Source organism: Enoplosus armatus, chromosome 13, assembly GCF_043641665.1.
Source record: "Enoplosus armatus isolate fEnoArm2 chromosome 13, fEnoArm2.hap1, whole genome shotgun sequence".
Classification (NCBI taxonomy): Eukaryota; Metazoa; Chordata; class Actinopteri; order Centrarchiformes; family Enoplosidae; genus Enoplosus; species Enoplosus armatus.
In genome coordinates, this window is record NC_092192.1 from 1,112,911 (window position 1) to 1,183,527 (window position 70,617).

The 70,617-nt window shown below is 41.7% G+C and overlaps 5 protein-coding genes across 8 annotated transcripts; 3 read left to right on the forward strand and 2 right to left on the reverse strand.

The window, feature by feature from the left end:
• Positions 1–1,021: 1,021 nt before the first annotated feature.
• On the reverse strand, positions 1,022–4,377 carry rbmx2 (RNA binding motif protein X-linked 2). The gene is made up of 6 exons (XM_070917529.1): positions 4,315–4,377; positions 3,429–3,544; positions 3,270–3,321; positions 3,016–3,145; positions 2,095–2,278; positions 1,022–2,015 (listed from the first exon to the last, which is right to left on the reverse strand). Exons 1-6 carry the CDS (start codon positions 4,317–4,319, stop codon positions 1,372–1,374), a joined length of 1,131 nt encoding a protein of 376 aa, XP_070773630.1. The 5' UTR covers positions 4,320–4,377; the 3' UTR covers positions 1,022–1,371.
• Positions 4,378–4,765: 388 nt separating this feature from the next.
• ap4m1 (adaptor related protein complex 4 subunit mu 1) lies at positions 4,766–17,526 on the forward strand. Its single transcript, XM_070917720.1, has 17 exons — positions 4,766–4,855; positions 5,307–5,360; positions 5,469–5,530; positions 6,066–6,151; positions 6,446–6,552; positions 6,924–7,020; positions 7,288–7,398; positions 7,693–7,770; positions 8,604–8,666; positions 8,881–8,947; positions 9,447–9,500; positions 10,205–10,311; positions 11,375–11,466; positions 12,791–12,835; positions 14,647–14,697; positions 16,362–16,479; positions 17,168–17,526. The coding sequence occupies exons 3-17, from the start codon at positions 5,473–5,475 to the stop codon at positions 17,357–17,359; spliced, it is 1,326 nt and encodes a 441-aa protein (XP_070773821.1). The 5' UTR covers positions 4,766–4,855; positions 5,307–5,360; positions 5,469–5,472; the 3' UTR covers positions 17,360–17,526.
• A 2,325-nt stretch (positions 17,527–19,851) lies between these two features.
• arrb2a (arrestin, beta 2a) lies at positions 19,852–40,994 on the forward strand. Of its 4 annotated transcripts, XM_070918081.1 has the most exons (17): positions 19,852–20,031; positions 28,088–28,118; positions 28,607–28,667; positions 28,805–28,849; positions 29,111–29,208; positions 29,663–29,761; positions 31,731–31,790; positions 32,557–32,624; positions 33,515–33,650; positions 33,862–33,946; positions 34,155–34,227; positions 34,607–34,744; positions 34,840–34,923; positions 36,395–36,418; positions 36,805–36,881; positions 37,399–37,453; positions 37,963–40,994. In XM_070918081.1, exons 1-17 carry the CDS (start codon positions 20,009–20,011, stop codon positions 38,051–38,053), a joined length of 1,248 nt encoding a protein of 415 aa, XP_070774182.1. In that variant the 5' UTR covers positions 19,852–20,008; the 3' UTR covers positions 38,054–40,994. The 4 variants fall into 4 exon arrangements, with proteins under 4 accessions (XP_070774182.1, XP_070774180.1, XP_070774181.1 ...); XM_070918079.1 differs by lacking the exon at positions 36,395–36,418; XM_070918080.1 differs by lacking the exon at positions 36,395–36,418 and having other exon boundaries at positions 37,966–40,994.
• A 2,089-nt stretch (positions 40,995–43,083) lies between these two features.
• Positions 43,084–47,671, reverse strand: taf9 (TAF9 RNA polymerase II, TATA box binding protein (TBP)-associated factor). The gene is made up of 7 exons (XM_070918083.1): positions 47,620–47,671; positions 46,345–46,426; positions 45,788–45,924; positions 44,970–45,104; positions 44,784–44,865; positions 43,800–43,913; positions 43,084–43,491 (listed from the first exon to the last, which is right to left on the reverse strand). Exons 1-7 carry the CDS (start codon positions 47,653–47,655, stop codon positions 43,334–43,336), a joined length of 744 nt encoding a protein of 247 aa, XP_070774184.1. The 5' UTR covers positions 47,656–47,671; the 3' UTR covers positions 43,084–43,333.
• Positions 47,672–52,824: 5,153 nt separating this feature from the next.
• On the forward strand, positions 52,825–59,055 carry cdx1b (caudal type homeobox 1 b). The gene is made up of 3 exons (XM_070918036.1): positions 52,825–53,326; positions 58,130–58,278; positions 58,816–59,055. Exons 1-3 carry the CDS (start codon positions 52,825–52,827, stop codon positions 59,053–59,055), a joined length of 891 nt encoding a protein of 296 aa, XP_070774137.1.
• The last annotated feature ends 11,562 nt before the right edge of the window (positions 59,056–70,617 follow it).

Here is a 70,617-nt window from a genome sequence, read left to right on the forward strand (position 1 = left end):
TGTGTCTCAAAGCGTTGAGTTGTCTTTAAGGAGATTCATGTGTTCCTCAGAATACGTGACGATCATCACTTTCTATTTTGGCAGCAGGACAATAAAAAGCTGAAATCCGTTGAAGAGCGACCGGTGTCGTCAGCTTACATCATGGACTTTTCTTTGTTCAGTGTTCTGCTCACCTCTGTGACCTCTCTATAATAAATGGGTGCAGTTTGTTTCTCTGTGATTCTGATCTTTACTTCCTGTCGTCACATCACAAAACATTTTAGTTTCAGAGTTCACATGAACTACAAAGAGGGGACACTGATGGACAACGCTGACTGTCATTGAGATGATTCTTCCTTCAAGACAACAAGTCCAGTTGTCTTAAAAGAGTTTGGCCGTCTGTACGTTAAATATAAAGCTACAGGCTGCAGTTGGTTAGCTTAGCTTAGCATAAAGACTGGACACTGGGGAACTAGCTAGCCTGGCTCTATCCAAAGGTGACAAAATCCTCCTCCCAGCAGCTCTACATAACCTGTCTCTCTTCTTTACTACAAACCATGAATCCTTCACATGCAGGAGAAACTCAGATAGCTGAACTGATTCCTGTGCAGTTTAATTATCAACAGACAGACTGAACTGTAGTAACTCTGGTGATCCTCTGACTCATCAGCGCCACCATCAGGTCAACATGTTCATGTGTCCAACACTTTGGTTTATGACCAAATACCTGCAGAACTGATGACGTTCATCAGCCTCAGCTGTACTGTTTACTGCTAACTAGCACATGTTAGCACTTAGCTCAGCCTCATAGAGCTGCTAGCATGACTAGACTAAATATTCAAGACCCTCAGGCAAGTTTCTAATAGATTTTTACAGCATTTGTCAATGAATTGTAATCAAAATGCTGCCTGAAAAGTAAGAGGAAAAAAACAACCACATTCTACAGCTTACGTTTGGAAAAGTAAAATATAAAAATAATAAAAAATATTTCTCTATCAGCATGTTAATCTCTAATCGAACACAAAATCCACTTCATAAAAAGCACATTTCTTTGTTTTATTACAAAACTCAATGAAACAACACAAACGATGGGACGATGTCACCGTCGGCTTTAACACATTTCACTCTGGCGGCCATCTTGAACTGGGGGAGGAAGACGACGTCCAGAAACATTTTACACAGAACTTAACGAAGAAGAAGCACTCCTGTCATGTGTGAATGAAGCCGTGAGGAACATTAAAGTCTCCTCAGTCTGATTCTCTTCAACAGAGGACGTGAGAACTGGACCCTCACTGATTCATCTCTATCTGGACAATGATGTCATGATACCAGTTACATCACAGACATACCACAGTAACACGTTTTTACATCATCAGTTCACTGCAGGTGGTCTCAGTGTTTACGGGGACGGTCTCTGTCTCTGTCCGTCTCTCTTCTTCTATCGCTGTCTCTGTCTGTCTCTCTTCTTCTGTCATTATCTCTGTCTCTGTCCATCTCTCTTCTTCTATCACTGTCTCTGTCCGTCTCTCTTCTTCTGTCGCTGTCTCTGTCCGTCTCTCTTCTTCTATCATTATCTCTGTCTGTCTCTCTTCTTCTATCATTATCTCTGTCTCTGTCCATCTCTCTTCTTCTATCACTGTCTCTGTCCCGGTCAGACTCTCTTTTTCTTTCATAGTCTCTGTCCGTCTCTCTTCTTCTATCATAGTCTCTGTCTGTCTCTCTCCTCCTGTCGCCCTCTCTGTCTCTGTCTCTGTCGCTCTCCCTCTCACGACTCCTCCTCCTCTCCTCCTCCCCCCGGAGTCTCTCGTTCTCCCTCACTCTCTGTCCGTTCTGTTGTCCTCCTGGTGGCGTCCCCCTCTGGTTGTACTTGTCATAGGCGGCATCCTCCTTCTCCTCTTTGACTCTGACAGCAGGAGGAGGAGGAGGGGGAGGTGAGGAAGAGGAGGAGTGCAGCGCCCGGCCCGCCCTCTCTTTCTCCTTCTCGGCCTTCTTCTTCTCCTTCTTCTCTTTCTTCTTTTTCTTCTTCTCTTTCTTGTCTGAGACGGAGAGCAGCGAGAGGAGACATAAAAAACGATTCTTGTATCTGGGACAGAGACAAGCAGGAAGTGACCTCACCTTTTTTGGGCTTCTTCACAGGGATGGCGTACTGCTCCTCTTCCTCTGAGGAGGAAGAGGACTCGTGGGATCTGGGAGCACAGCCCTCCTCCCTCAGTAGTTTGGTCACATCATCAATGTCCTCTGAGTCTTTGGGAGGACGGTAGTCTTTAACGTGATCCACGCGAATGGTCCGACCTTTAATCTGACAATGAATCAGTGAAACGTCAGAGAGTCACAGACAGACGAATCTCTTTATCTCGTCATTTCATTAACAAAAAGTGGCCGTTTTATAGGTGATTATGTGCCAGATTATTTCTTAGTTCAGCATTTTCTGAAGTGATTGTTAATCGGGGAGCTTTAGAGGTGCCGCTAGGTGGATTTTGTTACCTTTGGACAGAACGGGGCTAGCTGTTTCCCCCTGTTTCTAGTCTTTATGCTAAGCTAAGATAACCAGCTGCAGCTTCATATTGAGCGTACAGACATGAGAGTGGCATTATTCTTCTCAACTGACTCTCAGCAAGAAAGTGGATAAGAGCATTTCCCAAAATGTCAAACCTTTCCGTTTTATGAATTTAAAAGAAAAGTTCAACATTTGGAGAAATAAACACGTTTTCTTTCTTTCTGAGAGTTCGATGAGAAGCAGGACACCACTCCTGTGTCTGTGTGTCAGTACGGATCATTGAGCCTAGCTGCTCCAAAGTACAGAGTTGGAGTCAGGGCTTGGTTAGCTTAGCTTAGCATGAAGACTGTCCAGGTTAAAAGATGCACCTGTCAGCACTACTGCCCACAGATTAACATGTTGTACCTGGTTGGTTTAAACCGCACTCAGAGCCGTTGAGTCAAGTGTCAAACTGTGCTCAGAGTGCACCCACTTTGCACAGAAGGTCCGGGCAGGTAGATTCTTTTTAACAAAGCGTGTTTAAGTATCAGCTGCGTCACCTTGATGCCGTTGAAGTTGTCCACAGCCAGGATGGTGCTCCTCTGGTCCTCGTAGCAGATGAAGCAGAAACCTTTGGATTTCCCCGTCTTCTTGTCACGCACCAGGTTGATGTTGACGATCTCTCCGTACCTGAAAGGAAGGTGAGTTCTCATGTTCTCTGACTGGATGTTTTAGTGAGGGGGGATATGTTAGCAGCAACATCACAGCTGTGTGTTAGTGCACTGAAATAAAGAGAAAGGATGCAGGTACGTACTGAGAGAAGACGCAGATGATGTCACCTTCAGTCAGCTCGTATGGAAATCCTCCTGCAGGAAACAAAACACCAACTGATCTGAGAGGGACGACAGCTGAAGCTCCAAACAAGACAATGTGCAGCATTTGCCTCTGATCCAGACAGGAAGGCCTCTCTTACCAACAAATATCCAGGCGCTGTCTTTGTACTCAGTGTGCCAGGAAACAGACTCATTGACCCCGAGGTCGGCCTCTCGCTCATTCAGTTCGTTAATCAACTTCACCTTCGTTAACGGACTGAAAACAGGACAGAGAAAAGGTTTAACTTGTAAATACAACAGTTGTGTTTCAGAACTGAACACATCAGTTCTTATCTCTGTACGGTTAGGTTTTCATTAAGGGAGGCAGATCAGGCTCATCCCGGCCTTTAGGACTTAAGTCTAAACCTTCAAGAGATGAGTCACAACACATTTGCATAATTGTGAGTTCATGTGTAATGCGTGAGGGCAATGTGCTCACTTTTAGACCCCCAAATGCACTCTTACATTTACAGTCTTACATGCACACATTACAAGTTGTGGGAAGCTTCTAACGATCCTCTTTATGGAGAAACCTTCACGCCAGACTCCATTCAAACTACGTCCAATTTTATGTTTCCCACTTAACAGGAAATGAACACACGGGCGAGATAAGTGAAGATCGAAGACATTTCGTGCAAGGTTAGTTTTCATCTTAATCTCGGCGGTAAATCAACCTTGCATACTTTGGTTTTTGCCGAATTCAAATACTGCGTCTAAATGTTTATTATAACGTTAGTCGTTATGTTTGCCGAATTATGTTTACCGATTAAAGGAGAATCGTTAAATTGTAAGGTTTTTAGCATGGTTCGGTGAATGTATGGGGAGAGCTGGCTAAATTTAGTTACCAACAATGTTAGTTAGCTGTTAGCACTGGCTAGCGGGTTAGCGTAGGCTACAAATGAGGATAGAAGCAACAACAGTATGAAGTAAAGCCGAACAGTAGATAGAAACCCAAATAATCATTTCAATGTGAAATTGTTTACTTACTTCATGGTGAACTACACAGGACATAAACCGATGCTATGGTGGAAATCATCTACCTTGCTGAACAACTTCCGTATGGATTCTCGCCTCTGCTGCCGCCTGCTGTTTGGATGACTTGACTACAAGCTACGTTAAAAACATGTCACTTATCCGCCCGCTCAGCAGGTGTCGCTGTGAGGCTATTCGCCATCTGCTGACCCGGTTTGTAAACACTAGTCTGTCGGGTGACAGCAAGGCAGCTAATAACATACATTTAAGTTGTATTTCAGTGGAGTTTTTAATGCTTCACTTATCTATGTTATCTGTAGAAATCAGTCAACGTTGACCAGCGTATCATAGACTCCTCTCTTGTGAATTGTTAGAGGTTTAAATATGCTGCTATAGCTAACTTTAACGTCCGCTCCCCGGTTAGCCAGGATACCTTTATCACTAGCTAACTAGTAAGTTACTATTGCTTTCATTCATAACTTAGTATCAAGTAGTTAAAGTAATTTATAATTCTAACTGCTTTACGTTTAACTAGTTCACTGCAAGTCTACTGCGGGTAAGTAAGTTTAAGCAGTTACTGAAGTTACAGCTACTCAAAAGAGTGTCAATAGCTAATTTTCACAAGCTCATACTCCGTTACGATTTCAGCTAATTTAACTTAATTTGTTTCAATTAAATTTCATTTAATGTTACACTCTGTCCTCATCTTGGTGGAACATTTGAGTGTGAACTGGAGTGTGAATAACCGGAAAACTGCGTAGTGGATTACGAATGTCGAAAAAGAAATCATTACAGCAAGGAGTTGTTTACAGGTGCACTTAAAATTGTTAAAATATTGCGTGGAGTTTGGTGAGAGCTTTCCCCCAAAACGAATAATACAGGGTGTCAGTGTTGGCTGGTTTTAGTTACCTCCTTAGAAAGCAACCATCCACATTGAAGCCGCGTGTTATATGTATTTAAAATAATATAAGAAAAGGAGCATGAATAATATTTTGTCGACTTGGCAGGAACCAGACTGACTCTAACAAATAACACCGACAGGGGGAGCGACTGTATTACAGGTACTTGACAGCCCTCTGGAGCCTAAAACCTTTTATTGGAGAAAAAAAATCACCATCTTGATGAATTTGAGCTATACTTGACTGATTTACTGTCTGTCTGTCTCTTAGCAGGATGATCTCTCAGGTCTTCATATTGTCCTCAAAGGGGGACCACCTCATCTACAAAGACTGTATCCTCACCTTCTTGTCCTCAACTAAAAATAACTTAAAAAAACTGAGGCCAAATACAAAAATGTGTATTAGTGTTTGTCCCCTGATTGATACGTTCTTAACGCACCTTCCTTGCACACCAAATACATATATATATACATAATAAATATTTATCATATTTTATTATATTTTATACTATATTCTCACTCAGGCATGATAGCTTAGCCATCATCCGTCTTTCTCCCACCACCTCCACTGAGTTCGGGGGGCATCCCAGAACAGAGCTGGCCTTCTTAATCAGTCTGTCCAGTTTCTTCCTGTCGGCAGCTGAGATGCTGCTGCTCCAGCAGACCTCTCCATAAAAGATGGCTGATGCCACCACTGAGTCAAAGAAGGTCTTCCGGAGTGCCCCCCTGCAGAGTCTCTTATTATATCTTATATTCAATGTTATATTGCTGTACTATACTATATATTATACTATAATATATGTTAATATGTTATACTTTTTTATTACATAATGTACTGCATCATGAAAGTTCTTAACCTCACTATCAGTCCGTGGAGAAGCAGGAAGTGATGTCGTCAGTATTTTCTACGAGAAGGTCACAGCGCTGACTGGAGACCAGCCTCCGGTTGTCATGGTAACAACTGTGTGTGTGTGTGTGCTTGCGTGTGTGTGTTAGATCCTCCTACACCTTCACAAACATGTTCCATATTAGTATCATGTGTTAATCTTTGTCTCGAAAAAGGCAGTAATTTCTTTTCCTCCAAATCTGGATGGACTTGAAGACAGACTGTCCAAGCAGAGAACTGAATTAAGTCTGCTCATTAATAATAATAATAACAGCTGCAAAACATTTTTCAAAAACAGTATCAGTTGATATTTTCCATCGTGGACCTTAAACGCAACAACAGTCCTGTGTTTTGTTCTGCAGAGTCACAAAGGTCTTCACTTCGTCCACATCAGGCAGGGAGGACTGTACTGGGTCGCCACGACTACAGCTGACTCCTCCCCCTTCACCATCATCGAGTTCCTCAACAGGTGTGTTGTTTTTACAGTCTGGATTAAAACAGCAATGACTCATTGAAAGAGGTGAAAAAGGTAGAATACAAACACTGAGATCATTTCAAATATTAAACAACTATTTGAATTAAAGAAAAAGACAAAACAAGTTTACAGACACTTTTATTGTTGATCTTTTTATGTTCACATGCAGTTTTTTGTTTGGTGTCAGAAATATGACGAGAGACCCAACAAGAGATTCAAAAGGATTTGGATTGAATAAATGAATTCGATAATCTCTAATCTCTAATCTGCCTGCAGATTAATGAACAGTGCAGTTGGTGAACAATGAGGAGGCACCCGTTCAAATGTCTCTGTCTGTCTGCCTGTCTGTCTGTCTGTGCTCTCAGGTTAACAGCTCTGATTAAAGATTACTGTGGCAGTCTGTCAGAGAAGTCGGTGCAGATGAACTTTGCCCTCATCTATGAGCTGCTGGATGAGGTCGTGGTGAGTCTCTTCACAAGATAGACGTTGGGTGGTGCTGAATGTGCTGCCCTGAAGCAACATCTGGGCTTGTGTTTATCAAGAGAGAAATACTCTGACTTTATAACTTTATAGACTTTATTCTGTAAAGACAGAATCATCTAAATGAGCTTCAACAGCTGCAGTGTCGCCAGGAGTCCATGTTTTAATAGCCATGAAAGTTGAGAGGAAATAACAATAATAAATAATAATAAATCTGTGTGTCTGCCTGTCTGCCTGTCTGTCTATCAGGACTATGGTTACATTCAGTCGACGTCCTCTGACGTCCTGAAGAACTTCATCCAGACTGAAGCTGTCTCCTCCAGACCATTCAGCCTGTTTGACCTCAGTAACGTCGGCTTGGTATGTTGACAGAGTGTTAGACCAGAGGTCAGAGGTCGTTGAGGTTTGATTGGCCAGACGGGGAAAAGTGCAACAGCTTACCACTACGTTGTGTTATAAACATTTATTAAATGCTTATATAGTGCTTATAAATGCTAAACAGGGGAGTTGAAATAAGGTGTTGCCAAATATTGTCTAAATGTGGAAGATGATGATGCATGTTTCATGTTTGAATGTATTTTATTTAATGTGTGTCTGTACATTTTAAGCAGCTCTGTTGTTGTTGTTGTTGTTGTTGTTATTGTTTTGCTGCAGTTTGGAGCGGAAACACAGCAGAGTAAAGTGGCTCCCAGCTCTGCAGCCACCAGACCCATCCAGTCCAGCAGAGAGCAGGTACCCAGCATCACATCTGCAGTCCTGAAGAAGCTGAACGTAATAACACTGTGACACAGACACGACACGGCGCTGACATGCCCTTACATCTCTTTATTTTAAAGTATCCAGTTCCCGCCTGGAACATGTCGGCATGTTTTTGAACAGGGAAGTCTGTCGAGTCTGTGGGGAAGTCTTTTCTTTTCTGGGACTTTTAGCAGTGAGTCATTTTCCAGCAGTATAATTTTGTCCTTTAGAAACGCACATTTGAACATGAACAAGCCAGAGACGGGAGCAGTTTAAGGTCCTGGAACGACCTGGAATTAAGTGCAGAAAATGAAGAACTTTAAATTCAAGCATGGCGTGAAGCTTGTTAAAGTATGTAATCATTACGGCATTTTCAACATTATTCTATACATTTTTAGAAGAGAAAGAAGAGCAAACAGGATACGATGATCCAATTCATTTAAACCAAAGAAAAGACAAGAAATCACTCGTACGTCTGCACAAAGAACATGTTTTCAGCTTCAATCTGAATCCATCTCTGTATTAAACCAGTTTCAAGTGAATGTGGACTTTTAAATGTTTTGTTATATATTGATGAATAATGTGAATAAGGATTTTCCAGGATTGATCAGAGTTGTTAGAAGCATGTGCCATCTAAATTAGGTAGCAGTTGCACAGTTTAGAATTATGGCTATAAGTTGTTGATGAGGAGTTTGTTGTTTTTTACAGGCCTGGGTGTTTTGAAAATAACTGACATGCTCCAGTAACTAGTCAGGTCCCAGCTCGACTGAACACTTCCTGAAACAAACTGAACAGACCTCACAGTTTCCGTACATGTGTCTTTCCAGGGAGGGAAGAGCGAGATATTTGTGGACGTGATTGAGAGGATGTCTGTCGTCATCGGCTCCAACGTGAGTAACACCCACGTGATACCAGCAGCAATCACTGTCTGAAACACTCAAATCACTGACGTCTACACACAAGTATCTTCAATGTGCTTATTGGAGCCGTCATTTATTGTGTTGGTAAATGCAGCACTCTGGAGCCTTGCCTTGCTGTACACGGTGAAACCAGTCTAAACTCTAAACCTGGTTTCTCTCTGCTGGATGATGGTTTGTGCTGCAGGGACTTCTGATGAAGGCAGACGTCGAGGGAGAGATCAGAGTCAAGTGCTACATGCCGAGCTGCTCAGGTGAGTTTGAACATTTAAAGGGGTCAACGCTGTACGACCCCCCCCCCCATTAAATATCATGCCATTAAAACCAAACAAGTGGTGTGTTAGTTTTCTTCACAGGTTGTCAGTCGCATTTAGTTAGTTATTAGTCGCTATCAGTCAGTGTTGGTAACGGCGCCGCGCTGATGTTCTGACGGTGAAGACAAATAAACCCAACGTGAACATCAGGCTGCTGCTGTCAGCTGACTGTCAGCTGACTGTCAGCTGATCATTTCAACACTGTGATGAACAAGAAACACACAAGCATGAGACACTGAGCTGCAAGACGCAACAACACTGTGTCCATGAGAAGAAGGAAGAAACAGCCAATCAGAGAGTCTGAAATCACTCGCTATTTACTGCAAAGTGCGCAACATTTAGTGTCCGCCATTTATTTAAGTGTGAAATGATTCTCTGTGTCACAGTTTATAGATATGAAAAAGAGTCTGAAATCTAACGTGCTGTCCTCCATTAACAGAAATGCGAATCGGTCTGAATGAGGAATTCAGCATCGGCAAGTCACAGCTCAGAGGTAAAACACACACACACACACACACACACACACACGCACACACACACACACACGCACACACACACACACACACAAACTTTATTTATACTTAACTAAGTTATGAACTGCATTTGAACCAGGATTCAAGCCTGTCAGGAGGTAAGGAGAGTCGGTGTTAAACTGACATGTGGTTTAGCTTGTTTCTGTGTGTTTTGTCTGTACTGGTGAGGCAGACCTCCTGGGTCATGATGTGTAGGTCTGTCATGCTGCTGTCAGATGCTGGTGGGTTTATTTATCAGTTCACAGACAGAACATGTTTATTAAAAATAGGTGCGCTTCATTTCCTCCCACATTTCATTTCCTGCTGTTGTTTGACAGCGATGTCACTTTTCATAGAATAAATGTGTCTTTATTTTGGTGTTAATTCATTATTATTACCTTATTTCAAGGTGAATTTAAAAGTCTTTTCACTTTCTGAAACCTGCACGTACTAACTCACCAACATGATGATGGATGCTGGTTTCATTTCCTGTACAGAACAGATTCATTTGTTCTGGAGTCTGTTTTTATTGACAGGAGTATTCTGTGACAGGGTTTCCTTTTGAAGATTTGTCTTGAACTGGTTTGAAATGTGTCTCGTGGGTCACTGCAGGACGAGGTGTCCTGTTGTTTCAGGTGAATCAGTCTGTGAGTTTCTCACCTGCAGTGTTTGTTTTCATCTTCAGGTTACGGAGCTGCTGTTCGAGTTGATGAGTGCAGCTTCCACCAGGCGGTCCGACTGGACGAGTTCGACAGCCACCGGATCCTCCGGCTGTGTCCGAGTCAGGGAGAGGTGCTTCTCTTTATGTTTATTGGTTTGGACTGCGGTTCTTAACTTGTTGACAACACAGCTGTTTCCCGCCGACACCAAGCGGTCGGCTTCCTTCCCTGCAGGTTCAGGCTTCAGATAGGTGCTTTATTTAACACCAACGAACCAAACGTCAAACACAGGTAGGTTAAAAGTTATGTGTAGATGTATTGCACTGTGCCAGAAGTTAAGGATAAAATAATATAGTCCAGTTAGAGTCCAGTAAGTCCAGTAAGACCTCAGCAGCCTCCCAGTCCGCTGATGTCAACACAGCGGGGGTGAGTTAAACATCTGTATTTAATCTGCAGAACTTTTTGTCCAGAATCAAAATGCTGATACACCTTTTAGGATCATTTGTAGCTTCATTTATATCAATGAGGTGGACAAAATATTAGAAACACCTCTCAGTAAAACACAATACAGTTCAGCAACACCTCAAGCTGCAGCCTCCACCGTGAGCTTGGACTAATACCTCCACCTTCTCTGCGTGGTCAAGAACAACTTTTTATATATATTCTATATGCAGTTAATATTTTCCTAAAAAGACGCTAGAATCAAAGATAAGGCAGTAAAGGAAAGTGAGGAAGATGGTCAGACAAGGTGGTGGAGAAAGCTCCAGATCTGCTCCTGAACCTGGACCTCGTGGTCAGATTGTTTTCTTAATGATCGTACCGTTGAATCAACAAGTCTCTAAAACCGTTTCAACACAGACTGAACATTAAAACCTTCACGCAGGAGGATTTACCGCTCGGCAGAATCCAGCTCTCATGTAACTAAACACTTTGTTTTCTTGCTGCAGAGCTCCAGTGTGGTCTCACAAAGCCTCTTTCACAGATCCGAGCCTTAAAGGAGCTAACACAGGTTTTAAAGGTTTCAGCACAATAATCACAAATCACTTCCACAAATTAACATAATCCCATCAGGTTCAGACGGACCCCTTTCCTGCTGATTAATGTGTGTGTTCGTGGGTTTTGTTTTTTTGTTCTTTATCTGTGTGCTCTTACGCCTCCTCTTCCTCTTCATCATCTCTCTCTTCCTCCTGTTGCAGCAAACAGTGATGCAGTACCAGCTGAGTGATGATCTGCCTTCAGCTCCCCCTTTCCGTCTCTTCCCAACCATCGAGAGGGACAGCGGAGGAAGGTTAGACTCCCACAGTCCAGTCCCACAGTCTAGACCTACAGTCCAGTCCCAGAGTCCAGTTCCACAGTCTAGACCTACAGTCCAGTCCCACAGTCTAGACCCATAGTCTAGTCCCACAGTCTAGTCCCACAGTCCAGTTCCACAGTCTAGTCCCACAGTCCAGTCCCACAGTCTAGACCCACAGTCCAGTCCCACAGTCTAGACCTACAGTCCAGTCCCAGAGTCCAGTTCCACAGTCTAGACCTACAGTCCAGTCCCACAGTCTAGACCCATAGTCCAGTTCCACAGTCTAGTCCCACAGTCCAGTTCCACAGTCTAGACCTACAGTCCAGTCCCACAGTCTAGACCTACAGTCCAGTCCCACAACATGTCGCTTTATATAAATAATATCATAGCGTAGTTTATTGCAACTTGGGTCTTTTGTAGTTTTGGCCATCGGTTCTATTAATAGCTTGCAGAGTTATATGTGAAGATTGACGCCACTCTCATATCTGCCTGTGAAATATAAAGCTACAGCTAGCAGCCAGTTAGCTTAGCTTAGCATAAAGACTAGAAACAGCTAGCCTGGCTCTGTCCAAACATAACAAAATCCACCGACCAGCACCACTAAAGCTCCCTGATTAACACGTTATATCTGGTTTGTTTGATTTATTAAGTGTAAAAACTTTTTCATGTGCCGGACTATTTCTTAGCAGATCCAGTTGCCAGGCAACCAACAGAGACTCCAGGAAGTTACTGAAATAGTCCAAAAAAGAACCCCTCGTAAGGTGGTGAATTGTTATTTTTACCCTTTGGTTTCTGTACAGATTAAACTGACGAGGTATAACGTGTTAATGAATGAGCTTCTATTTAGTTGTCAAGTACAAGTACCTCAAGTTTACTGTAAACTAAATAGTTTTGAAACCTGTAGTTTCTATATGAGGCGTCCACATGAATGCATCAGTAACAATAATCCAATAATATAATTTAACAACATAACAATCACTGCAATAACAAACTTTTCATACTTTAAGTACATTTTGCTGACAATACTTCTGTACTTTTTACTTAAGTAAGATTTTGAATGCAGGACATTTACTTATGGTGGAGTATTTTTACCCTTTTGTATTACTACTTTTACTGAAGTAAAGGATCTGAATACTGTCTGCATATCTCCTCACTCTGATGGTGGCTTGTAGGCATAAATGTGAATTAACACATAAATTAGAGGTGTAAAAGTACGTTTTATGAAATATTGGAAAACATTAGAATCTTAAAACGTGTTCAGAAAAGCTTAAAAACTCAAATGTAACGTGAGCTCACAGTTGACGTTTTTCCTCTGCAGGCTGCTGATGTACCTGAAGCTTCGCTGTGATCTGCCCCCCAAGAGGTCAGTTTTTATTTCTTCTTTGGTGGAACTGCTAAAGACTTGAAGACATCTGAAACATGACAAGGAGACACAACTACACACTGGTTTTATCTAAGAGACAACTACACACTGGTTTTATCTAAGAGACAACTGCACACTGGTTTTATCTAAGAGACAACTACACACTGGTTTTATATAAGAGACAACTACACACTGGTTTTATCTAAGAGACAACTGCACACTGGTTTTATATAAGAGACAACTACACACTGGTTTTATATAAGACACAACTACACACTGGTTTTATCTAAGAGACACAACTACACACTGGTTTTATATAAGAGACAACTACACACTGGTTTTATATAAGAGACAACTACACACTGGTTTTATATAAGAGACACAACTGCACACTGGTTTTATCTAAGAGACAACTACACACTGGTTTTATATAAGAGACACAACTACACGCTGGTTTTATATAAGAGACAACTACACGCTGGTTTTATATAAGACACAACTACACACAGGTTTTATCTAAGAGACAACTGCACACTGGTTTTATATAAGAGACAACTGCACACTGGTTTTATATAAGAGACACAGCTACACACTGGTTTTATATAAGAGACAACTACACACTGGTTTTATATAAGAGACAACTACACACTGGTTTTATATAAGAGACAACTGCACACTGGTTTTATATAAGAGACACCTACACACTGGTTTTATATAAGAGACACAACTACACGCTGGTTTTATATAAGAGACAACTACACACTGGTTTTATATAAGAGACAACTACACACTGGTTTTATATAAGAGACACAACTACACACTGGTTTTATATAAGACACAACTACACACTGGTTTTATATAAGAGACACAACTGCACACTGGTTTTATATAAGAGACACAACTACACACTGGTTTTATATAAGACACAACTACACACTGGTTTTATATAAGACACAACTGCACACTGGTTTTATATAAGAGACACAACTACACACTGGTTTTATATAAGAGACACAACTACACACTGGTTTTATATAAGACACAACTACACACTGGTTTTATATAAGACACAACTGCACACTGGTTTTATATAAGAGACACAACTACACACTGGTTTTATATAAGAGACACAACTACACACTGGTTTTATATAAGAGACACCTACACACTGGTTTTATATAAGAGACAACTACATACTGGTTTTATATAAGACACAACTGCACACTGGTTTTATATAAGACACAACTACACACTGGTTTTATATAAGAGACACGACTACACACTGGTTTTATATAAGAGACACAACTACACACTGGTTTTATATAAGACACAACTACACACTGGTTTTATATAAGAGACACGACTACACACTGGTTTTATATAAGACACAACTACACACTGGTTTTCTGTAAGAGACACGACTACACACTGGTTTTATATAAGAGACAACCACATACTGGTTTTATATAAGAGACAACTACACACTGGTTTTATATAAGAGACACAACTGCACACTGGTTTTATATAAGAGACACGACTACACACTGGTTTTATATAAGAGACACGACTACACACTGGTTTTATATAAGACACAACTACACACTGGTTTTCTGTAAGAGACACGACTACACACTGGTTTTATATAAGAGACAACCACATACTGGTTTTATATAAGAGACACAACTACACACTGGTTTTATATAAGAGACACAACTGCACACTGGTTTTATATAAGAGACACGACTGCACACTGGTTTTATATAAGAGACACGACTGCACACTGGTTTTAAGTCATTGTTTTGTGTTTGCAGCGCTGCCATCAACGTCTGTGCCACCATCCCAGTTCCCAAAGGCTCTGTGAGGTGAGACGCTCCCATTCAAATGTAGCTGCTCTCCTAAAACCTAATGTTTGTTATGGAAATCAGTCAGGATGCAAAGAAGCTCGACCAAATTCAGAGCTGACCACGCGTCACTCTGAATTTGAATATGAGTCTTGTTGTTTTTTGTGTTTCTCTCGTGTCTGTGATGAAGAGGACTCTGTGAAGAGGAAGTCACCAGAGTTCCTCAACTCTGTGAGGAAATCACACTCTCTTGTTGGGCGCTCAGCTCGGTTTTTAAATAGGAAACAACATTAACAAAGTAGGAAGCATCACAGATGAGCAGAAGGAAGCACTTCTAATTTGTTATTTAAAGTCATGGAAATTTCGATGAACGATGGGTGGAAGGCCAGGTGCTGTAGATATTATACTGAAGCAGAAGCTTTGGACTTGTTAGAGGTGTTCATTCAGAGTGCGTCCACGCTGAGCCGACTAGATTTAAATACATCTATTTCTCTCTGTTTTAACCCTCCAAACACACTAAAACATCTCCAGAGTGTGTAAATCTTAAAACAGCAGAGGCCAGATGTATAAACGATGCCACTTCCCTCATAAACTGAACGCAAAACTGCTGAATCTCTTCTTCTTCTTCGCCCTCAAAACTGCATCACAGCCAACATCTGGTGGAGAGGCGACATGGTGTTTAACCAAGCGGCGGTTTCTTCAGCCAACATAGTTTAAAGGTTGTGGTGGAAACGGAGGCCTGTATGACGTCAGTATGTTGTTTGTTTATTTAATTTATTTGAGAATAAAACTGACTTATAACACAGTTTCAGGGTTGTAAATGACGGCAGAACAATGAGTCATAAAGCTTCGTGTATATTCTGAGTTTCTCCACGACACGAGAGATGTCATTGATAAACAGCCGCTGCTTCATTTCTGGGGGAATAATGTTTTTTTATGGTCAAAAAGGCCAAATGATATTATTAATATGTGTATTTCAAGTTTGTTAGACTTTATTAGTCCATTAAAAATCAGTATTAGATGTCACAGAATCATTTTACTGGAATTTACCAACGTTCTATTAACTTTGTAGATTTATGATTCGTGTAGACATTTGGATGTAAACTGAAAGCTTTCATCAGGGGCTGAATATTTTTGTTGGAAGGCCAGATTTAGCCCCCGGGCCGCTGTTGAACAACATCAAGGGCTGCGTCGGTGGGGGGGGTGTTGTTGCTTCATGTGAGACAATGAAATCCAATCCAGGAAGTCCAGTTTGAGTAACGCCGAGCGTGATGTAAACAGCAGAAATACAGCGTTCACGTTCACAAATCATCTACCAGGAACATGTGTGATTTAAAGGAAGACCCTGACCCCTGCTGCAACAGCCCGCAGGACTTTAACAACACGTATCCAGCCGTGATGCACATAAACGCACCGTCCAGTCTGGACTGAAAATCCCTCTGTGGCTCTTTGTGGAAAATGACAGTTACATCATGTGAAAGCCTTCAGCAGGATTATCTCTCAAATCACCTTCCGGGTGCTCACCTCTGGAAGCCTTTCTGCCTCACTGCTTCATCTCTGGAACAGGATGACCTCTGACCTCCTCGGGGGTCACCTGTACTTTCTAAAGTTGTGATGTTTCATCTCTTGAGTGGAGGAGCGTGAATGAGTCCGTTGAGTTGACCTGGTGTGTGTTGTGGGTTCAGTTTGTCGCAGGAGCTCAGCAGTCCGGATCAGAGCGCCGAGCTGAAGCTGCAGAGCCGAGCCTTGGACTGGCAGATCCCTCGCTTCCCTGGAGGAACACAACTCTCTGCTCTGTTCAAGGTGACCACACACACGCAAACACACACAAACAAGTAGTGCCCCTTTAGCCATGCTAGCAGCGTGCCTCGAGGGATGCTAATGTCAGTCAGTCCTCCACTCTGGTCCAGACTGAAACACCTCAACAGCTGTTGGATGGATTGTGATGAAATGTGCTTCACAGAGCTGCTAACATGGCTGCAGACTCCATATTCAAATATTCATATATAAAAATATAAATGTTGTAGAGCTGCACGTAGTAGTCAATAAATTGACAAGTCGATCAACAGAAAATTAATCAGCAACTATTTTGATAATTTATTAATCATCTTTCAAAATGTGATTTCAGGTTGTTAAATGTGAGAACTTGCTGCGTTTATTTGTCTCGTTACAGCAAGTTAAACCTCTTTGAGTTTTGGACAAAAAAAGACATTTGACGTCGATGCCTTTGTGCCCTAGGAGGCATTTTACACAGTTCTCTGGTAGACAGGCAAAACTGACCCCCCCATATCCATATCATCAGCACTAAACTACGTTCTTCTTTCAAGGACATTTAGTCGGAAATCACAGAAGCTGTAAAATAAAGTGTTTCTTACACTCGGCGTAGCAGGTGGAGCTGTGGAGCAGACGCTGCTCGCTGTAGAAGTTACTTCACAAAGTAAATGTATGATGATGTGACCCCCGGCCTCCTCCTGTGTGCGCCTGTTTTCAGCTGGAGGTCCCCGGCCTCAGCTCGGCCTCCATGTTGGAGGTCGGTCCGGTCGGTCTGAGCTTCGAACTGCCCAAGCTCACCGCCACGGGGCTGCAGATCCGCTTCCTCCGCCTGTCTCCGGTCCAGCCCGGCCCGTCGCAGCGCTGGGTCCGATACGTCACCCACTCTGACTCCTACACCATCCGGGTTTAACTTCTGTGTCTCTGCTTACCGCCTCATCAGTTTCATGATGAAGCAGCAAGAACATGATGTTTTATTGACTGAAGACTGAACCAAGGAAATAAAACAAATAATGTGAATGTTCTTTCAAAATAAGATATATATGTGAGTATCTCTATTGTATTTTTATTCAGTTACATGCTGACTGTATTTATTTCTGTTTTAAAAAAACTGGACTTGCATTAAAATCCATGTAGAGTGAAAAAGTATTAAAAAGTTTGTTGTACATTTGTTGGACTGCAACCTGCAGAGGCTCTTTATTCTGACAAATACATTCGCCAGGATACAACCAGTGTACTGCGTAACATGTTTATTTTTAATGAAATGATCAGTCTGGTATGATTTATATTTCTCTTCATGTCAACAAACCTCATGTTGAGACTCAAAACATTAACCTGTCAGTCCGTCCTGTCTCACTTCCTGTCTGTGGCTCTCAGCTCTCAGCCCATTGGTTCCTGCTGAAGACGTCAATCTTTAAAAACTCCTCACAAATATATAGTTTCATGTCTGAAAAGGCTCAGTCATTCCCTCAAACAGCTGCTGGCTGTAGTTTTGATCAAACTAACGGGAGGAAATAGTGCGTCCGTTGGGGACTATTTTCAGCAGCGGATGAATCTGCGTGGTGCTGTAGTGAGTATTTGGGGCAGCAGGACGGTGTGTGTGGGACTGAGTCCAGATAAACTACAGTGTCCTGAAACTTTAGTTGTTGGAGATACATTGTGTATCCAACTCATCGGCCTTCTCAGGACAGTGTCTGTAAGTAAAGGTCAAGTCATTTCATCTTCATATGACTGAATGTATTTGGTGTTTCTGTGTTTGTACTCTGAGTTATTCTATTTCTATTGTTTATTGTTCTGTTTTAAAACGCTGAGCTTGAATGTTTATTGGCACAAACTCAGCGTCTTACCAGCAGCTTCAGTGGAGAAATATCAAATATCACTCGAGTTGACCGGAAGCTTTAAAAGCAGAAATTGCCTTTAAAAGCTGGTGTGAAGATTCTCATTTGTGCTGATTGAATACAACATTTTGCCCAGTGACCTGTTTCACTTCTCTTTTAGGACTTCTCTCTGGTAATAATACACCCTTTGTGGTTTATTGTCGGTTTCAACCTTTGTGAATGACCTTTAAACATTTTAAACATGATGTAAGTATAGTTAAACTGTCTGAAAAACATGTAGTAAAAGGATTTTGGAAACTTCTTATCCTCTGAGCAGCTTCACAGGAGGAGGAGGATGGTGATGGTGAAGATGGAGGGAGTGAAGGTGAACCTTTTCCCGGTCCCTGTGAGGAAGTTGAGGCTGGTCTGCAGCAGCTTGCAGTGATGGGATACAGCAAAAGGAAAATATCCAGGAAGTGAATCATGAGCAAGAGGTTGTCGAAACACACAGCTCTGACAGGAGTCTGCTCAGCCCTGAACACCCTGTCCCAAAAACTCAATCCATTCAGTTCTGTGGCTCACAGCTCACTGGTTCCTACTGAAGACTCTTAAAAACACCTCACAAATATATAGTTTCATGTTTCAAAAGGCTCAGTCATTTCCTCAAACAGCTGCTCGCTGTAGTTTTTATCAAACTAACTGGAGGAAACAGTGCATTTGTTGGGGACTATTTTCAGCGGCAGATGAATCCACATGTGGTGTGTGGATTGGTACTTTATAAGGTGGCAGTGGTGGGACATAACTAAGTACATTTACTCATGTACTGCGCTCCAGTTACTCACTGACATGTCTTTGTGTTTGGTCACCAAACACGCTGATGTTTTACAGCTTATTGTCTTTGAGGTTAAGTGGCGAACACATTAGTCTCCTGGAGTCCGGCACAAAGACCCTGTTACAGCCAGGTGTCATTTTATACATCAGTTTCTGTACAGATTAAACAAACGAGATATAACGTGTTTATTTGTGAATTGTCGAGGTGCTTCCAGGTGGATTTGTTAGCTTTGGACAGAGCCAGGCTAGCTGTTTCCCCCTGTTTTCAGTCTTTATGCTAAGCTAATCAGCTGCTGAGTGTAGCTTCATATTTACCTACAGACATGAGAGAAGCATCAATCTGAACATCCGACTCACAAGAAAATAATCTCAAACTTTTGCTTTTTAAAAAAAGTGTGTCAGTTAATTTGGAAGTTAATCTGAGCTGTAGATGTTTGTTGTTGTTGTTGTTGAGGACAGACAGGTGTACAGCCGTGTGTGTGTGTGTGTGTGTGTGTAGTCTGAAGTGGGCAGGTGAGTCAGCTGCTGAAACCAGGATCTGGTCTGAATGAACCCTCCACATGCCAGATCCACTCTGACTTAACGATGAATCATCTTTTGTCTTTTTAACATTTAATGCTTTTTGTTGTCATTTTTCTGGAGACTCTGCGTTGCGCAATGTGATCTGCAGCCCCTGCACACACACACACACACACACACACACGCACACACACACGCGAATCCTGCCTTTGCGGAAGCCAGAGGAGCCGAGGCGGCGCTAAATTAAATTAGCATACTAACTAGTTAGCCGTGCGCCGATGTGGATGGACGGGTGAACGGAGCTTCCTGAAGAAATACTCATCTTCTAAAGTCAAGACACCTCCGATTCCGGGCTCATTTTGTTGGGATCTTGTTGCCGTCCGCCTGCCGAGGAGATGGGGGACAAGGCGGGCACCAGGTAGGACGGCTAGGCTACAGCGGCTAACAGCTAGTTAGCATCCGTTCTCACGCACTTTGCTAACGTTAGCTTGCTGCTGCTGGCCCGGGCGGGGGAGTTTTTCTCAGCCTGTGCAGCAGAGGTTTAACTGCTTTATGAGAAAACCCCGACACAAAGATCACTGAGCGCGACCACGGTTCGCGTTTGAACCTCAAATGCGATGACCTCGTTTGCAGGAGGCGAAGTTAGCACAGCAGGGTGGGGTTAGCTAACCGCGATACGTCTCCAGTGGACAGGACGGTGTACCAGCCTCCGATCAGAAATCTGTCAGATCTCGATATCTGGCTAATGCACCTATTCAATAAAAAATCTAAATAACTGACAAATCATCAACACCGACTATTTAATCCAGTACACACGCGGTGCATGCAACTGCACTTGTTTTGATATAAACTACGTTTTAGTGTCGTAGACAGGAATTCCCACGGTGCTTTTCCAACAAAATACGGCCGTGGTGGGCGGCATCGACCAATGGGCATCTGTAGTTAAACGCGAGAGTTTATTGAATTAAAGAGCTGTTTGGTGGATAGTGCCTATGCCGAGTTTAAAGGAAGACTAAACTGATTCAGAAATCATGAAGAGTTTGCTTTCATCCTGTTGAATTATCAAGGAACATTTAAAAATAAAATATTTTCAAATGGAGTTTGGTGCATACTGAGGGGCTATCTGGGTTAGCCTGCTACTAATAGAGGCTAATTTCGGGTATGAGGGTACCGCAGGCTCATGCTAGTTAGCTGTAAATGTGTTTTGACGAGTTTGAAGGCTTCTCTTTGGAATATAGATAACGTGACACCGTTAGAAAGAACGAGGTTTGCCTTAGATCATGTTGAATAGTCAAAGTGAGCAGGTAAACAGTGGAAACGCCTCTTGCTCGTTTGTCTTTGACAGATGAAGATGCCATGTTGACACACTTGAATATATCACGTCCCGACAGCTGATATTCTGGTTTCTTGAAGCCTCAGGATGATTTCTTCACACTCCTTATTAATTGGGTTAACACTGCCGTGTATCCGCTGTGTTTTTGTCTTTATTCTTAATCCAGAGTGTTTTGCAGATGCTGATCAGTATTAAAGATCCTGTTTCCAGACCTCAGACCTCTGAGCTCAACACCTCAAAGTGCTGAAATCAGTTTTCGAGGTTTGAAATCTTTCTTTAAGCTCATGTTCCTGCTCGTTTCACAGTCTGACAGGTGGACACTGCTGCACAGTGTTTAGTTTGTACTCTGCACATTGGATTATTAATAAACGGATGGCTGTGAGGTCAAAGTGCTGACTCTCAGCTTTAATCTCAGGGTGTTTACATGCTGCATGTTTGTTGCAGAGACAAAGGGTTGGTCCTTTTACAGCTTTTGGACGCACAAATGCCTCTTTGTTTACTAGTTTTGCGCACGTGCTGCTTCTTTAGCTGCTCTTTCTGAAATACTTTCCTCTTCTTTAATGTCTTCGTGATCGGGCCTCTTCATGTGTAACGGACGCTGACGTTTACTGTGATTTTAGCAAACATTAGTTCCAGCTCGGCCCACTTCTCTCTTAACTTTCCTGCCTCCCTCTCCACTGAACTCAGTCGCTTCCTGTTAGGAAACAGGTGGGAAACAGGGAGGAGAGGAAGCGGCAGGAGGAAAGACAAACATTATGCAAACAGTGACGGCTTCACTCTCAGCTCCTGGTCTACCTGTCCTGGTTCTCTCTCAGCTCCTGGTCTACCTGTCCTGGTTCTCTCTCAGCTCCTGGTTTATCTGTCCTGGTTCTCTCTCAGCTCCTGGTCTACCTGTCCTGGTTCTCTCTCAGCTCCTGGTCTACCTGTCCTGGTTCTCTCTCAGCTCCTGGTCTACCTGTCCTGGTTCTCTCTCAGCTCCTGGTTTATCTGTCCTGGTTCTCTCTCAGCTCCTGGTCTACCTGTCCTGGTTCTCTCTCAGCTCCTGGTTTATCTGTCCTGGTTCTCTCTCAGCTCCTGGTCTACCTGTCCTGGTTCTCTCTCAGCTCCTGGTTTATCTGTCCTGGTTCTCTCTCAGCTGTAAGAAGCCACTGAACACGAGCTGCTCAGCAGCAGACGGACTCAGTTAGAGACGAGCTGCTGAACCAGGAAAGTGAAAAGTGCCCATCACAGTTTCCTTTAACTTTATTACAATTTAAGACCATGAAAAGCTTCGTCCATCGATGCAGCAGTAAAAGTGTATATATGTGAGTGTATTTATATAAAAGTATATACAGCTAGGTGGAAACAAACAGAGTGAATATTGGACATGGATCCATCAAGTGGTCAAAATGAAAATGAAATCTATTAATTAATAGGCAACCATGTTGATAACTGATTATTCATGGAAGTTATTTTTCTTTCCCAAGTTCCAGCTTCTACATCGTGGGGATCTGCTGCTTTTATTTGTCTAAACTGAATATCTTTGTTTTTTATCGGCTGTATCTGTTGGTTGACCAGAACGAGCAATCTGTTGACGTCAACCTAGAAAAGAAGAGAGAACAAAGGGAACAGTGCCGCGAAAATATCCCAACGATGGTAGAAAGATAAACGATACTGCAGTGTGTGGAACAAACTGTTTATTGTGAACAAACCTGACTCGTGTTGAAGTGTGTTTCCTCTTCAGATTGTGTTTTTTGTGTTAACGTTAGGATTATCACACTGTTATTATTAGAAAGGGAATAATATCAAATCTCAATTGCAGCTTATTAAAACTGTATGATGTCAGCTTTGAATGGCAGCATATCGAGTGGTCTGCCTTTAAAGAGGATAAAGGCAGGAGCCATAAACCGTGTGTGCAAGATATTAAATGTCCTCTGAAGTGTTTTATTATTATTATTATTATTATTATTACTCAGCGTTGTTCTCTGTGGTGAAGGTTTAGGGTTCAGGTTAATGTCACACCTGCTCCAGATGTGTACTGGGTTCTTCCTATCTTCTGATAACATGAATGTAAAAATAAAAACAGTATCAGCCGTTGTCCCTCCCACTGCTGCAGACCGTAACACTGTCATCTTCCTAACAGAAGACGTTCTGTATATCTGAAACGTCTCGGTTTGTAAGTTCAGCGAGGTTACGCAAAGAACGAGGTTCCGGACTGTCAAGTGGAAACGAGCGATGTACGTGTTAAACACAGACGAGCTTGTTGCTGAATCATCCAACCGTACACAAAACAGTTAAACTCAACTTCACCCCTGGCAGTGAATGCATCACTATTTACTCTCCAATAACAACTTGTTTAAAGTTGATGCCTGAAGTATTTTGTCAAGAATACTTGTGTACTTTAAATAAAGATTTGGAGCAGAGGACTTTTACTTTGTATTTATTGTTATATTGTAGAATTGAGGACAGAAGTTACGTGTTCTTGTTTCTGCTGCAGAGAATTGTGACACTCGATAATTTATTTTCTCCGTTTTGTTTGAGCGGCTGCGTTTCGTCCCAGCTGTCGGTGTCAGAGTTTATTCTTTGGGCTTTAACCGTGAATGCAGCGACTTGCATCAGTGAAATGTGACAAAATAAAAGCATGTTTGGCCTTCATGAAATCAGCACAGAGCAGCTGGAGGAGGCATGGCTGAACTTTGCTGTGGAAGAAACCGTCCTCAGCTTCTCCTGGTCGACGGCTTTAGAGTCGATCAAATCGCAGCGGATGGCCTCCTGTTGCATCTCCACAGTTTGACTCTGTGTGTGATCAGGAAGTCATTGTTGCAACACCACGAGACACCGTTTAATAGCACAGAGCTGAAACCAAGAGACGATGATCATTTACTGAAGCTGAAGCGGCGACACAACTGTTAACCGTCAGCATCAAGCGGTCAAACACGGAGCTGTTGGCACTCAGATGTCATGTCCGAAACACACTCATGTCACCGAGACAACCTGTTCGTGAAAAACAAGAAAAACTTATGATGTTGAGTTTTTTTAAATCATTTATTATTTCCTCTATTAATCGTTTTGTCTATAAAGTATCAGAAAAGGGCCTGTTTATAATTTCCTACAGCCCAAGTAGATAATTTGCTTGTTTTATTCCATCAACAGTCCAATCTCTTTGCATTTTGTTTGAAAAAGGACAGTTAATTCTGAAAATAGTTGCAGATGACTTTTCTGTCGAACGATTAATCAGTTAATGATCTAACCGTTGAATATCCAGTACAAACATATCTAGTCTAAAACACACATACAGGCCTCTTGGTTAGTTGAGAGATTTATTTAGAATCGCAAAGTGCAATAATGGTCCAAATAATCAAAGTTACCTGCAGGTTAATAATGTAATATAACATGTTTACAGAGTTACCTGCAGGTTAATAATATAACATGTTTACAGAGTTACCTGCAGGTTAATAATATAACATGTGTACAGAGTTACCTGCAGGTTAATGATATAACATGTGTACAGAGTTACCTGCAGGTTAATGATATAACATGTTTACAGATTTACCTGCAGGTTAATAATATAACATGTTTACAGAGTTACCTGCAGGTTAATAATATAACATGTTTACAGAGTTACCTGCAGGTTAATAATGTAATATAACATGTTTACAGAGTTACCTGCAGGTTAATAATATAACATGTGTACAGAGTTACCTGCAGATTAATAATATAACATGTTTACAGAGTTACCTGCAGGTTAATAATATAACATGTTTACAGAGTTACCTGCAGGTTAATAATGTAATATAACATGTTTACAGAGTTACCTGCAGGTTAATAATATAACATGTTTACAGAGTTACCTGCAGGTTAATAATGTAATATAACATGTGTACAGAGTTACCTGCAGGTTAATAATATAACATGTTTACAGAGTTACCTGCAGGTTAATAATGCACTGATGATTGTAATATAATGTTTCTCCTCCACATGACTGGTTTACTCCGTGCTGTTCAGACCTGTCTGATGGCTGCGGTTAGTTCACTGTCTGTAATGACAGTGGGACAGTCGAGTGTCTGCGGTTAGTTCACTGTCTGTAATAACAACGGGACAGTCAACTGTGTGCGGTTAGTTCGATTCTGTAATAACAGCGGGACAGTCGAGCGTTTGTGGTTAGTTCACTGTCTGTAATAACAGCGGGACAGTCGAGTGTCTGCGGTTAGTTCACTGTCTGTAATAACAGCGGGACAGTCGACTGTATGCGGTTAGTTCACTGTCTGTAATAACAGCGGGACAGTCGAGTGTCTGCGGTTAGTTCACTGTCTGTAATAACAGCGGGACAGTCGACTGTGTGCGGTTAGTTCACTGTCTGTAATGACAGGGGGACAGTCGAGCGTTTGTGGTTAGTTCACTGTCTGTAATAACAGCGGGACAGTCGAGTGTCTGCGGTTAGTTCACTGTCTGTAGTTACAGCGGGACAGTCGAGCGTTTGTGGTTAGTTCACTGTCTGTAATAACAGCGGGACAGTCGACTGTGTGCGGTTAGTTCACTGTCTGTAATAACAACGGGACAGTCGAGTGTCTGTGGTTAGTTCACTGTCTGTAATAACAGCGGGACAGTCGACTGTGTGCGGTTAGTTCACTGTCTGTAGTAACAGCGGGACAGTCGAGTGTCTGTGGTTAGTTCACTGTCTGTAATAACAGCGGGACAGTCGACTGTGTGCGGTTAGTTCACTGTCTGTAGTAACAGCGGGACAGTCGAGTGTCTGCGGTTAGTTCACTGTCTGTAATAACAGCGGGACATCGACTGTATGCGGTTAGTTCACTGTCTGTAGTAACAGTGGGACAGTCGAGCGTTTGTGGTTAGTTCACTGTCTGTAATAACAACGGGACAGTCGAGTGTCTGCGGTTAGTTCACTGTCTGTAATAACAGCGGGACAGTCGAGCGTTTGTGGTTAGTTCATAGTCTGTAATAACAACGGGACAGTCGAGCGTTTGTGGTTAGTTCACTGTCTGTAATAACAGCGGGACAGTCGAGCGTTTGTGGTTAGTTCACTGTCTGTAATAACAGCGGGACAGTCGAGCGTTTGTGGTTAGTTCACTGTCTGTAATAACAACGGGACAGTCGAGTGTCTGCGGTTAGTTCACAGTCTGTAATAACAGCGGGACAGTCGAGCGTTTGTGGTTAGTTCACTGTCTGTAGTGACAGCGGGACAGTCAAGCGTTTGTGGTTAGTTCACTGTCTGTAATAACAACGGGACAGTCGAGTGTCTGCGGTTAGTTCACAGTCTGTAATAACAACGGGACAGTCGAGCGTTTGTGGTTAGTTCACTGTCTGTAATAACAGAAGGACAGTCAAGCGTCTGCAGTTAGTTCACAGACAATGGAGAATCTATACATTGAAATAATCGATGGATTCATTTTGTGCTGCAATGAACTCCTTATCGATTAATCTGCGCATGATTTTCTGGTTTAATCAATAATCATTTAGTCTTTAAAAGGTCAGAAAATTGTGTGAAATGTCCAACAGTTTCTCAGAGACGTCTTCAAATATCTTGTTTTGTCCAACCAACAGTCCAAAACCCAGACATTCAGTCACTAATGGCATTATGAACACATCGGGGACTTCTTTAATCTAGAGCTGAAAGGATTAGTCGATTAACAGAAATGAAATCCACTTTGATATTTGATTAATTGTTGAAGTCAGTTTTTAACCTCATGTTCTGGCTCCACATGTGAATATCTGTCTTCTGAGTCCTCAGCTGGATGTAAACAGCTCAGTTCTTGTCCAGGCATGAAGTCCCTTCACGTTCAGGTGAAGCAGCCTGCTGTCTCAGGAGGACGGGAGTCTCCTCAGTCCGTCTGTTTGTCTGAGCTGCCGTCCCTGCAGACCGTCCTGCTGCAGGTGGATCAGTTGCCGCTCGCTGCCGCGCCACCTTTAGTCGAGCGTTAAAGTGTGTTTACGTGCAGCCGGCTGTTTTCTGGCAGAGCTTATTCCCACGGCAGCCGGTTCAACCTCACATCACCGTCACAGGGGGGAAGTGGATCCGAAGGAGGCGGTCGGGCTCTGCTGCTGTTTGTGCAGAGATAAACATGCGATGCTCCGCCAGAGATTAAAAACAGAGCGTCCACTTTAATGTAAATATCAGGAGGGAGAAATTATTATTATTTTGCAACAGTTATTAAGCAAAAACATAGAGACGTCTCTCTGGGACACTGATGGACCTCTCTTACTGTGTTTTACAGACTAAACAATCATCGGTAATGAAAATGATGACGATGAATTTGAATTACATGTAGTTTAACTCTGAGTCCTGCAGCTCATTACAGTGTTTTTGTATTTCTGGAGCTGCAGCTGAAAACACCACAGTGATAAACAAGCCTTTAGTGCCCAAACTGGAGCCACCAAAACCTGTAAATCAGTTTTAATTTGTTCTTTGAAGTGATCTAAATATAACGCGGTGCGGAGGGGATCTCTGACAGGAAGCAGCCATCAGCTGGAGCCGCTGCTCTGCTGTAAACACTTTACTGGCTGCAGCAGCTCAGGCCAATGTTTCCAGCGGAGCTCAGATGTTTGAGTTTCTCCTGAATGCCTCGGCTGGTTTTTAACTGCTTCGGCTTCAAACCGGAGATGTGAGGAGGAGAAACCGCTGTATTTGTTACTTCCTGTTTATGTGTTGTGGCGGTTGTTGAAGGAAGTGACCATTTCACACACACACTGTGAACCTCGACGTCCTGTTTGCTCTTTAATACTCTGATGAAGCTGTTCAGGGTTGTCGGGGGGTTTTGAACCCTCCACCTGCCCCCATTAAAGCTGTTCAGGGTTGTTGGGGGGTTCTGAACCCTCCACCTGCCCCCATTAAAGCTCTGTGGTGACATCCCACAATAACCCAGTTTTCTCTCGAGCCACTCCCCCCCCCCCGTCTCCTGCTGTGTTGAAATAAACAGTGGCCTTGTTTGAAACTGAGACGTTTCCTCTGATTATTTTGACTAAATGTTCGGAGAGTCACACGTTCTGATGTTTTCACTGTTCAGATTAAATCAGCACTTTGAAACATCGTCACTGTGTTTTCCTCCTCATTTATTTGTTGATGGGGACAAATGACACAAACCACTAACATGAGTGTCTTTTGTCTGTCTTCCCTCACTCTTCTTCCTGTTTCCAAACCTCTCAGAGTTTTCAAGAAGTCGAGTCCCAACTGTAAGGTGAGTCTGCAGCGACCCACGTGTGATGAAATATAAAGCAAAGTATTCACATCCTTTACTTAAATAAAAGTAATAAAACCCTGATGAAGTACAGAAGTATTATTAGAAACGTGCCCTTACGGTGTCAAAGGTAAAAGTACTCATTATGCAGGAATACAGGTGGTACCATCTGAAGTATTCACTGGTGGAAGAAGTACTCAGATCTTTTAGGTAAAAGTAGAAATACCGCTCTGTAAAAATCATTGGACAAGTTGTTGCTGTATTGTTATTACTGATGCATTCAGTGTCATCAGCATTTTAATGATGCAGATGGAACTAATTCGACTATTAAGTTTAGTTTATATTCCTTTTATCGAATATTGTCAGTTATGATGTGTCGCTCTGATCGGTCATGTCTGAAGTTTCAGTCACTGTTCACATGAAATAGATGATGAATTAAAAACGAAATGAAATAAGTCTAACAGTTGACGCTGTGTCGGGCCGTGCAGGTGACAGTTTACCTGGGAAAGAGAGACTTTGTGGATCACCTGGACCACGTGGACCCAGTAGGTGAGTCAGCAGTTTGTATATTCATATTTTATCAAAGGGCTTTTTTTTTTTATGACAAGGATCTCAAAGTTATGGAAGTACAATGTTAGCTTTCCAAAAAGTGCCAAATGTCAATGTGTTTGTCTTCCTGCTGACAGATGGAGTGATCCTCGTCGACCCCGAGTACCTGAAGGACAGGAAAGGTAGGACAGCTTCCTCCTGAACTCACTGCATCAAAGTCCAGTCGTTGTGAGGTCTGGGGATGGGGGGTCGATAGCCGGTTCCATTTAGGATCCGGGTCCAAGTTGTCAATGAACCTGTTAAACTCTGCGGCCAACAAATCCCTCATTGATTGGTCTCTTCGGCCTCTTTCTGACTCTGCACACAAAAACACACAGTTTATTATCTATAGATAACAGGGACAGGTATCATTGCTGAACCCCTCCTCTTCCTCCTCCCTGTAGTCTTCGTCACGCTGACCTGTGCGTTTCGATATGGCCGCGAGGACCTGGACGTTCTGGGTCTGTCTTTCAGGAAGGACCTGTACATCTCCACCTTCCAGGTTAGAGCTCCAAACCTCCAGCTGTTAGTACATTTACTCAAGTACTGTACTGAAGTACACATTTGAGGTACTTTACTTAAATATCATTATTTGAATTATTGGATTTGTGTATTTATTTTTTAGCATTGTGAAGGTGTCACTTTGGGCTCTGGGTCACTGTGACGGCAGAATGTTTCCAAACCAAACAATCGATCCATTAATGGAGAAAATAATCCGCTGATTCATCCACATTGAACTAATAATCATTAGCTGAGCTCCAACAGTAACATCCTGCTTCACATTAATGATGAGGAATAATCATCATGATCAGTTATAGTAACACTGCAAATACATTTACTGATAGATACTTAATGAAGTAACATTTTGCAGGACTTTTGTGGTAGTATTTATACAGTGTGGTGGTAGTAGTACTTTCAGTTGATATTTGAATGTCCTTTTCACCCCCCGCCCCCAGGCCTTCCCTCCGGTGCCTGAGGAGCGGAAACCCAACAGCCGGCTGCAGGAGAGGCTGCTGAAGAAGCTCGGCCAGCATGCACACCCCTTCTACTTCACTGTGAGTCACTGCTGCTTTTCAACGTGTTTCAGGAACACCACAGGGACCAGGGTCTACAGTTGGCTCCTGGCCCCTAAAGAGTCCTAATCCTGGGGGTGGAACATCCTGATGGTCCAGCAGCTGTGGACAGACGTTGTGATTGACAGTAGTCTGCTCCCAGTCTCTAAAGAGAGCCGAGATGTGTGAAACAAGCCTTTATTTCCTGTTTGATTTGATGTGGTTACACACTGAAGCCGACATACGGGCCGATTTCACCACAGGACATTTCCCAGGAGACCAAGAACCTTTTGAGGAACTCTGAAACTGAACATGCGTTTTGATCCGAGGAAACAGGAACTACATATTAGTTCCTGCACAATAGTTCAGGGTGTGGTCCTTTCTACTGGTTCAGGAACTTTAAGGGCGGAGTTTGTACGGCTGAATGTCGCTGATTGGTCAAACACAGACGCATCTACAACTTGTGTGTCACTTCATTCACCAAACAAGGAAGCAGCGAGTGTCACTGGTTTATAAGGAGGAGGCCGAGAGCTCTTCTTCTCATTCATTAGATACAAATCAAACATCAGTCGGCTCAGTGTTGTTCATTACACCAATGAACCTTTTGGTGGAAGACGTTCCTAAATAACCGTCACACACTCAGCAGATTGTCTCCTTTGGATTCATTCAAACCACACACTTGTTTCTTCATCACAAAGGGACTTTTATTTATTTAGTTGAGTTCCTGGAACTATTTGACTGTAAACTGGTGTGTGTATATATATATGATGGGCTGTATATGGACGCTTCCCCGTCGGTCTGAGAGTTGTTTTTCCGACTAAATCCTCAAATATTTTTTTCCTTTAAAATTAGATGAAATCCCTGAAAGCTGTTCACAAAGCTCCGACTGATGCTAAGCTAAAAGAAGTGTCCAGAGGACAGAGGAGCACAGAGGAGGACCTTCAGAGCGCTTCACTGGTCTGCTCGCTGCTTTCTGGTGAAGCTGCTGCAGATCAGAGCGGGTTGATGTTTGTGGTTCATCTCATTAGAGTCGTGATCGCACGTCTCACTGAATGAATTAGCACCTCGAGTCGCCGCTGCAGGCTTCGGTCCCTCTGGAGGAGCAGCAGCTAATGGATGAAGAGCATTGGAGGACCTCCTGGGTGTCTCCGAGTCACTGATGAATCTGCGTCATCGTGACTTAGTCTCCGTAATGGGAGGCAGTTGCTCTCTATTTGTGTCAGCTTAAAGGGTCAGGGGAGAAACCAGATGAATCACTGCTCCACCTCTGTGACTTCCTTTAAATGTTATCCACTCAAACAAGTCTACACCAGTTTCAGGAAGCCTGTGGGTCAGGATTAGGGCTGCCCCCCTAAATGTTGACGAGTTGAGAAGAAGGGTCTCACTTGGTCAGTCCAGTCTTTTTAGCTGTGTCATCGTACACGCAGGGTAACCTTTACAGACTGACTGATGAAGCCGACCGCAGGGCGACTCCTGAATACTGGACTTCATCCATCAGGTGACAAACACGACTCCACATGAAGGACCATGTTGGAGGCGGGAATAATATGTCAGATGTTGTACTTCAGTTACTGACTCTGTTTTTAATTGTCGTTAGTTGTTCTGTGTGGTGGACTGTAGCTGATCAGCGGTAGCATCACTGTCTTCTCTCTAACGTGACCTTGTGGGTCACACGACACACTCGATGCTCCGTCGTCTTTATTAGAGTTTGAGAACGCAGGTTCCAGCTTTCAGCTTTAATATTTGTCATTTTGGAGTGTGGTTGCATCAAACGACTGGAGGCTGCTGGGAGTTTTAACGTGAAGGTTGGAGCTCTGTGAGAAGCTTTGTGAATGTGGCCCCCGGTGTTCAGTGTGTGTGGCATGTAACATGAATTAAGAGGAAAGTTCAGCCTGATGAATGGACATTAACAAGCTGTGGTTTGTAATTCAGATGTGGAACCGCTGACTGTATTTCTTCTCTGCTGATTCAGATTCCTCAGAACCTCCCTTGTTCAGTCACTTTACAGCCCGGCCCAGAGGACACTGGGAAGGTAACACACACACACACACACACACACACACACACACACACACACACACACACACACAATGTAATCACTTCACAAGTATTTAACAGTATTTTCCTGTATTCAAAATACTGTGAACTTGTGATTTGTTTTGGGGTTTATTGCTGGTTCCATCCTGTCACTTTCTGTTTCTTCCTGTTCAACATCCAGAAAATCTGAACTTCAAACACATGAAATCAGTAAACAGTCGAGTTGATCAGCTTCAAGTATGGATCTGACATGAAAGTTGAACTGAAACTGACGTGAGATCAGTTAGAGAGAAGAGGTCTCACTCAGCTACAGTGGTGTTACAGATGGTCTTTGTTTGACGTGTTCAGACACACAAACTGACAACAGACAAGTTTACTTCTGTTCTTCCAGTTTCTCACTGAATGAACATGAATGACAGCTGATGTGAACATGAGCAGCTCTTCCTTCCGTTTTTTTATTTTATTTTAAAATGCAGATTGTGCCCAAAATAAAATATTTATTATAGATCACGTGGATATCAATGAATCTAACATCATTCAAGAAGTGGACGATGTTCCAGACTCGATTCTGATAGTTTGGGTCAAACATTTAGAGAAGTCAATGAACAGAGCTGCTCCGGCTGAGACAGAAGAAATGAACTCAACACAGATTTATAAAGTGTGGAATATATATTTAAATATATTTAAGTATGAGAATGAAGTCTCGGCTGCTTTAGTGGTCTGTGTGAATGGAGGTTGAACCGGTCTCTCTCTCTCTGCAGGCCTGCGGTGTGGACTTTGAGATCAGAGCTTTCTGTGCCAAGTCAATAGAAGAGAAGATTCACAAGAGGTGAGTCCAGACCAGCAGGGAGCAGGTTTACAAGGGCTCTCTGAGGGGGGATCTTACAGAGGGTTCCCCATGAACAGTTTAAATCCACAATGTCACAAGGGTTTGTTCCATTTCCTGAACCTTTAATCAATTATCAAATTATTTGTAATTCATTTGTTGCTTCAGTCATTTTCGTTAAACAAATATACCCAAATTTCTCTGATTCCGGCTTCTTAGGTTGTTCGAGGTTGTCCTTCGTCATATATGACAATAACATCTTATGGTTTTTAATATTTCATAGACTGAACTATGAATTGGCAGATGAGTATAAATAACGATGAGTTGCAGCACTAGTTCTGATGACATCTTTCAGCAGAGCTACAGTCACACACTAACCACAGCAACATTTAACTGTAGAAGTCTGAAATGTAAAAACACTGTCTCCAGTGTGGCTTTAGCAGCACTCAGCGCTGAACTCTTAGTGGGGTTGTTGGCTTGAACTCCGAACTGAACCAGCTGACTGCAGGATGGACTGCTGACTAGCTTAAGGGTTAAAAAGGTAACAGTAAGCTGAAGAGATGGCAGTTAGCCGGCCGGCAACATGACATCAGTGTGACGTCCTGATGTTTCCAGAAAGAACAGTGACACAGAGCTCTTGTGTCTACAGCCACCAATTTACATTCATGTTCAACAATCACACACAACGCTGTGATGTGAGGCAGCAGCAAGGCATGATGGGTGTTAGAGTTCTGCTCATAAATGGGAGGAGTTTAGATGGATCGTGTGTGTGTGTGTGTGTGTGTGTGTGTGTGTGTGTGTGTGTGTGTGTGTGTGTGTGTGTGTGTGTGTGTGTGTGTGTGTGTGTGTGTGTGTGTGTGTGCAGATTGAAATAAAGTATTTCATGTTTGCAGGAACTCGGTGCGTCTGGTGATCAGGAAGGTTCAGTACGCTCCAGAGAAGCCTGGTCCTCAGCCGATGGTGGAGACGACCCGCAACTTCCTAATGTCTGACAGATCCCTACACCTGGAGGCCTCTCTGGACAAGGAGGTGCACACACACACACACACACACACTCAGATTTCTCTGGTGACCCTTTGGAGGGGCCTGACCCCTAGGTTGGGAACCACTGGACTAAACTAGCTAACTGTATAAAGTAGTTTTTACTTTTACTTACTTTTGGTTCTTTATGACTTCCTCCTCATGAGAAGCTTCAATAACACTAATAAATGTCTTTTTTCCCATGGTGCATTGTGTGTAGCTGTATTACCACGGAGAGCCCATCAGCGTCAACGTTCACGTCACCAACAACTCCACCAAGACGGTCAAGAGAGTCAAGATCTCCGGTACGTCCGTCCGTCTCTTTGTTTCTGTGATGTTGATGTTGGATGGAAACAAGCATTCGTTCACATTTTCTTTAGTGATTTTCTGGAAATTCTGTTAATATTTGAGCTGAATTTGGATGAAAACATGATGCTTTCAGTCAGATATGAAGTTCGGATTGTACACTAACTCTGTCTGTCTCTCTGTGTCTCTCTGTCTGTCTCTCTGCAGTGCGTCAGTATGCAGACATCTGCCTGTTCAGTACTGCCCAGTATAAATGTCCAGTGGCCCAGCAGGAGGCAGAGTAAGTCCCAGTTGGCAGATTATCGGAGGGTTACTGAGGTCAATCAGTATTGATTCATTTTGAAGCCACATTTACTGGCCAGTTTATATTAAACTGGTTCTGTTTGGTTTGATACTAGTTTAAAGAAGAGATAAACTGGTTTAAACTGGGTATAAGCAGTTAAAGCCAGTATAAAATGATGTATACCAGTTTAAACCAGTGATGAACACCATGATGATGTTATACATCATGATTCTACACCTGATAAACTTTTGATTATATTAAGTTATCACCCGCACTATAATTGGAAGTAAGTGATCTGAAGTCAGTCTGTGGCGTGCTGCTGGGTGGGCGGGGTTTACTGAACAGTTTGATTGACAGCAGCGTGTGGTCTCCTCAGTGACCAGGTGTCGTCCAGCTCCACCTTCTGTAAGGTGTACACTCTGACCCCGACGCTCGACAAGAACCGAGAGAAGAGGGGACTCGCTCTGGACGGCAAGCTCAAACATGAAGACACCAACCTGGCCTCGTCCACCATGTAACACGCACGCACACACACACACAGTGTACAGGTGTGTCGTACAGGTGTGTTGGTGCAGTCACATGACCACGGCGCTCTGTTGTGTGTTTCAGTGTGAAGGACGTCACCAACAAGGAGGTTCTGGGGATCCTGGTGTCCTACAGGGTCAAAGTCAAGCTGGTGGTCTCACGTGGAGGGTACGACACACACACACACACACACACACACACTCTCTGCTGACATCACTTCCTGTCCTCTCAGCCCCACTGTGTCCTGTAGACGTTATCAGTCGAGTTTTGAGCTCCTTTTTCTTCCAGACTCCAGTCGATTTAAACATTTGTGGCTGAGCTGCGCCCACACGAACTGATCCTGCGTCCCTTAATGTTCATATGTCCCAAATATACGTCAAACAAATATCAAAATCCCTGACTGTTAGCTCGTAGCAACTAGCATTTCTCCCTCCTGATCCAGCAATGCAGGAGAGGAAGGTGGAAGTCCATGTCTGACTTTACTCTGTCCTACACATCACTGGAGACAAAGACGGTTCACTGACTTTGAACCTGGACTAAATCCTGATTTAACTTTTGGTTCTGTCGCAACAAAACTTTAAACCCAGGCTTAATTTAAACAGGATTCATTTAGATCTTAAACGTTGTGACCCCACAAATAAACAGCAGCTCAAATACACTGAACAGTCTCACCATAAGGACCCCTTATTAGCTGCTTTGGAGCTTTTGATAATGTCACACAGTCTTTGTCCGCTGATGTTGAAGTTTGTCCAGTTGTCGTGGAACTGTAAATGTTCATATTTCCATTGTTTCGGAGCACTTTATGGACCTCTTGTCCTGCTGAGAAATTCGGAAGTATGAGCGTCTTCAACAATGTTTTTATTCTGTTTGACTAAGTTAAGTTACTAATTTACACTCAAACTTAGGATCAAGCTGAAGTTCAGAGTTCAGAGAGTTTTACTTTAAACTAGGCTTCAGACCAGATGTGATCCATTTAATTAGATATAGAGAAAGGTAGATATAGCTACATACAGATGTATAGAAATATCTGGAATGAGACCTCGCTTCAGTCATAAGGAGGTGAATAAGAAGCAGGGCTGAGAAGATAATGCCTCTCAGTTAGAGCAGCCGATCAATTAAAGAATTAATCAGCAGCTATTTCGATATTGACGAAACATTTAAGACATTAAGGAAAACTGCCGAAACACCAGCTGGTTCAGCCTCTCAAATGTGAAGATTTTATGCTTTTCTTCTTCTCTCATTTTATCAAACAAATGTCAGATTCATCAGTAGTGAAAATTATTGTTGGTTGCAGAAGAAAAAGAAAAAAAACATTTAGTTAGTTTGAACCTGACTTTAAACTCAGTTTAACTAAATCCTGATCCTGACCGTCAGTGAGTCCATGTTGGTGCAGCTCAGCCTCAACTTCCTGCTTCGTCCTCTAACTTCCTGTTGTCGGTGTCAGTTACCGTGGAAACCGTCTGCTTGTTGCTGTAGTTGCTCCTCACTGTGCTTGCTCCCTCTGTAGGTTGTGAACGTGTTGTGAACATGTTGCCTCCTGCTTTTCATTTCATCTCCCCTCTGTGTTTTTGGCTTTTTGTGTGGCTCCCCCTCCTCCCCTCCTCCGCCCCCCCCCTCCACTGTGTGTCTCCCCCTGCAGGCTGCTGCGAGGCATGTTGGAGAGGTAAATGTGTCTGAAGCCGACAGCACACTCGAAACATAAAAACACAGCCTGCTTTAATGAAAACATTATCTGATCTGTTTCAACAACCGATACAGTGGGTTTAAACCAGCTTAACCTGTTTTTAAACAGATTGTAACCAGAGAGGAACCAGTTTAACCTTTAAATAATAAACTGGATTAAAGTCTTGATTTAGTTTTTTATGTATATTTGATCATGTTTTAGTTTTCTGATCAGCTCTCGTTTTAATTTGCTGTTGATAGAAACTCAACACTTCCTCCATGTTCACCTGTAGCTTCATGTTGATTTCACAGCATGACTTCCATCAGTTCCCCAGCAGCACTGTCTGTGGACTGACGGCTCATTTCCTGCGTGTTGTTGTGTTTCAGAGACGTGTCGGTGGAGCTGCCCTTCATCTTGATGCATCCTAAACCTGTGGAGCCGCCACTGTCCCGCCCACAGTCAGGTGCGTTCACGCGACACAACTGCATGTAATAACATCCGTCCATTATAACAACAAAAAGAAATCATCTGAGACGGAACTGATGTCGTGTATTTCCTTCGTTAATCGATTGATGGTTTTGTAATTAAAATGTCAGGAAATAGTGAAAGTTCTTCCGAACCTCAACATTATTAAAAGCATTCAAAGGAAAAGCACTAAATGTTACATCAACTCGTGTGTAATCTGTAAAGCTGCCAGATAAATGTAGTGCAGTAAAAGTTCAGTATTTCCCTCTGAGATGTGAAGTAGAAGTAGAAAGAGGTATTTGTACTTTACTTAAATCCAGTACTTGAGTAAATGTACTTGGTTCTACTGCAGACGTCTCATCTGAGAACACACCGACTCTGTCAGCCTTTATGTAACTCTGTGGCCTTTTCCATCCCGTCTTTATCATGCACTGAATTTCCATGGAGACAAGAAGCAGTTTCCATGGAAACAACGATGTGACATGCTAATGTGTGTGTGTGGTTGTGTGTTACAGCTGTGCCAGAGATGGACCCCCCCATCGACACCAATTTGATAGAATTCGACACAAAGTGAGTTTCAGGTCTCCTGTCGAGTTTGTTCAGGCAGAAGAAGAAAAATGCAAAGTGTTGGTGAATGTTTGTGTAATATCTCAAAAAACAAAGGCAGCTCTCGTCTTGTCCCACTTACTGTCTTCACATATAAAACCTTTGGATCTGTTGGAGCAGATGTGAAACCAGTTACTTCTGTCAGCCCACCACTTTGTTCCAGCAACTGTTCACACATTCATGTAATAACTTCAGTGATCCCGTAACGTCATCAGGTCAAAGTTTTAATGTGTCCAATTCTTTGGTTTATGACCGAACACCTGCAGAACTGATGACGTTCATCAGCCGCAGCTGGACTCTGTGTTTACTGCCAACTAGCACATGTTAGCATGCTAACACGCTAAGCTAAAACATCGCGTTCTGCGTTTTTACAATATTTAAATGAGGTTCTCTTACTTCTGGACCAGAACTGCATCTTTTTTGTGGTTGAAGTTCTCGATGATCTAATAAACGGTCTCTGTTGGTCCTCACAGCAGCATCTCCCAGGACGATGACTTCGTCTTCGAGGACTTCGCCCGCCTGCGGCTCAAAGGCGTCGTGGACGACAAGGACGAGGACTGCTAGGAGCTCGCCAACCTTCATACGCTCGCTTCAACACCACCTCACACGTACACACACACACACACACACACACACTCCTACTCTTCACGTTACATTCCCCGGTGGAGGGGATGGATGAGGGCATGTTTGGACGGAGGCCTCACAGGGGCTCGGTGGTGTTCTTCCTCTCTTGCTTCAGCCATTCGTCATGCCGCCGCCATTTTCGCCGCCGTCTTCTCCATCTGTCTCCTCTGTTTCTCTTTTTGCTGAAGGTTGAAAAACTAAATGTTAACCAGCTGCAGGACAGATGTTGGCGGCGTGGATCGAATCTCTGCTGTTTCTTTCTGTGTAGTCGGGACGTTCGGGTGTGGGCGGAGCTCGTGAAATACTGAGGAGGTTTAACATGTGAAGGAACGACTGATCTGAAGTCAGCTGAAGTAGAAAAAAAAGAAGCTGAAGAGTCGCAGCAGCAGCGCTCATCCTCTTTTACTTTGAAATCTTTTTGAATGTCGACGGTTTCCGCGGCGACGATCACCATCTTGTACAAACAGAATATATATTTGAAACAGAAAAAGAAGTGTTCTACGAGCAGTTGAGGTCTGTGTTCAGTGGTGATCGCCGTGTCTCCTCCAGTAAATACTGAAGATGCTTTTTACATCGTGGCTGCAAAGGGAGGAAACACACACACACACACACACAGCGACTGAAGTTCGATTTCACCAGCATCCACTCTCCCGCTCTCGTCTCGCTCTGAACTTGAACCCTGTCGTCCATTTTGTGAACTGTTGTCATGGCGTCACGTTGGGTCAGCCGCACGTTTCTGTAGTTTGTTAAGAATCATTCCAGCGCCGACGGAGTTGTTTCCTTTTTATTTAAAACTCTTCTGAAGCTAAAGAATAAGTTGGGTTGTGTTCATTCAACATGTTGGTCCGTCTCTCAGTCCTGTCTGACTTCCTGTCTGACTTCCTGTCTGGCTCTCAGCTCCGAGCCCATTGGTTCCTACTGTAAATCTTTAAAAACACAGATATGTAGCTTCATCTTAGAAACTAGACCTGCAAGCAGGTACACACCAGGGTCCAACAGAAGCTCGGGGTCTTTGTCTTTGTGGGACAAGACTTCATATAAATGACCTCCTCATCATCATCATCATCATCATCATTATTATTATTATTATTATTCCTGTACATAAAGTGAGGTGGACTAATAACTATTACTGCTATTATTCTGTAAGTTTGTAATTGTTGACAGATCCAATGAAAAGACCAAAGCCAACAACCAACAGCTCGGCACTGTAATCTTTAACAAACGTTACTCGGAGCAGGACATGCAGCGTATGTGGAGTATTAGGGCCAGATTACCAATCGTAATATTCTGAAAATAAAGAAAAACGTGACCTGTTTCTAGAATGAAGTCAGATTTTGTGGTTCCTGCTGAAGTGTCACATCGTTCCATCTCAGACGTGTTGGCAGGTGTGTTGGGGTCTGATGGTCTGAAGCCAAGTAATCTTTTAAAAAGGGAAGTAGTTTGTTAGTATAAACGTTGTCGCGTGCGGCGCAGAGGAATAAGCTACATCAGACTTCGGACACCGACAGTACTTGTTAGAAACACCAGCTTCAGAGTCTGGATCAGCTGGTTTGAGTTGTTGACAGTAAGAAACAGAATATCAGCAGGATGCCGGCTGTGAGGCCTCTCGGGCTCGTCCGGTTGGACCTGAACTTCAGGGAAGTGAACCGATCACTGATGACGAGGCGCTCCAGTGTTTCAGTCTTTGTTCATTGACTTCATGTTTCCTTCTTTTCTGTGACGGAGCTGAAGGGAAGTTGTGGAGCAGCTACAGTCTGTAACATGTCACCTTCCTCCTCTTCTTCACTCGGTGTGAACGTGTTAACATGGAAAACGTTAAAAACACCAAACCGTCTTAAAGATGAGCACAAACTCCGATCACGCTGGAATCGTTTCTTAAACTGGGATCAAACTTTAGACCCGAGTTGGACCTTGAGTCACTCGACTCGACCTTTGACCTTCTGGTTTCTGTTCCTTTTCTGAAACGCAGAGCAGCTCTTCATCACTTCTTTAGTGATGAAGAGCTTTAAAACTGAGCTGTGAAGTTTCTCCTGTGACTCGATCCCACCGGGTTTAAACTGTCATCTTCGGCTTGTTAAAGGGAAACACTGGTGTTTAAAATGATCCTCCCACCGACTGAAAGGCACTTTCAGCAAATACGAACGAATACTTTTAGTGTTTTCCTCTGAGGCATCGAGCTGCGTCTTGTAATTCAGTAACTTCTGTAAGCTGCATCGTGCCTTCTGCATCTCGCTGGTGCCAACATGAAGAGATCTTTTAACTGCCAGTCCCTCCTTCTGTGTGAGTTTTTGTGGCTAAAAACAGAGTTTGCAGCATTTTCAATGAAAAACAAGTAAAAACTTCTGTAAGAGAAGAAATGCCAATTTATAACAACATGAGGGTGATGATTCAGTGTTTCCATACATCATACCTCTTATATTAGAGGAGAGTCACAGTCTTTATGTCGAAATGGCTTCAATTTCAAATGCAGGAGAATAGAAAAATAAGTTTCTCGTCAACCATCTGATTTTAAATGCTAAATATTAAATGACAAATAAGCAACAACCCTGAGTTCTGTCTGTCAGGCAGAGGAGGCGTTATCATGTGACCTAAATATGTGATAACAACTAAACCATCTCCATGACAACTGAGCAACTCAATCCAGCGAAGAAGGCCATGAGATGTTTGAAAGCTGCGGAAACAACAAACAAGTCGTCGGATCTCATGTTGAGATTTTCGGAGAAAAAGTAATTGTTGTAATATCACTTGTGAAGTTGTGACTTTTTGAAAAACGTACTTGTGTAACATTCTGACTTTTGTCTCATAAGATTTGGACATTATTCTTGTAACGTCTTTAATCATCAATGATGTCTTTTTTTCTGCAACATTAAGACTTTTTTCATAAAATTATGACTTTATTCTCAAACTACAATTTATGTTCTCGTGTATTTGTCACTTTATTCTTAAAAAACAAATGTAACGTTTCTTGAAATTACTGACTTAAAAGTAAAACCACATTTATTTCCATAATATCACAACTTCATTACTAAAATATTACATACATTATACATCTTCTTTTCTCGTAAAGACACACAACAACAACAACAACAGCGGCTATAATTCTGCCAACATCCTCCTTTTAATATCAAATATCGTACAAAATAGCACAAATGACCAAAGTTATTCAATATTTGACCTAAAATATTGCAACTTTTTTTCTTAAATTGACTAAATTAAATTCTTCTTCTTAAATTAAATTTTATTCTCAGTGTTTGGCCTTTTTCTCGTGAAATGACGAGAATGTAATTTTTAACCTTTTTCCTCAAACCTCCAGATGTAATAATAGTCTGAAAGTATCTCCCTCCTTTTCCTGTGAGGTCAATGTCATGTGACAAAGTACAGTAAAGCAGTACCAGTAACCTGATTAAAATAAATGGGACGGCACCAGTGTTTCCCTTCAAACCACCACATGAACCTCCTGCCTGCTCTCCTCCCGACCTTCATCCATGTTTAAATGTTATTTTTATTTTCATGATTCAAACTCAGACGTGATGTGAAGGACTTCAGCAGCTCCAGGTCTCAGAGGAGTTCAGCTTCCCGACATTCGTTATATCGCCGTTGAATATCTCAACTTTATTTTCTGCACAGATCAACATTTCACACGACACAAGAGCACTGCACTTTCATTGGACAAACAAACCCACAGACCTGCAGACGTTGTTGTTATTTTTTGCTTATTTCAGGAGACAAAGAAGAAGAATGTTGATCTTTTTTTGACGCTCGGGCCATTTTTAGAAATTGTTTTTTTTGTGTTTTCGACAAGTTTCCAGCTTCACGCAAACCAACAAACTCATTTTTATTTAATTTTTTTTAATCTTAAAACTGCCAAATTTCCCTCCCTTCCTCCTTCGCTCAGTCAGTCATTGAAGCTGCGACCCAGAAGGGAAGAAGAAGAAGAAGAAACAGACACGGAGCATGTTTTTAATTTTCTGATTTGATTTGTTTCCAAGCAGTGCTGTGAATCGTACGAGCTGTGATTCTGTCCTTATTTTGTCGTGCATATGTGGGGTAACTTTGCTAAGTGTGAAAATATTTTGACAAGTGCCACGCCCCGGCCTGTGCGATGCTTACCATAATGTCTATAAAACAGGAAGTGATTTCTGCTGGTGGGACGAACACCAGAAAAGATAGAATTATGATTATTATGCTTCTGATTATTATTATGGTGACTATTATTATTACTTCTACTGTATCATCATTGCGACCATGATTATTCTCATAATCATTTAAGAGTCTATTGTTTTGCCATGTATTTTTTATTTTGAGATTTTTATTTTAGTTTTCTTTTTATTATTAAAGGCAAAATGAACTAACAGATACTGTGGCTGTGTGGTGCTTCTGCTCTCATTCACTGAATGTTTCTGTTTCCGTCACATGAAGTCTGGTGGTTTGCAGGTAAAAAGCCATCCAAGTTAAAACTGGACCACATTCTGATGGTTGGAGATCAGGTTTTATGTGACCTGAACATCTAAAAACACAGCTAGTAAATGATTGTCATGATGTTGAAATAGTCCTTTAAATGTCACCCAGACAGCTGAAAGGAAACTAACTCTTCAACTAAATTCTGTGCAGTTTGAACTCCGACGTCTTTCACTGGAGATGTTGTAGTAAAACATGACTCAACATGGAGATGAGCGCTAATTCATACAAAGAGTTATATCATACGATACTTTGCTATGAATCAAAGTTTATTCAGGCGCAGCTGAAACGATCAGTCGCTTACTTCTATAATAATAAAAATAAGTGGTTACCAGTGATGCAAGTAAAAGCATTAATACCTACTAACTGATGTCACGGTGCACTGGAGTACACGTTTTCATCACCTGTAAAAATGAAACTACAGCATTAAGTTAGTCTTTACAATGGCGTCATGCTAAGCTATAGCATGCTAATGTTACAAGTCCCTTTAAAGCAGAACAGACGCAGCTCACTTTGTTTTAATGCAGTTTATTGTGAATCAGAACATGAGGTTTCCTCCCAGCAGACTGGTGGTACTGGTCGACTCCCAGTATGAACACTGAAGGTGAAGCCGCAGGTCTTCTCTGGTCAAACAAACGTTCTAGAAAACTAAAACTAACAACATGAGTTTCTGGAGAGACCAGTGGAGCTCGACCTCTTTATTTTTTCTGTATTTTTTATTAAAAAGGTGATTTTTAAAAAGAGCCGTCTTCAGTCGCGCCGTCATAAAGCGTCGTAGTCGTCGTCGTCTTCGTGCTTCCTCTTCAGCGAATCTCCGCCGGAGTTCTGCGACACCATGTTGGTGGTGATGAGGATGTTCTTGGAGCCAATGAGAGACGGGTTGATGAGGACGTTGGAGACGACGGGCGTGGACGGCGTGCCTGTCGGGACGAGAAGAGCAGCGAGGGTTAAACTTCCTGGGTTTGGTTCTAAATATTCACATCATGATACAGTCAGATCCTCTTAGTGCGATTATGAATCTGTGAAATATTCACTGAGACTTGAACTTTGTCAGATAAACGTTTATGATGCAGCTACAAGATCTTATTATTATTCCTGATTTTATACTCGTGTTTAATTCGGATGCTGTGACGTCTTCTCGTTTCATGTTTTTAGGACGTATGTGACTAACTTGATTTCAAACTGGTATCAGATTTCAATAAGCAGCTGGGAGGAAACAGGTTCTTACTGGTTTTGGTGGTGGCCGTCTGAGAGGGCGGTGGGATCTGCACTGTGAACCTCTGACCCGTCAGAGACACCGGAGCTCCGACTTTAGTGGTGACGGACTGGACAGACGGAGTTCCTGTGGAGAGAAGACACTGGTCTCAACACACCGGCCAGACTGGTCCAACTGGGACGAAACAAAAGCCACGAGTTCAGTTCTACTCCAGCTGTGTATAATGGTGCCACTGGTTTAGCACAACATTTAGTGACAGAAAAAAGCTTTTACATCAAAAAGGTATCGTATGCAGCACTTTCCTACTTTTTGATTGCAGAATTCTTCAAATAAAACATGTTTCCTGTGACGACTTTTATTATGAGATAGTCACACAGTCGTGTTTCTCAGAGTAAGATGACTTCCCACCTTCGTCTTGTGCTCAGAGAACGACGAAGACCTTAAAAACTGTGACACAAAGTCAAAAAATGATTTCCTAAAGCCAAAGACGTCTTCAAATAGTTTGTTCTGTCCGACCGTCTGAAACCCAAAGAGATTCAATTAACTGTCACATAGCTGAGAAGCTGAAACCAGATAATAAACTGCTTGAAACATGAAATTATAAATGATCATGGATTCAATGGCTACTGGTTTCAGCTCCAGTCATGAATCAAAGAAGAGATCCAGGGACTGGATCCACAAGAGAGCCGACTGTCAGAACTGGTTCCGGTGTTAGTTGAGTTCTGACTTACTTCAGCTGGTGAGCTCCTACATCTCCCAGCATGCCTTCTGATAAACTACAGCATTGGGCCTTGTTGCGGTGTAGGTTGAACATGTGGATAGAGATCCACTTTGGTGAGGTGGTCATGATACAAGCTGTAGCTGCACTGCATTCTGGGTAACACAGGAGCCTCTCTGAACAGAAGCTCTTGCTCTTTGAGTTCACAGGGCCCGTCTGAAGCGCCCTCTACAGCCTCTCAACTGCATTACAGGGACTCTGGTTCACACGTGACTCACCGAGGGTCGGCGTGCTCGGCCTGCTGGAGACGGCGCCGACGCTGAGGCGAGGCACCGATATCCTGCCGGAAGACGCCGACACCTGGAGGGAAGAAAGCACACGTCATGGAGTTGTTTTAGGGACTGAAAAGGAAAACAGAATATCACAAAATAAAACTTAGGATGAAAAAGGTTGAGATTTTTTACCTTCTTCTGTACGGACTTCAGTCTGTAGTTGGGCGCCGTCAGACAGTAGCGGTCTGGAGGAAGTCGGGGTCCAGTGTAGGGTTTGATCAGCGGGAGAGGAGTCTGGTTCTTCTGTCTCGCAACCTCCAACAGGAACTGAACACACAGCAGGAGATCCAGGTGAAAAGACAAAACGCGTAGAAAAATAGACTACATAAATACAGACTGCTGAAGGACAAACGTCCACAACGTCCACTGAAGACGTTTCAGAAGCAGAGCGTCTCTTCTTCAGCAGCAACAGTTAGAATAATGCTTACAGCTGTTTTGGCAACATTTTAGCAGCTTAGAGGACAGTAACAGTGACATGAGGACAGTAACACGAGGACAGTAACAGTGACACGAGGACAGCAACAGTGACACGAGGACAGCAACAGTGACACGAGGACAGTAACAGTGACATGAGGACAGTAACAGTGAAACAAGGACAGTGAAACGAGGACAGTAACATGACAGTGGCACGAGGACAGTGACATGAGGACAGTAACAGTGAAACGAGGACAGTAACCGTGACATGAGGACAGTAACCGTGAAACGAGGACAGTAACCGTGAAACGAGGACAGTAACAGTGACACGAGGACAGTAACCGTGAAACGAGGACAGTAACATGAGGACAGTAACAGTGACATGAGGACAGCAACACAAAGACAGTGACCCGAGGATAGCAACAGTGACACGAGGACAGCAACATGAGGACAGTAACATGAGGACAGCAACACGAGGACAGCAACAGTGACATGAGGACAGTGACCCGAGGACAGTAACCCGAGGACTAGCTTACGTCTCGAGGCGGCGGCGAGGTGAACGACTGGTCCATGCGGCACTGGATGGCCAGTTTGATGTCGTCTGCGTCCACGCTGGACTTCTTGGCGTGCGTGGCGTAGATTTTGGCGTCCTCGATGATGGTCGTCACATATCCTGTGAGCAGAAACAGCAGCTGAGTGGTCTCATGTTGACGACGACACGTCAAGAAATAACAGAAACAAGACTTTGATTCTCCGTCTTTATGACTCTAGAATGATCTGATGTTTTTAACGTTTCCTTCCTCATAAAACATTTGCAAAGCAGATTCTGTTTCGTTTTGTAGTTTACAGCCATGTTTACTAGATGGCAGGCTGCTGCTTCTTCTTCTTCTCTGCCTTTGTTGGCGTGTCACTGCCATCTGCAGGTCAGTGGAATGATGTGGAACCACTAGAGGTCTAAAACAGAGAACCTTTAAGAACCGAAATAAACTGATTGCCTCTAAACGTGCAGCCATCTTTTGCAGCTTTATGTCCATCACAGGCTTCCGTACTGCTCCCATGTGACAGACATATAAAAACAGCGTTGTGAACTTACTGTAGGTGAACTCCAACATCTGGTTGATGACTCGGGGCTCGTACTCGGTGATCCCCATGTCCTTCAGGATCTGGATCATCACCTGCAGAACACAGCCATGATAACAAGATTGTTTCTCTAATGCAGATTTATATTAAGATGGAAATGTTTGCAAAACCACATGTAACCTAACAGAACTGATATTCAGGGAAATGAACTGTTTAGCATCATCAAACATAAGTACGCAGAAACTATTAGCTGATTAATAGATTTGAAAATGAGTAGGCAACAATTCTGATATTCAATTATTAGTTTCAGTCATTTATCTAATAAAAACACTCAAATGTGAGGATTCGCTGATTTATACCATTATAAATCGAATATTTATCGAATACTGGATTACTTCAATGAGCCGGTTTTTAATTTCAGTTGGCTCAGAATCATTTGAACTACAGATTAAAACGCTATTAATCTTTCACATTGAACATCTGGGTTTTGGACAAGAAAGCCATTTGAAGACACCAGCTGTGGGAAATTGGTGGAAATGGGGAGGACTCACTGGTTGATGTGAAAAATAAAGAGCAGCACACGAACAGCTTTTCAATGGGAAGCATCTGCAAACTACTGTTTATTTGTACAAGAGCTGAAACGGTTTGTCGACTCATCTATTAACTGATTGAGGGGTAATCAAATAATCACTTCAGGCTTTTTAAACCACAACTTTTGCCGTTTAAACGTTACATGATTGTAAACTGAATCTCTTTGGGTTTTGGACTGTTGGTCAGACAAAACAAGACATTTGAACAGAAGTTTAACCGATCAGTCGGAAAAATAACTGTCAGATAAATGTTACCGTGACACCTGACGTGCTATTAATGTTCCCTCTCTGAAGTCAGTTCACGGTGTTTCGTGTCAATCACTCCGACACAATCTATCTTAAATTACCGTTAATGTTGATAAAATCCTGCGCTAGTCAACACCAAACAAATAGAGACACATATTAGGAAAAGCCGTGAAAAACACGAACACAAGTCACTCGTGTTTACACCCGACAGCCCTCATCCACCGGCTACTGGCTAGGCTAACAAGCTAGCTGGTGGCTATTGTTGTGAACGGTAATCCAGCGCTAACGTTAGCTAGCAAGCTAGCTAATGTTTGCAGGTTCAGAGAAATGTGCAGCTGTGCAATCAGTTGTTGATTTTAACTATGACATCTAAACAAAACCACGACCAGGGTTAATTCAAACTTTATCTTAATGACAAATACACTCTAAAAACTCGGCTTTGATAACGTTACCTGAGCATCTTTCGGGATGGTTTTCGGAGCAGACATTTTGATTTTCCCCGTAGCGCCTTCACTTCTTCTTCTACTGTTTCAGCGCAGAGAAACAACTGAGCGCTGTGGAGCGACGCCTGCTGGCCAGGGCGTAACTTCTCGCGAGACTGTCAGCAGATGTAACAATGCGACTTTGTAAAAACACTCAGTACCCAGTACAAGTCCTGCTTTCAAAATCTGACTTAAATAAAAGTACAAAAGTATCATCAGATCATCAGCGAAATGTACTTAAATCATGAAAAGTAAAAGTGGCCTACCGTGGACAGAATGTAACTAAGTACATTTACTCAAATACTGTCCTTAAGTACAATTCTGAGATACTTCTACTCAATTATTGTACTTTTTACTGCACTACATTTATTTAGACAGCGTTGGTTACTTTGCAGAGTCAAATTATTAATACAAAATATAATCAACTCATTATTCTGTATGTGTAACTTTAATGGAGTAGTTTTATATTTTGGTATCATTCATTTTATTAGTAAGTAATTCAGCGACAGAAAGAGGAGCAAACACTGAAACAGACCAGAGCCTGAACAACAGAAAGCCTGCAGGGGGCGCTACAGGATTCTTTCTTTAGTCCTGGTCTCCTCCCCTTTGTCTTTTTTTTCTGTCTCAGTTTTGAGAATTAATTCTCTCACACTCTCACTTTTCTGCTTCTATCATTGTGCTTTCTGTTAAACAATAACCAAGAACAAGAAAGTACAGAAGTATTATCAGCTTCACCTGGTAAAAGTACTCGTTCTGCAGTAAAATGTTTCCTGTGACTGAAATCTGATTTTATCTGACATTATTAGATTGTTAATACTGCAGGTGAAAAGTTTTTTGTTTTTTTTTGTTGTAAAATCTGGATCTAAAAAGGAAATTGTACTTAAAGTATATAAAGTACTCATTGTGCACCCGGGTCAATTCAAAGTGTACAGTTATTATATATTTAGTTAAAGTTAAACAGCACTAGCACCCTAAATGAATGAGAGAACAAACAAAAACGTGACATTTCATTATGAGAGAGGACGTGAAAACCAACCAAATGATTCCTTTATTTTTGAAGGTTATTTAAAGAATAGTTGTTAAACACGCAGCATCACTCTGAGAAAAGTAAAAGACTTTCTTTATGACGTTTCATCAGCTGTGTGGATGAACGACAAGCGTCTCAGCTTCGTCATCATCAGCAGTGATACGTTCCCTCAGATCAGATCCAGGAACAGTTATTGTGTGTGTGTAAAAGTGAACACAGGTGAATACATTAATGGGAACTTAGTAAAGGAAGTGTGTATTGGAGGCACAGTGAGCTGAGCTCCATGTCACTCAGCAAACCAAACCCTGAGAAGACGAGCTGCTGCACTGCGTGTCAGACAGCAGCCGCTGTGTACTTCTACATGAAGACAGTACAGGCTGCGTATATGAACATGTAGAGGAGCACAAGTTACAGCCACTGCAAGCAACAGGAAGTACGATGTAATGCTTGTTTCATCCACTGCTGCTGTGTGAACATGAGTTCACTGGTGGATGGAGGTAAACAGCTGGTGGAGCTAATAAACAGCTGGTGGAGCTAATAAACAGCTGGTGGAGCTAATAAACAGCTGGTGGAGCTAGTTCTCCAGTCGCTGCCATTAAACCACCGCAGAAGAAGAGGAGGACACGAGAGATGACGATGGAGAACCATGAGGAGAACATGATGGAAACATGACATTTGTGTTGTGAGGAAGGTCTCAGCCTCCTCATCGCTCATCCACAACTTTTATACTTCAGACAGGAAACTCTTTTTTGTGATATTTCAAGCTTTCTTTTTCTTTTTTTTCAAATGTGCAGGTGTTTTTATAAAAACAGGTGACTATGGGATCACACCTGACTGACTGACAGTCTGAAACAAAAGATCAACAACTGTGTTAGAAAACATCTGTGCTCGTCATTGAAGAAGCCTGTGGACATAAAAACTGAAGGGCAGAGGTCAACTACAACTCCCAAGGTGCATTTCGGCAAGAACATCCAATCACAGGGCTTAATTTACGCTTGGATTCTGGGTGACCTTTGGATGAATTCAGAAACCATGGCGACGTGTTTTGTTCACAAATTCGACGATGAAGTGTTTTTAACTCCCTGCTGCTCTGATTCATGTCGCCATAGAAACCGCAGCTGAGGCTAAAACCAGGTCATGTGACTCCTCCTGCCTTCAATCATTATTATAGATTAAGCTACCAATCACCCAAGAACACATTCATGCATCAATCATCTAATCCAATAATATAACACGTATGATTCTGAAATTCTGCAAAATGAGTACTTTTACTTTTGGTACTTTAAGTATAATTTGATGCAAATACTTTTGTAGAGTTTTGAATGCATGACTTTAATTGTATTGAGTATTTGTACACTGTGGTAGTACTACTTCTTCTCTTTGTCTTTTTACTTTCGGTTCAGGAAGAAGACGAAGCTGCTGACCTTCAGGTGTGTGTGTGTGTGTGTGTGTGTGTGAATCTGATGACTACTTTTGTTTTTGGATTTTACTTTATTATATAGATGTTTTACTATATTTGCATTTTAAAAGTTTTAGATTAAACATGGAACAATCAGAGAAAGACTGAACCTTTTACAGGCATGGGGATCGCAACAGACTGATTATTATTATTATTTATTACTATTATTATCATTTATCTCATTTTAAATATCAAGGAAGCAACAGGAAATACGAGAGTGTAGAACGTGGGACTAATTATCCTGAGACATGAAGTTTTTAGAGTTTTTTTTCATCAAGATGTTGTTGCAAATCAAATGTTCCTGAAAGAACATTTCAGACACGTCAACATGTTTTAATTAATAATATAGAAGGTGATTAAATGCATTAGAACAACATTTTAAAACATGATAAAATAGGATACAATTAAACAAAATAGGATATTACGGAAAAATGAAATACAGTTATAAGCTGCACTTTCATTTCTTTTATGAATTTATGAGTTGTTATGAGTGTAACTGTAGTATTTATGGTTTATTCATTTGTTAGAACAAAGATAAAACAATTCATCCAAACTCATAATTCCTAATGATGCTGATGCTTATTTTCACAAGACAGAAGAGGTGAGAAAACATTTCAACGTGAACTTTACTGCAGTTGGTAAAACATAATAAACACATAAAACACACATGTGACGAAGGCCAAAACTGAAGCAAACGAATAAACTCAACACTTTAATAAATCGTCTCACATAAAACATATGAACTTGATTTAAATCATATTTAAATGCTTTAATTGACTTTGAATTGAAGCCCGAATTAATTAATCCAGGGGTGGAAGAAATATTCCGATGTTTTATTGAAGTAAAAGCAGCAGTACTATACTGTAAAAATACTCCATTATAAAAGTCCTGCATTCACAACTTTAAAAAGCACAACAATTCACTTTATTTTCATATATTTATTCATAAGGACAACAGTTCTGTAAATTTCTGTAAAAGTACAAAGTAACATAAAATGGAAATACTCAACTAATGTATAAGTACCTCAAAATTGTACTTAAGTCTAGTACTTGAGTGAGTGTACTTTCCACCTCTGAATTTCATCTAAAGAGAGCGACTGCAGACCTCTGAGGAAAAATATAATTAACACAGTAAAATACAAATATTTTCTGTTTTCTTTTCTTTTGAAGGCCAACTGCTGATAATATGATATTATTAGTAGTATTAGTATCAGTATTAGGGACTATTTATTATGTTTTATCCCTCAGAGGTTTGTTATTGCTGAAACATTTTTCATTAAAGTTTATGAAAAGTTGAAGTCATTCACAGGATTCACTTCTTATTGCTTACTTGATGCTTAATATATGACAGAACAAGTAATGATAATAATAATAATAATTATTAAACTCATGTCAGGTATCGAACAGGCAGATTGAAAACATCTTATTATATAAACTGTGATATAAACTATGATCTTTGACTGATATAAAACATGTTCAAATGTTTTGTTTGACATTGAATTGAAAAGTTTACGAAGTTAATTATTAGTTATTAACAGGATGTGTTGGTTGTTTGATACCTGGCTGTTTTTTTTTTTTTTGGTCGTTTTTCAATTTTATTATATTATATTTAACAGTTTTATCGTTTTTATCTTCGTTTTATTTTATGGATATGTAATCATTCATTTTTATTTATTAATAAATGACCTTTTCTTTATTATGCTATTATTATCATTATTATTACTATAAGTATTATTATTATTTAACAAACAAAAATAGTGAAGATAAAATAATCCTTTATTGATCCCTCAGTGTGCGTTGTCCCAGCAGCGTGCAGGACAACAACCAGAGACACAAGTAGAAAATCAAGATATAATAAATAAAAACAGTAAAGAGTTATAAAAAGGGATTGTACATTCAGAGATATGTGGATTGTCCATGTCGGTGTGTGTGTGTGGTCTACTGGGAGCAGGTCTACTGGGAGCTGGTCTACTGGGAGCTGGTCTACTGGGAGCAGGTCTGATTGTAAAGAAGTGAGGGATCCCTGCCATAAGACTGAAATAAATAAATAAATAAATGAATGAATGAATGAATGAATGACGCTGCGGACCGTCGTCACTCTGACTGACGACATTTTTTCCGTCTCTTTACTGTCATTTGTAAGTTTGTCTCTTTTCCTTTGATGGCGGCCTTTGAAATGCAGCAGCGGACTGTGATGCAAATGGAGGCCGATAGCGAAGAGACTGCAGGCCGGGGGAGGGAGGGGGAAGGCCGGGGAGGACAGGGAGGGGGGGTCAGGGGGGGTAACCTGCTGGAGAGTCTACGTTTTTAATTTAATCCAGAGAATAAAAAGCGTCGGATGACAGGTGGTTTATGTTCTGTGATAGTTGTGAGGATGAGGAGGATGAAGTGGAGGTGAAGTGAAGAAGAAGAGCGAGAGAGGAAGAGAGACAGTGAGGGAGAGAGAGAGGGGGGGTGGGGGGGGAGATAAGAGTAATAAAAGCAGCCATGTGACCTCAGCAGCTTTTAACGGGCAGCTGATGGAGAAACCACAGAGAGACAGAACAGGTGGAGGTGTGGACAGGTAGAGAGAGAGAGCGCATACACAGTGAAGCTCACTTTACCTGTAGATCAGGTGAGAGAGAGAGAGAGAGAGAGAGAGAGGCAGGCTGGATCCGCAGTATGCTGAGGGAGTCCCCTCACCTGGAAAGATGTACGTGAGTTACCTGCAGCTGGATAAGGACCCGACAATGTACCCGCACCAGAACCCGGTGTCCCGCCACCCGGGCCTCAGCCTCAGCCCGCAGAACTTCGCGGCCCCGCCACAGTACTCAGACTTTGCCGGCTACCACCACCACCACCACCACGGCATCAACAACGACCTGCACTCGGCTCAGCAGCCCGGTCCGGGCGCCGGCGGCTGGAGCCCGGCCTACCCGCCTCCACCTCCGCCCACACGGGACGACTGGTCGTCCCACCACTACGCTGCCGCAGCCGCGGCCGCCGCAGCCGGGGGGCCTCCCGCGGCGTCCACCCTGCCCGGCGCGGTGTGTCCCACCCTGGGGTTCAGCCCCCCGGATTTCCCCGGGCAGCCACCTGCGCTGATGTCCACGTCCCTTAACGCGTCGGCGGGGCAGCTGTCCCCCGGATCCCCGCAGAGGAGGAACCCGTACGACTGGATCCGACGCAGCTCCGCACCGCCCACCAACCCCAGTAAGAACCGGGATCACACCTGTTGTCTCTTATTTGTCATATTCAGGGATTACCGAACACGTTTGATGTGAACCTGCTTCTTTAATCCGGATTCGTTTCGAAGCCGTTTTGATAGCAGAGCACTGATACTCAAATGTCCCCACACTGGGGACAGACAGCAGCGGCAGCCGGACAGGAAGCACTTTTATTTTCTTATTTTCTCTTCTTTCATTTTAATGTGACGTCACAATCAGCCTGCAAATGAGCGCGAGGGCAAGTTTATGTTGACGGATTAATAACTTTTCTTCACTTCATATGAGCACGTTCACACATCTGATGTGAAGCTTCTTAGAAATGAGACAGAAGAAATCATCCTAATAATAATACTAATAATAATAATTATAATATTATTATTATGCCTTGACAGATGCAGCAGCGATGAAACTTCAGATTCACTTAAAATAACAAACTCAGTTTTCTCTGTTCGCCTTTTACTGGTGGGTGGATTTATTGGTCCTATATTTATTAGTATTAGTATTAGTAGTATTAGTATAGTTTAACTGCAACGGTGAGCTTCATCGATCATTAATATCTTCGACCTGAATTTAAAATCCCTCAGAATGAAATATGCCGATATTCAGGGAGCCTTTTCCCTGGACGGAGGGTGACGTGTTCCCGCCGGCCCGCCGTGCCGTCCTGTCGCGGATCAGACGTGTGAAGCCGGTTTGAAGCCGTTGTGATGTAAATGTCCTCCGCTGGATGTGACTCCGGGCGGCTGAGCTCGGCCTTTGTCCTCCGCTTGTCTCTGGGCGGAGAAGACAAGAGTTTACAAGACAGTTCCCACTTTGAAGTGTGAAGTGTGACCTGGCTGTGCGTGAGTGTGCGTGAGTGTGCGTGTATCTGACACCACCGGTCGGATTTTGACGACTTCACCTGGATTTTATCCCACGAGGTTCAGCCAGAGGTGGAGGAAGTACTCACACCTTTTACTGAAGTAAAAGTACAAAGGCATCAGAATATACTTAAAGTACCAAAAGTAAAAGTACTTATTATGCAGAATAATATATATTATTGGGTGATTATTGGATTGACTTTTGCAGCTGCTGAAGATGGAGCTCTTTCTAGTGACTTTATATTCTGCAGGATCAATAAAGTTTGATCTTTATCCATATTAATACATAATCATTTATTAGTTGATTATATTTTGTTTTATGAATCCCAATCTACAAAGAAACTAAAGCTGAGTATGAGCTGAGAGTATTTCCCTCTGAGATGCGGTAGAAGACGAAAGTAGCAGAAAATGAAAACTCAAGTGAAGTACAAGTACCTTTCTGATCTAAGTATTACTGTGATTCATCATATGAGGCAGGTCATGTGAGGGTTGAATACTGTTATAATATATATTTATTAGTTACCTCCAACAACAGACAGATGTTTGTTCTTAACTTCCGCCTCACAGTTAACGGGAAAGGAACGCTATAAAAACATTTCTCCTAATAATTCTGTGGTTTCGCCTCTTCAGGACACTGGTGGCGTCCTCAGTGTTGTGTCAGGGACTCTTCAGGGGTCAATGTGGCTTTTTAAAGGTTGATTCTGATCTTTTTTAGGGTATAAATGATTCATTTGGACAGTTTTAGGCCAGAAACATGGGGCAACGGACAGGGAAGGCTTTGAAACAGCATTTAGATAACCGTAATACAGATAAATGAATACAAAGAAAATGTGGAAAAAGAACATTTTACAGGCTCCTTTGGCCGACCACCGCGGCCGTATCTGAAGTTCAAACATCTTGTTCACCCCGAACAAGATCACTGACTTCGTAATTATCAGAAATTAAATCGCTTGGATGAAGTATCAAATACTTTCTGAGTAAAACGTTAAATGATGAAATGATGAGAAAATATATCAGTAGATTCACCGAGAAGCTCACAATCGTCTTTATGTTATATTACATTTCACCTTTCATTATATTTCATATCACTTTGTTATACTATATTATGTTAATATGTTATACTGTTTTATGTTCATATTTCTACATTAATACACACAAACACTCAGTATAATATTGTTTATTATTCTGCTGTTTGCTGTTATAATAGATGGTATCATGTACTACTCACATCACTGAGTTACTTCTAATACTGCAGTATTACTTTAAGTACAACACTGGCCGTGGGTACTGCCTGCCGTGTAATTTACGGTTTGCTCTTGTATAGTTTCTATTATCATTATAATCTTTTTTATATATTTCATACTTCTAATTATTCATGTTTTATTTTCACTGTTTATCTGAACTCATTTGAGTCTTAATGCTGCTGCACTCTCCCCTCTGAGGATCAATAAATCATCTTATCTAATTCATTTAGGCTCGAATGGAAACACAAGTTTTACTGCTCGTCTTCATTCACATCATGAATCTCTTCAACTCGATCTGTCAGACGTCGCTTTGTCTTTCTGTAAATGTCTGAATGAAGCCGTGGGAAGTTTCTTCAACGAGGTTAGCTTAGCTTAGCATAATGACTGGAAGCAGGGGGAAACTGCTAGCCTGGCTCTGTCCGAACACCAAAAATACAGAAAAGAAATATTTGTTGAAGGCGTCAGTGAGTGAGTTGATAGTGGTGCCTCGTAGTGAACCTCTCTCTCTCTCTCTCTCTCTCTCTCTCCTCTGACAGACTGAAGAGCTTTTTGATTTACGTTCCTTCATTAGCGTCTCGTCTCTCTCAGCTCGGAGAATCAAACTGTTGGTTTTTACTTTCTGACAAATGAAGCAGAACAGTTCAGACAGATGTCCCCCCCCCCCCCCCCGCCCCGAAACTAAATTGTTTGAGTTGTAATTCGTCCCGGTGACCGATTAGAGGACAGGCGGCGTGTTTGTTTAAAGAAGAGACACATCACTTATTTAACTCCTGTGTGTTTAGTGTTAATATTGAATCAGAGCGTGTTAAAGAGAGCCGAAGGCCTTTTAATTAACTTGTTTTTATGGTTAAATAAGAACAAGTCTCTCGTCAGTTCAGCTCGTCATGACCAACAGAGCTTCTTTCATTATTCTATGATCAGAGTTTTCTTTCGGTTTCTGTTTCAAGGCAGTTTTTGGTTCTTCTGTGGCAGGCTGGTGTCTCTCCGTTCATACTGGACGGATCTGTAGCTCAGTGCCAACGTCTCCCAGTGTCTCCCAGTGTCTCCCAGTAAAGATGTGAAGGTCGTGAAGTTTTCTAACGTTCACCGAGTGTTTTAGTTCCCTCACCTTAACGACAACATAACCGTTATTTGCCATGAACACGATCTTTCCCTAACGTTAACCAAACCATGGCAGCCGTGCGCAGATGCTGTAGAGAGTTATTAGCTGCAGCCTAACTGTTTTTTAACACAGTGCTTCTGATGTTTATTGCTTGTTTCTTCCATTTTTATGTTTAGAAAATGGAATCAAACCAGACTGACAGTCTGCGGTCATGCTAGCAGCAGCTCTGTGAGGCTGTATGAGCTGAATGCTAACAGTGACAAAGCTAAAATGCTGATGTTTAGTGGGTATAATGTTCACCATCTTAGTTTAGCATGTTAGCATGCTAACATTAGCTGATTAGCAGTAAACACGGAGTGCAGCTGAGGCTGATGAAGGTTGTTAGTTTGGTCACAAACCAAAGTGGCAGAACAACACTGTCTTCATAGAAAAAATGGAGTTAAAGTAAACACGTACTGACAGGTGTAGTACATGTTTCTAGGGTTAAATGTGAAATAATATCACTGAGTAAATTCAGTATAAATGCATCTGTGGACGTTCAGATATCTACTGCGTCCCCCTTTTTCCCACAAAGCCTGTTTTCTAGTTGGTTTTAGACTATTTAAAGTGAAGAAATATGATATTTCATGTTAATTTCTGCGATGAGCAGTTCTGTCGCTCAGCTCTTTTTAGCTGAGGTGACGTCACACAGTCACATCAGGATACTGAGCTAGAACACCAGATACATGTTCTTCCTTCAAATTCAACATATTTTTCATATTTCATACAGAATGATAATCATCTACAAGCGCTTTATTTTTTATCAGAGATAATCTAAAAAGATTTCGTCTGTGCTGAGTTCCTCCCTTTTCTTAGCTTTAAAAGTCGTTAAAACCTTCTCATTCCTCGCTTTGACAGTATCATAAATATTCTGTATCACCTTGTTCCAACTCAAAATTGAAGCTTTATGATGTTAACAAGTAAAATATTGAAACCAAAGACTTGAAATATCCCCGATGTCTTTTTCGACACACTCCCCCAAAATTCAGCCTCATATATTTGGTATTTTTGGAAACAGAACAGTGCTGACTGTTAAATGAAGTGGAATGGTTTGATGTTCATTAGTGCAGCTCATTCATCCAGTTTTAACAGCTGAACCCTCTGACAGTGTTGAGGTTTAACAGTAACTCATGAACACAGAGTCCATAAATGAATAAAAGCAGATATGGTTCAGTTTATGCAAATCCGGACGAGGCAGATCGTCTATTTGAATACAGCAGTCGGGTGAGTCCACACTGCTGCGTCTGTCCAGGACGTCAGTTTCTGTGAGCGGTTTATAACACATAATATAAAATACTACGACTCAATACGCTTCATTTTTTACATACTAAGAGTTGGTGTGATTTTGTGCTGCTGAGAGAGTCAGTGAAGAAAGACTTTTAAATACCAAAAAACACGTATGAAGATGTGATTTTAAAGGTGAGACATGAAGCAAAGTGATTAGCAAAGATAGAGACAGGCTACTGTTAGCAGGCCTGGCTAACTAGCTAGCATTACTGTACATTAGGCAAAGAGTTAGCATGTCACTGTGTTTGTATGTGTTACAGATGGGAAGACGCGGACCAAAGACAAGTACCGGGTGGTTTACACCGACCACCAGCGGCTGGAGCTGGAGAAGGAGTTTCACTACAGCAAATACATCACCATCAGGAGGAAGGCGGAGCTCGCCACATCGCTCAGCCTGTCGGAGAGACAGGTACGCCCAGAAAACCTAACATACAATCTTGATATTGAGCCGGACTGTTGGAGCGACTATCAGATCTTATATGAAGAATCATTTAACAGGCTTGAAATTCAACGTAGTGACGTAAAGCTGGATGTGATTATTATTGACTTTATTTTAATGTTCTTTATTTTTAAAAACATCTTTGAAATGAGATGCGGTTCAGACCTTCATGGTCCCCTCAGGATGAACTGTAGTAACCCTGGTGACCCTCTGACTCTTCATCAGCGCCACCATCAGGCCAACATGTTCATGTGTCCAATACTTTGGTTTATGACCAAATACCTGCAGAGCTGATGACGTTCATCAGCCTCAGCTGGACTCTGTGTTTACTGCTAACTAGCTAATGTTAGCATGCTCCTCCAACAAGCCTTTGACTTGCACTGCTATGATCCATGTTCGACATGTTGTCCTGAGTCCTGACGGTGTCTGGTTACTGTGAAAGCCCGATGTCAGTATTCACATTATTTTGAATAAACAGAAATATAAACACCTGTTCTCCTGCTCCAGGTGAAGATCTGGTTCCAGAACCGCCGGGCCAAGGAGCGCAAGATCAACAAGAAGAAGCTCCAGCAGCCGGCCTCCTCCACGACCACGCCCACCCCACCAGCCGGCACCAGCGGCAGCGGAGGTGGAGGAGGCGGCGGCCTCCACGGAAACGGTGGGAGCAGCGTCGCCATGGTGACGAGCAGCAGCAATGGGCTGGTGTCTCCTTCCTCCATGCCTTTGAACATCAAAGAGGAGTACTGAGGAGGAGGAAGATAAAAAAAAGATGTTTTATTGGACGCTGATGTCGGGGACGTGGACTTAAAGATTCTCCCCAACGAACTGAAAGACTTTTGGCATCACATCTGAGAACGTATCGATGGGCGAAGTCACCAGCGTCAGTACTTCTTCTCCCCTCAGACTGTTGTTGCAGATGAGTCCTAACTGTGACGAGACGTTTGCTTGCTGGGATGTCGTCAGGTCTCTGTCTCTCTCCTGAACTTCAGGTCAGCCCTTCACTCCATCACGTTCTCGAAACTCACAGAACTTTATCCTGAATTCTAGCAGAGATCCCAACGTTCCCAAAGATACCAAAATGATGCACAAGACATGTCGAATATTTCGTCATTTCATTTGATGGAATGATGCAGCCATAAGAAAATGTCTTGGGTTTGAATATTTCCCTCAGTGTAAACATCGTGTCGCTTCATGGAGGAGCTGCTGAGCGTACGTGATGCTGTCAGACAGTGTGGAACACGTTTTTGTTTTTAACTCTAAAGCTACTTAAAAAGATTTTCAGGGTAAATCCAGTTTCCTCATGTTTGCTTGTTGCTCGATGATGCATTTAAGAATGGAGGACAATAAAAGTGGCAGAACAGAATCACTGTACGTTCATGTCTATGACAGAACGTGTGATCAGGAACACAAACTCCTGAACATAACTTAGAGCTGTGAGAGGAGCCGCTGGTTCTGGAGTGTTTTCCTGTTTGAAATATTTCTGTTGATGCTACTGAACACATAAAAAAGGACTCTCCTGGATGATGTGAACACCATACAGGTTTGTGTTCTGACCTCCAGTTTTAATTCTTTCAACTTCGTTTTTTGATAAATCTGATTTTGGTGCACAGCTCTAAATACTACAGTACCCATCAGCCTCAGCTGCAGTTACCATGGAGAAGACACCATTCAGAGGTGTGAATCAGAGCGGAAGTGAATTCATGAACAAAACGCTGTAGTTACTGAATTCACCTAAAGTTGGACTGATCGTTAGAAACAGAATTTGAAGCTCTGTCTGTGATTGGATGTTTCTTGTCGAAATGCACCTTGGGAGTCGTAGTTAACTTCTCCCAGGACATTTTTATGTCCACAGGCTTCTTGTAGCTTCGAGTCTTTATTAAAGAAGCAGATATTTTGTAACACAGATGTTCATCTTTTGTTCTGATGGTTCAACAGGTTTTCATGCTGATCTGAGATGCAACTGTGAGTCACATGACACCATCTGTGTGAAAAATGAATGGGACTTTTTACTTCCAGAACCAGGGGCGCAGAAAATAGGTCCTCCCACTTCACAACCTCCGCCTGGAGGTCGTCAGCTCTGAGTTTTGTTTCAGTCTCTGATTGTCAGCTGATCGAACTGATCCATCACCTCTACATGTCTACATCATCACATCTGCAACAAGCAAACTGCGAATAACAATAACGTTTCATTAATCAAAACAAACGACATGCTTGTGAAATGTGTTGCTGCCAGTGGTAGAAGAAGTATTCACACCCTTTACTTAAGGAAGGGTATCAGTACCACAATGTAAAAATACTTTTACGGTCATTATCCTACATTCAACATTTTACTCAAGTAAAAGTACAAAAGTATTAACAGCAAAACATATCAAAGGTGAAAAAAGTCGAATGTTTGCTTCTGAGATGTAGTGAAGCACAAGAATAAAGTTAACTTAAGTAAAAGATATCAGTCGCTGCAGATCTCCAGCACTGAAATTATTATCCTGACAGAGACGACACCAGCGAAAAAACGAGGCTCCTTTCAAATGACTTTGTTTAGTGCAAAACGTCATTGATGCTGGTGAGCTGAAGCTCCTCGACACACGACTGCAGCAGAAATATGAATCTATACTGACAATACTTATATACTTTTACTTCACTAAAGGATCTGAGTACTTCTTCCACCACTGCCAAACACACCTGAAGTACCTGACTGGCTCATCTTCATCAGACTTCATCATGTGTATATTTTAATAAAGTAATTTGTACACTGTAAAACATTTTAAGACGGTTCAAAGTTCTCCTGCTGCCTTAAAGATGTGAGTTAACTGAACTTATGCTGAATAATTCGTTTAAAGTTGAGAAAATGTAAAAACCAGCTCAAGTTCAGTGAATTTAAAAATGGTGATATTAAGTTCATAGTTATAGTCACGAACTCGAGGCTGCTTTCAGTGACCTCGCTGAATTTAACTCATCATGCTTAACATCGTTTTTATCATCAAGAAGAAACAACCAGGACATCATTTAACGTGTATTAAAGACAAACAGCAAGTTCCCATCATGTCTGTTTTCTTCAAACTACAAAAACAGAAGGTTTGACTCTCAAACAATGCATGCTGGGAAGTCTGCTGATATACTGATAATGTTTCTTTAAAAACTTTAGTGAACCTTCAGCAGTTCATTCATTGAACTCATCATCTCAAGTCAGAAGAACTGTTGTTTCTAACTTCTGAAATGGTCTCAACATGGAAACATTTTCAGTTGAATTAACTTGAAATAATAAAATGTCTGTATTTATAAATTAATGATAAAAAATGAGTTGTTTCCATTAAATTCTTGTGTGATGTTTTACAGTTTATTAAAACCAAAAGGCTTTATTGTAAAGACGACTTTGTCTTTTTACTCTCAACACACATCAGAGTCACATACTTTATATTTTCGAGTTTACTCAAGTGCTGTACTGAAGTACAAACTCGAGGTACTTGTACTTCACTTGAGTATTCCCATTTTAAGCAACTTTATACTTATTGTGCTTTTTACTGCACAACAATTAGGTTTTGGTTACTTGTTACTTTACAAATCAAGATTTTTACTTACAAAACATATAAAAAGTGTACAAGTACAACCGAAACGGTGAATCAATTAGTTGATTAATCAATTAGTTGATTGATCGTCAACTATTTTGATGGTTTAAGTCATTTTTCGTATAAAAACTTTTGATGGTTCCAGCTCCTCAGATGTGAAGATTTGCTGCAGATTAAACCAGAATGAAAACCAGAAAGATGAATAACGAATGAAAGACACACACACACACACACTCGATGCAGCAGTTGAGGTGTGGCGTCCAAAGGGCGAAGAGGAACTCTGGGCAAACAGAGGATCCTGCTATCTGCTGCAGTGTGTAGGTGTGTGTTCGTGTGTCCTCACTCAGACCTTTGTCCTTCTGGGTCCATTCTGCCTCCAACAACAGTCCTATCTTAACACTGATAGAGACTATCAGCAGAGAGAGTGTGTGTGTGTGTGTGTGCGTGTGTGTGAGTTGTTCAGACAGCCATCTTGAACTTGAGACCTCTGCACAGCGTCAGCCAACAAAACTATTAAAGATACGTAAAACATTGAAAAAACAGTAGTTTGAAAGTCCGTTTGTGTTAAATAAAAAGAAGTCCAGCGATCGAGCCTTGGGGAACTCCACATGTAATGTGTAAACCTATGCCCTCGTGCAAAGCAGCCAAATGTAAATTACTTCTTGGTTTTCTTTATTTTTTCTGTTTTGGTCCAATCTGGTCAGAACTAAAGTCCAGGAGTTCAGTTGAGGCCCAGTATTAATAAGGACAAGGTAGAGTTTACTAGAAGTCAACAGCACAGCTTCAGTTATAGTTCAGTAGAGATAGTAGACACTTCAAGCTCCACTCGATTCACTCTTGATAAGCTGCACTATGTTGGATGAAATATGGCAGCGTGCCCATAATCATAAAAACAATCACGTTAGAAAACTAAGACACAAACGGAAACCAGCTCAGTGCCGAGCATCAAAGGTACATTTAGACGTTCAAGCTGTTTTATTGTATTTATCTGGTTTCTGTTTGACTGTTGTGCATTTTGTCAATATTGTAATCACTAAAAGGAGAAATGTAAGTTGTAGCCTACTTACATATATATTATTATATATTTATTACATATAAACCCTCCTGACGTTAGCTTCCACTCTCCATGTGGATTGCAAAAATAACAGCACGGTGTCTGACTGTTGTAAAGCTAACACGCTCTCGTCAGTGAGTCCTCGTGAAATGAAATGTCACAGTACAGAGAAAGTAGAAAGTTACTCAGTGACAGTGAGTAGTGCTAGCATGGTAGTAATGAGGCTGTTATAGGGTCCTTGTAGCTGCATGTGTTTGGCAGTGCAGTACTCCAACTAAATTAAATGATACAATACAGTCCTCCCTCATGCTGCCTGCTAACGAGCCTCCAGATATATAAAGACTTAAAAACTTAAAACAGGGACAAGGAGAGTGGATCCACCTGGTGAGGAACAACTGCTGTGCAAGAGTCTCATTTTTGGGTAAACAGAGCGTAATGAGAGCAGAGCTGCTCAGTCTCAGCCTCTTCACCACCATAAAGTTTATTGGGGGGGGGGGGGGCGCAGTAAAAATGGTTTCACCACAGAGACGCAGATATGTTTGCTGAGGAGGCGTGATGAGCTCTGATAGCAGCGATGGACGACAGCCAGAGGATTCACCGGTGGAGTTTGGACATGCGGAGGCACAGACATCATGTTTTATACGTTTGTTGTGCAAGAAAAACTGATCTTGACACTAAAATCTGTCTCCACAAAACAAAGGTTGAGTCAACGCAGAAAGCAATGAAGTGGACTAGTGATCTCGAGCTTGTATCAGAAAACCTTTTTCATCTGATGGCAGTTTGACACGTTGATCTCAAGTACGAGTTGAACTTCAATGAACGTAAAGACCACAGATGCAGAGAAAGACTTAACGTGTCTTGTTCTGCCTTTTAAAATATGTTTTATCTCAATCATCACCTGCTATGCATTAAGAAAATGAAATCTAATGAACAGACTAGGAAACACATGTGAAGCCAATTTGAAGTTGTGGAGGAGATTTTCACATCAGGTCAGTCGACAGGTCTACAGGTTTGTTGTCTCAACAAGGATAGAATTAGCTGTTAGCTCCAGCGAGCTGCACTAAAGCTGCAGGAAGAAACGCTGGTTTTAAGGTCAGACAGCTCACACTGTTGCTGTGTGATTATGGCTGTTTAATGAAGAGTGCAAACGTTGGTCAGGCTCTGTGATCAATACTTACATCTCGCATCGTGTCCGGTACATGTCGAGGAAACGGCAGGATGTTCTTTTGTTAATGTTACGAATATAATAATCGTAGCATAAAAACATAACGTTACTTTTTTATGCTAACATAACTTTTTATGCTAGCGTTACTCTTGTATGCTAACATCGCCTCTTTTTATGTTAACATAAGTCTATGCTAATGGTTGTTATGCTAACATTACTCTTATTGTATGCTAACATTACTCTCTTGGAGATACTGCAGGGTCAAAAATTTGTTGACAAATCTATTTAATAGTAATTCTTATCTGACTTGTGTGCCGCCTTCTTGTTGCAACAATTACAACAATAAAGCTGATCAGGAGCAGATCAATAAATAAGAAATGTAATTTCACAGATATCTGCCGTTATGTGTTGTTTTCTTTCCTGCCTAATTTTCACGAGATACAATTTCATGAAAGCAAAGCTCGCGCGTGATATAAAACGGGATATTTGGGAAACTGCTGAGTGGGAAACATAAAGTGAAAGAGTGTTTTTATGACCGAGGCCTGGTGGCTCTGCTCCACGTTAATGAGGAACAACATCCTCGGCTGTTATCACAGAGGTCAGATGTTCAGCTGGCAGCCAGTCAGAGGCCAGTACAGAGCAGGAGGTCAAGGACGTCACTGCAAACCTGGATCAGCTTATTACTACTGAACTTACGTAACATATGAAGTCAAAGTATCTTAGAATCTCCTTTCGTAATATTACGAGTGGGTCAATCTTTTAATGTCATTACTATTAGATTTCTTTTAACATATCGTTTCTAATATCTAATATCTAATATATCGTTTCTAATATTTCATCTGGACAGTTATTGTTCATCGGAAAATTTAATTTTTAACAGTCGTTATCAATACGAACACTATCAATATCTGTTTTTTTTAATCTGTCGGTCCTTCCTGGAAATTAAACACACAGTCAAACAGTCAGTGTGTGTGTGTGTGTGTGTGTGTGTGTGCACGAAGAGATCTGACAGGGGCGGCGGCCATTTCAGGGCACATTTCATCTCTCCAAAACAAAATGGTTGACAGCACAACACCACGGTGACGGCCTTGAACAAATCCCTCAGGCCTCGAGCCGGACGCAGCGTTACACAAAACAAATATCCGTCTTGATGTGAACGTTAAAAGTTTGGTTAGTGTAACACCACATTAGACGTCTCGCCTCTGTTGCATTGAAATGTGTTTGTAGCCAAAGATGTTTACTGCATCATCTCTGTCAACAGAGCCAAAAATTAGAGCAAATAAAAGGAAAAGACAACAAAGTGAGCAAATAACTCTCGCCTCTCGCCGGCGTCCATAAACTCTCTGGGAATTGTCTTTCACTGCAGCTCATCCAGACTTATACAGCCGCATCTTTATGGGCCATTTTACCATAAACTTTCATTTACAATATACTTACTGCCCCTAATACGCCCCTGTATTGGCCACATTGATTGTGGATAAACAGTGGAGTTGTAAAGGAGCAGTGTTGGAACGGTAGTGCGCTGTAAAGGGCAGATAATACTGACGACATGACGGGGACTACTGGTATTCCCCCGAAACAGCTTTGTAAAATGTAGCAGAATCTTAATGAGGTTTGGTCTGTGTCACTGAGAGTATGTGTTACACAGGTTTTCTGAATTACAGCTCGTCAGAGGTGCTGAATAAATACTGAAAAACACAGCGAGGATACAAAAAATAAAATTAGACAATGAGGACAAAAAATATATATATTCAAAAAATAAACACAATTGAACACAGTATATATGAAACAATAATAGACAAACAAAATTCTGCAGATTCTTAATGAGGTTTGGTTTGTATCACTAAAAAACTAACGGACAAAGGAAGGAATTCTTAAAAATATGACACCTAATTAAACAATGAAAATATAAATACAAATATAAAAGCACTCTCCACTCTTCTTCTTGGTTAGGGTGACGTGCACAGGCATTAGAGCTCAGTTGCACCCAATTATAAAAATGTGAATGTTTAAATACAAAACAAAGACGTAAAAACATCTAAATTAAAATGTAAAATTTTGAAAGGATTTAAACATTAAAATGAGAATAAAAAGCAACGTAATATTATTTCCCTTGCTGCTGTGAGTTGTTTTACAGCAGCAGTGTCTTCAGGTGAAACGAGGAGTTTTATGAACAGAGTGATTACAGTCTATCAGTCAGACAGATCGTTGTCTCCAATTACAGCTCATCATACAGTAAACTGCTGCGCCCCGTTAACCTACATCAGGCAGCCCTCACACACACACACACACACACACACACACACACACACACACACACACACACACACACAGCGTCTCCCCTTATCAGCTGAACCATTTCGATTAAGTGAAGTTTATATAATTGGAGTGATGATTCACTCTGTTATTTATGATTAAGCAGCATGCAAATACTGTTTTGTTTGTTTTGATGCTTTATCGGAAGATTTCTGATTGTTTACGTTGCATTATTTCTGAAGTTTTACAGTTATGATAGAAAATCAATCAATCAATAAAATAGCACCAAGAAATTGCTTCACGGACTCTTTATTACGTCCGGCGTGATGATTTCCATGTGTGGTTCAAGCTTTTAAGGAACCCTGCAGAGAACACTGGGGAACAGTTTGAAAACCAAAGATTATAATCTAATAAACCACATTAATACTGATAATAAAGACACATTCATGTGTTTATATGCAGCTTTTAACTCTTTTTTGTTTTCATATTCAGATACACAAAAACTTCAAATCATAATGTTTTTGAAAAGTCGCTTATTTTCCTTTCAAAACTGCACAAACTCAGAAAATGACGTTTTATTTTTGTGTCTCTGCGACTGTAGTCTGATGATAATTCCCACAATGCAGTTCTGCTTTATTTGTGTGTGTGTGACTGAGAGAGTGTGTGTGTGTGTGTGTGTGTGAGAGTGAGTGAGAGTGAGTGTGTGTGTGTGTGTGTGTGTGCGTGTGTGTGTGTGTGTGTGTGTGTGTGAGTGCGTGTGTGTGTGTGTGTGTGAGTGCGTGTGTGTGTGAGAGTGAGTGTGTGTGTGTGTGAGAGTGAGTGTGTGTGTGTGAGTGTGTGTGTGTGTGTGTGTGTGTGTATGCGTGAGTATGTGTGTGTGTGTGTGCGTGTGTGAGAGTGAGTGTGTGTGTGTGTGTGTGAGAGTGTGTGTGTGAATAAATGAGTGAGTGAGTGTGTGTGTAAGTGTGTGTGTGTGAGTGTGTGTGTGTGTGCGTGTGCGTGTGTGTGTGAGAGTGAGTGTGTGAATGACTTTGTGAATGTGTGTGTGTGTGTGAGAGTGTGTGTGTGTGTGTGTGCGTGTGTGTGTGTGTGCTTGTGTGTGTGTGTGTGTGTGTGTGTGTGAGAGTGAGTGTGTGTGTGTGTGCGTGTGTGTGCGTGTGTGCGTGTGTGTGTGAGAGTGAGTGTGTGAATGACTTTGTGAATGTGTGTGTGTGTGTGTGTCCTCCTTACCTTTCCCCCTCATTAACCTTCGTCCTGGTGATAATGTCGGGGTTTCGACACGACATTGCAGAACAATGATTCCACTCAAGTTCATGTTTGGCAACTTCTTCTTCTTCTTCTTTTCTTCTTCTTCTTCTTCTTCTTCTTCTTCTTCTTCTTCTTCTTTTCTTCTTCTTCTTTTCTTCTTCTGCTGTAGAATCACAACACGACTGTTTAACAGTCAGAGCTCATTTATCTCTTTAACTTTTTAAATATGTTTAAGTATGGAACCTGAATGTTTTCTTTTTCTTTGTAAAGCACTTTGTAATCTCTGCTTTTGATAAATAAACATTATTATTATTATTTAACTGTGTCAGTGAGGCTGATTGGTCCATCTCGCTGGTCCTGATGGACACGCTGAGCTCTGATGGTTTAACTAAAACGTGCAACACATCAACATTTGAAGCTCATGAGACACTTTGAGAGGCTGATGAATTCCTTACATTTAATAAAAAAGTCTTTATTTGTAGTTGCAGTTATTATTATTATTATTCCCCTAAAAAGTCACCAGAATTATATAATATAATATATAACATAAATAACATTATAACATCCTATATCATCTCAGTCAAGGAAACTAAATATGATTTTAAGAAGAATTAGTGCATTAAAAACACAGATTTGTTTACCACCATTTTATCATTATTGATTTAAATGTAACTGCATCCTAAACTATAGTTTATGTTTGGTTACGTATATTTAAAACATGCAGAGGAAGAAGGGTATGATTGATTTCCCTCCTCGATGTGTCTGTTCCTCTCCGGTCTGTTAAACAGTCAGTAGTTCACCATTGAAAAAGGAAAAGGAAGTCTCACTGTGACCGCAATCAACTTAGACATTCATATCTGAGACCAGTTTGAAGTCGGACTGCAACTAATGATTAGTAGTTCATTGTGGATGAATCCGCTGATTATTTTCTCCATTAATCGATTGATTGTTTGACGCCTTCACAAAGCTCCACATTATTAACAAGATATTACAATTATTAACAGCATTCAGAGGAAAAGCAGCACATCTGCATCTGAGAAGAAACTAAAACTGTCAGATGAATGTAGTGAAGTAGAAGTACAAAGGACAGGAGAGGAAAATACTCAAGTAAAGTACAAGTACCTCAAATTTGTTCTCAAGTACAGTACTTGAGTAAATGTACTTTGTGTGTCTGAACTGTTCTTAATAGTAACTTATACAAGTTATGTGCAGATTTAACAGATACTTCAACAGAAACACACTTTACATGAACGTATTAATACACTTTTATTTTCACAAACCTCAGCCTGTATAACTTTACAGATTATAACAAACAAGTACAAATTATCAATCAATTAACTTGAATAACAAAAATGAGAAATGACATGATTATTATTGATAATACTTTACATTACCACATCCTTATTTCCATAGGCTTGGTTGTAATTCTAAGTGTGCCGGTGCAGTGAGGTCCGGACAACAAACTTTTACAAATCAACACAAAAGCGTTATCGATTAATCTGACGATTAGTTTATTTATGTAGCCCAGTATCACAAATCACAAATTGCGCAGCACAGTACAGCACAGGACGCCCTCCGTCCGCAGACCCTCGATGAGGAAAAACTCCCCAAAAACAAAGAAATGTACGGAAATCTTCTCATGTAAGAAGCTGGAATCTGCTTTAAGAAATGACTAAAAACTGCTGATCGGCTGTTTGATTAATCAACTAATACTTAATTTATCAAACATGTTTTTCTGACCTGTCAACATGTTATGATGTGTCTGAAGTTCAATAACACACACACACACACACACACACACACACATCAGCTCCATTAAAGCAGCCCATCCCTGTGTGCGATTTCACAAATGAGTTGATTTGTGTGTTTTCTATATATGATTAGCTCACACACACGCACACACACACACACACACACACACACACACACACACACACACGCTCTCTCTCTCTCACACACACACACACACACACACATCAAAGCAGCCGCTGCCTGCTGTGTGTCAGTCAGCGAGGCTCCAGAGGTTTGTAACTCTGTTTGACCAGAAACAGTCATCCTGCTGTAATCTGTGTGCGTGTGTGTGTGCGTGTGTGTGCGTGTGTGTGTGTGTGTGTGTGTGCGTCACTGTTTGCCTTGTAATAATCTAATAATTTGACCTTTCACACATGAAGATCGGTGACACTTTAACAACCCTATTAACCTGCGTCTTACTTCACTTCTGTGTTTAGGGGTCAAAGGTCGCGACCCCGAGACGACCGAGGAGGACTCACACCTCTGAGCCGCCGCGTGCTAAAAATGCTAATTCTCCTAAAGCATGCTAACGACGGGCCGGGGGAGGGGGGGGCTCTTCCTGGCTCCTGCTTCCCGCCATTGTATTACCCAGACTGCACCTGTGAGTTTTGACACCAGAGAGAAACAGAGAAGGAGACAGAGGAAGAAGAAACAAACCGATCAAATAAAAAAGACAAAAGATGCTAAACTTCACCAGGTTATAACATCCACGCAGCTGCTGCCTCAAACAGTAACCACTCAACAGCAGCAGCAACTACAGCCTCCAAAATATAAAACATCAAACGCAATAACAGCACAAAAATGAGATAGAAGAAAAGCAGCAAACAAGTAAAGAGACGAATCAGTGCAGAAGAAAATAATAAAGAACCTGACTGAGTGATTATTGTGTGGAACTGATTTATTGAATTATTGGACGTCCTGCAACATGACTTTAACCAAAAACATCAAAATCCCATAAAAACAATAATCATTGTCTCCATTATCCTTCTTTAAGGAACACTTAAAGCCAGTTAGAACAAGACAACATCTTCCTCTGACCCTGCAGCCTGAACCACACCTGCTACACCTGCTACACCTGGTGTCACCTCAACATGCAGCTTCATCGAGCAGCTTGTGTCTTAAACGAGAGTTCAGTGTGGTATCACAGCAGTCAGTGTTCAAAATATCAAAAATGATGTTTTGTAACTATAAATTGATTCCTCGCTTTGCAGTCAGAAGGAGAGAGCTAATAA

Coding starts and splice junctions, on each gene's coding strand:
- rbmx2 (XM_070917529.1), bottom strand. Junction 3,322..3,428: donor CAGCGCCTGGATATTTGTTG/GTAAGAGAGGCC, acceptor TGTTTCCTGCAG/GAGGATTTCCATACGAGCTG. Junction 3,146..3,269: donor ATCATCTGCGTCTTCTCTCA/GTACGTACCTGC, acceptor CCTTCCTTTCAG/GTACGGAGAGATCGTCAACA.
- ap4m1 (XM_070917720.1), top strand. CDS start 5,473: ATGATCTCTCAGGTCTTCATATTGTCCTCAAAGGGGGACCACCTCATC. Junction 8,948..9,446: donor CTACATGCCGAGCTGCTCAG/GTGAGTTTGAAC, acceptor CTCCATTAACAG/AAATGCGAATCGGTCTGAAT. Junction 14,698..16,361: donor GTTCCCAAAGGCTCTGTGAG/GTGAGACGCTCC, acceptor TTGTGGGTTCAG/TTTGTCGCAGGAGCTCAGCA.
- arrb2a (XM_070918081.1), top strand. CDS start 20,009: ATGGGGGACAAGGCGGGCACCAG. Junction 33,947..34,154: donor CAAGAGAGTCAAGATCTCCG/GTACGTCCGTCC, acceptor GTCTCTCTGCAG/TGCGTCAGTATGCAGACATC. Junction 34,924..36,394: donor CTGGTGGTCTCACGTGGAGG/GTACGACACACA, acceptor CTCCCCCTGCAG/GCTGCTGCGAGGCATGTTGG.
- taf9 (XM_070918083.1), bottom strand. CDS start 47,655: ATGTCTGCTCCGAAAACCATCCCGAAAGATGCTCAG. Junction 45,925..46,344: donor GATGTTGGAGTTCACCTACA/GTAAGTTCACAA, acceptor TTCTGCTCACAG/GATATGTGACGACCATCATC. Junction 43,492..43,799: donor GACGGCCACCACCAAAACCA/GTAAGAACCTGT, acceptor TCGTCCCGACAG/GCACGCCGTCCACGCCCGTC.
- cdx1b (XM_070918036.1), top strand. CDS start 52,825: ATGTACGTGAGTTACCTGCAGCTGGATAAGGACCCGACAATGTACCCG. Junction 53,327..58,129: donor CGCACCGCCCACCAACCCCA/GTAAGAACCGGG, acceptor TATGTGTTACAG/ATGGGAAGACGCGGACCAAA. Junction 58,279..58,815: donor TCAGCCTGTCGGAGAGACAG/GTACGCCCAGAA, acceptor CTCCTGCTCCAG/GTGAAGATCTGGTTCCAGAA.